Here is a 72089-nt window from a genome sequence, read left to right on the forward strand (position 1 = left end):
AAGTTGCATGCATAGACATTTAACCACCATGCATTTGCAAGCCTGGACTAACTACCAAACGTGTTGTGAGTTCTGTTTTTGGGCTCCCTCTGTTGGTTACTGATGGTACTGGGTGATTTGTGTTCTGCTGTCTCTGGTGTCCATCTGTTCTATTAGCATTTGGGAGTTTCCTATTTAACCGGGCTTTCTTGTCATTTCCCCGCCGGCTATCAAGGTTATCAGAGTGTTTTGTTACCTCAGCTTCTGGCTTCAGTAATCTTCAGGACAAGCTAAGTTTTTGATTTTCTTGTTCCACGCTTTGCTTTATTTTATGTCTTGTCCAGCTTGCATAGACTTGTTTCTTTGCTGCTGGTTGCTCTTGTGGGCTGTAATTGCTCCTCATGTTCCATGAGTTGGAACATGAGTTCAAGTAATTACAGGATGGTTTTTTGAAGGGTTTTTTGCTGACCGCGCAGTTTACTTTTGTATCCTCTGCTATCTAGTTTTAGCGGGCCTCATTTTGCTGAATCTGTTTTCATACTGTGTATGTGCCTTCCTCTCATTTCACCGTCATTATATGTGGGGGGTTGCTATTTCTGTGGGGTATTTCTCTGGAGGCAAGAGAGGTCTGTGTTTCTTCTAATAGGGGAAGTTAGATCTTCGGCTGGTGCGAGACGTCTAGGATCAACGTAGGCACGTTCCCCGGCTATTGTTATTTGTGTGTTCAGGTTTAGGGTCGCGGTCAGCTCAGGTTCCATCACCCTAGAGCTCGTTGGTGCTTGTCCTTTTGTGATTCCCTGCCATTGGAATCATGACAGTATAGCCGGACAGAATGTTTGGGCTGAAGTAGGAGGAAAAGTAGTCTGAGGAAGTTTTTTTTTTTTTTCTCTCCTCTGAGGTTGCTGTCTAGCTTTAATTGCAGCCTGGCTGATTTTTTTTTTCCTCCTCTTAATCCTTGAATGGCTCTGACCTTAGCTGTTTATCATGGACGTCCAGAGTTTAGCTTCCAGCTTGAATAATCTTGCTGCTAAGGTTCAAAATATACAAGATTTTGTTGTACATGCTCCTATGTCTGAACCTAGAATTCCTATTCCAGAGTTCTTTGCTGGAGATAGATCTAGTTTTCTGAATTTTAGGAACAATTGCAAGTTGTTCCTTTCTTTGAAATCTCGCTCTTCTGGAGACCCTGCTCAGCAGGTTAAGATTATTATATCTTTCCTGCGGGGTGACCCTCAAAATTGGGCATTTGCATTGGCACCAGGGGATCCTGCGTTGCTTAATGTGGATGCGTTTTTTCTGGCATTGGGTTTGCTCTATGAGGAACCTAACCAGGAGATTCAGGCTGAAAAAGCTTTATTAGCTCTCTCTCAGGGGAAAGATGAAGCAGAAATATATTGTCAAAAATTTCGGAAATGGTCAGTGCTTACTCAGTGGAATGAGTGCGCCCTGGCTGCAAAGTTCAGAGATGGCCTTTCTGAGGCCATTAAAGATGTTATGGTGGGGTTCCCTGCGCCTACGGGTCTGAATGAGTCTATGACTATGGCTATTCAGATTGATCGGCGTTTACGGGAGCGCAAACCTGTGCACCATTTGGCGGTGTCTTCTGAACAGGCACTTGAGACAATGCAATGTGATAGAGTTCAGTCTAGAAGTGAACGGCAAAACTATAGGCGGAAAAATGGGTTGTGCTTTTATTGTGGTGATTCAGCTCATGTTATATCAGCATGCTCTAAACGCACAAAAAAGGTTGATAAGTCTGTTGCCATTGGTACGTTACAGTCTAAGTTCATTCTGTCTGTGACTCTGATTTGTTCATTATCATCCATTTCCGTCGATGCCTATGTAGATTCAGGCGCTGCCCTGAGTCTTATGGATTGGTCATTTGCCAAGCGATGTGGGTTTAGTCTTGAGCCTCTGGAAGTCCCTATTCCTTTGAAGGGAATTGACTCTACACCTTTGGCTATGAATAAACCTCAGTACTGGACACAAGTGACCATGCGTATGACTCCCGTTCATCAGGAGGTGATTCGCTTCCTGGTATTGTATAATTTACATGATGTTCTAGTACTTGGTATGCCATGGTTACAAACTCATAATCCAGTCCTTGACTGGAAAACAATGTCTGTGTTAAGCTGGGGATGTCAGGGGATTCATGATGATGCACCTCCGATTTCTATCGCTTCATCTACTCCTTCTGAGGTTCCTGTATTTTTGTCTGATTATCGGGATGTTTTTGAGGAGCCTAAGCTCAGTTCGCTTCCTCCTCACAGGAATTGCGATTGTGCTATAGATTTAATTCCTGGTAGTAAATTTCCTAAAGGTCGTTTGTTCAATCTGTCTGTGCCAGAGCATACTGCTATGCGGGATTATGTTAAGGAGTCCTTGGAAAAGGGACATATCCGTCCATCTTCGTCCCCTTTGGGAGCAGGTTTTTTTTTCGTGGCCAAAAAAGATGGGTCCTTGAGGCCTTGTATAGATTATCGTCTTTTGAATAAGATTACCGTAAAATATCAGTATCCTTTGCCTTTGTTGACTGATTTGTTTGCTCGCATTAAGGGGGCTAAATGGTTCACTAAGATTGATCTTCGGGGTGCGTATAATCTTATACGAATAAAGCAAGGTGATGAGTGGAAAACCGCATTTAATATGCCTGAGGGCCATTTTGAGTATTTGGTAATGCCTTTCGGACTTTCTAATGCTCCTTCAGTCTTCCAGTCCTTTATGCACGATATTTTCCGTCAATATCTGGATAAATTTATGATTGTGTATTTGGATGATATTTTGGTTTTTTCTGATGACTGGGAGTCTCATGTTCAGCAGGTCAGGAAGGTGTTTCAGGTCCTGTGGGCTAATTCCTTGTTTGTAAAGGGCTCAAAGTGTCTCTTTGGAGTCCAGAAGATTTCTTTCTTGGGGTATATTTTTTCCCCTTCTACTATTGAGATGGATCCCGTCAAGGTTCGGGCTATTTGTGACTGGACGCAGCCTGCATCTCTCAAGAGTCTGCAGAAGTTCTTGGGCTTTGCTAATTTCTATCGTCGTCTTATAACTAATTTTTCTAGTGTTGTTAAGCCTTTGACGGATTTGACTAAGAAGGGTGCTGATGTTGCTGATTGGTCTCCTGCGGCTGTGGAGGCCTTTCAGGAACTTAAACGCCGGTTTTCTTCTGCTCCTGTGTTGCGTCAGCCTGATGTTTCGCTTCCTTTCCAGGTTGAGGTTGATGCTTCCGAGATTGGAGCGGGGGCGGTTTTGTCGCAGAGAGGCTCCGATTGCTCGGTGATGAAGCCATGTGCGTTCTTTTCTAGGAAGTTTTCGCCCGCTGAGCGGAATTATGATGTGGGTAATCGGGAACTTTTGGCCATGAAGTGGGCATTTGAGGAGTGGCGTCATTGGCTGGAGGGTGCTAGACATCGTGTGGTGGTCTTGACTGATCACAAAAATCTGATTTACCTTGAGTCTGCCAGGCGTCTGAATCCTAGACAGGCTCGTTGGTCACTGTTTTTCTCTCGTTTCAATTTTGTGGTTTCATACCTGCCAGGTTCAAAGAATGTGAAGGCGGATGCTCTTTCTAGGAGTTTTGTGCCTGACTCCCCTGGAAATTCTGAGCCCACTGGTATCCTTAGGGATGGGGTGATTTTGTCGGCCGTCTTCCCAGACTTGCGACGTGCTTTGCAGGAGTTTCAGGCGGGTAAACCTGATCGTTGTCCGCCTGAGAGACTGTTTGTTCCGGATAGTTGGACCAGTAGAGTCATCTCCGAGGTCCATTCTTCTGCGTTGGCAGGTCATCCTGGAATATTTGGTACTAGAGACTTGGTGGCCAGGTCTTTTTGGTGGCCTTCCTTGTCGCGGGATGTGCGTTCTTTTGTGCAGTCTTGTGAGGTTTGTGCTCGGGCTAAGCCTTGCTGTTCTCGAGCCAGTGGATTGTTGTCACCTTTGCCTATCCCGAAGAGGCCTTGGACGCACATTTCCATGGACTTTATTTCGGATCTCCCTGTCTCTCAAAAAATGTCCGTCATCTGGGTTGTGTGTGACCGCTTTTCTAAAATGGTTCATCTTGTACCCTTGCCTAAGTTGCCTTCCTCCTCTGAGTTGGTCCCTCTGTTTTTCCAGAACGTGGTTCGTTTACATGGGATTCCGGAGAACATCGTTTCTGACAGGGGATCCCAGTTTGTGTCTAGATTTTGGCGGACGTTCTGTGCTAAGATGGGCATTGATTTGTCCTTTTCGTCTGCATTCCACCCTCAGATGAATGGCCAGACGGAGCGAACTAATCAGACCTTGGAAACTTATTTGAGGTGTTTTGTTTCTGCTGATCAGGATGACTGGGTTACCTTTTTGCCGCTGGCCGAGTTTGCCCTTAATAATCGGGCTAGTTCTGCTACCTTGGTTTCTCCTTTCTTTTGTAATTCGGGGTTTCATCCTCGTTTTTCCTCTGGTCAGGTGGAGCCTTCTGATTGTCCTGGAGTGGACATGGTGGTGGATGGGTTGCATCGGATTTGGAGTCATGTGGTGGACAATTTGAAGTTGTCCCAGGAGAAGGCTCATCAGTTTGCTAATCGCCGTCGCCGCGTGGGTCCTCGACTTCGTGTTGGGGACTTGGTGTGGTTGTCTTCTCGTTTTGTTCCTATGAAGGTCTCTTCTCCTATGTTCAAGCCTCGGTTCATCGGTCCTTATAGGATCTTGGAAATTCTTAACCCTGTGTCGTTTCGTTTGGATCTCCCGGCATCGTTTGCTATTCATAATGTGTTCCATCGGTCGTTGTTGCGGAGGTATGAGGTACCTGTTGTTCCTTCGCTTGAGCCTCCTGCTCCGGTGCTGGTGGAGGGAGAATTGGAGTATGTTGTGGAGAAGATCTTGGATTCTCGTGTTTCCAGACGGAAACTCCAATATTTGGTCAAGTGGAAGGGTTATGGTCAGGAGGATAATTCTTGGGTGGTTGCCTCTGATGTTCATGCTGATGATTTGGTCCGCGCTTTTCATAGGGCTCATCCTGGTCGCCCTGGTGGTTCTCGTGAGGGTTCGGTGACCCCTCCTCAAGGGGGGGTACTGTTGTGAGTTCTGTTTTTGGGCTCCCTCTGGTGGTTACTGATGGTACTGGGTGATTTGTGTTCTGCTGTCTCTGGTGTCCACCTGTTCTATTAGCATTTGGGAGTTTCCTATTTAACCGGGCTTTCTTGTCATTTCCCTGCCGGCTATCAAGGTTATCAGAGTGTTTTGTTACCTCAGCTTCTGGCTTCAGTAATCTTCAGGACAAGCTAAGTTTTTGATTTTCTTGTTCCACGTTTTGCTTTATTTTTGTCTTGTCCAGCTTGCATAGACTTGTTTCTTTGCTGCTGGTTGCTCTTGTGGGCTGTAATTGCTCCTCATGTTCCATGAGTTGGAACATGAGTTCAAGTAATTACAGGATGGTTTTTTGAAGGGTTTTTTGCTGACCGCGCAGTTTACTTTTGTATCCTCTGCTATCTAGTTTTAGCGGGCCTCATTTTGCTGAATCTGTTTTCATACTGTGTATGTGCCTTCCTCTCATTTCACTGTCATTATATGTGGGGGGCTGCTATTTCTGTGGGGTATTTCTCTGGAGGCAAGAGAGGTCTGTGTTTCTTCTAATAGGGGAAGTTAGATCTTCGGCTGGTGCGAGACGTCTAGGATCAACGTAGGCACGTTCCCCGGCTATTGTTATTTGTGTGTTCAGGTTTAGGGTCGCGGTCAGCTCAGGTTCCATCACCCTAGAGCTCGTTGGTGCTTGTCCTTTTGTGATTCCCTGCCATTGGAATCATGACACAAACGTCCCTTAAGGTTGTAGCACCCTCGGCCAATGAAGCTAGTCAGCAACGCAACATCCCTTCCGGCAGTGTAGGGCCACCATTTTCCGCACCACCTGCAGTATCTGTGCAGGTTTCTTTGCCAGGCCAAAGCAGTCAGGGTCAGGGAATCACCAGTTTCGTAGTAGGAAACACTGCATCTAGGGCACCGGCGGCAACAATACCATCTCCCACCGTCTCTCAGTCTGCCATGTCCACCGGCACCCCCGCTAGTTCCACGATCTCCAGCTCTCCAGTCCAGCTCACCCTACATGAGACTATGGTTAGAAAAAGGAAGTACTTAGCCTCGCATCCGCGTACACAGGGTTTGAACGCCCACATAGCTAGACTAATCTCGTTAGAGATGATGCCCTACCGGTTAGTTGAAAGCGAAGCTTTCAAAGCCCTGATGGACTACGCTGTACCACGCTATGAGCTACCCAGTCGACACTTTTTTTCCAGAAAAGCCATCACATACACATCACATACACATACACGGGCAGGCAGTAGGATGGCAGACATGGAGTTGTCAGGTGTGCAGTGGTCGAAGATTCAAGACATGTGTCAAGTCCTTCAGTGTTTTGAGGAATGCACACGGCTGGTTAGTGCAGACAACGCCATAATAAGCATGAGCATCCCCCTAATGCGTCTGCTGATGCAAAGTTTGACGCACATAAAGGATCAGGCGTCTGCAGCTGAGGAAGAGGAAAGCCTTGATGACAGTCAGCCATTGTCTGGCCAGGGCAGTGTACAGGACGAGTTAGCGGGCGAAGAGGAGGAGGAGGACGAGGAGGATGATGAGGATGATTATATTTTTAATGAGGAAGCTTTTCCGGGGCCACTGGAAATTGGTGGCGCGGCAAGGCCGGGTTCTGGTTTTTGGAGGGACACAAGTGACGTGGATTTGCCTGAAACTGCCCCTCAACCAAGCACAACCGGAGATTTGAGAACTGGAACTTTAGCCCACATGGCGGATTATGCCTTACGTATCCTCAAAAGGGACACACGCATAACTAAAATGATGAACGATGACGATTACTGGTTGGCCTGCCTCCTTGATCCTTGCTATAAAGGCAAATTGCAAAATATAATGCCAAATGAGAACTTGGAACTAATATTAGCAACCAAACAATCAACTCTTGTTGACCGTTTGCTTCTGGCATTCCCTGCACACAGCGCCCGTGATCGTTCTCACACGAGCTGCAGGGGCCAGCAGACCAGAGGAGTTAGAGGGGCAGAAATCAGAAGTGGCGTTGGCCAGAGGGGTTTTCTGACCAGGTTGTGGAGTGATTTTGCTATGACCGCAGACAGGACAGGTACTGCAGCATCAATTCAAAGTGACAGGAGACAACATTTGTCCAGTATGGTTACAAACTATTTTTCATCCCTTATCGATGTTCTCCTTCAACCGTCATTCCCATTTGATTACTGGGCATCAAAATTAGACACCTGGCCAGAATTGGCAGAATATGCATTGCAGGAGCTTGCTTGCCCGGCAGCTAGTGTCCTATCAGAAAGAGTATTCAGTGCTGCAGGTTCAATACTAACAGAAAAAAGGACTCGTCTGGCTACCCAAAATGTAGATGATCTAACCTTCATTAAAATGAACCACAACTGGATTTCAAAATCTTTTGCCCCACCTTGCCCGGCTGACACCTAGCTTTCCTATGAAAAGGTCTTGCCTGTGGACTATTCTGAATGCCTTTCCCAATCTCGTAATTTTCTGCACCTGATTGTTCAGCATACGACATGTTTACACCTCACTAAATGGCCAAACTCCCCACACGGGGCCGTGGTATCGACACTTGGCGACAGCACCCGTGAGAGTGCTGTTTGTCTGAAGAGGTGGGTGTGCCCGCTTTTGGTCGACGGCACTGCCACTGGGTCCCTCCTAGTACAATAAAGTGTCTCTGGCGGTGGTGGTGCGCACCCAACGTCAGACACACCGTTGTAATATGAGGGGCCCTGGGCCTGTACCGCCGGCCACAAGACAGTTCCCCCCCCAGCTCAAACAGTGCTCTACCACTTGCAAAATTATCTCACAGCTCCACCAATGTTTAGTCTATGCGCTGACATCCTTCAATGCCTGCCACTGACAATACCATTGTATTGACATTTTTGTTATGTTAGGCCTTCGAAGCCTGTCTGCGGTCCCTCCTTCCACTAGGCCTCCACTGACCATTGTACTGCTGCCCGTGTACCCCTGGAACCAATTTAAAATTGCCTACAGCCAGCCCAATTTTTTTTATTTTAGGCCTTCGATGCCTGTCTGCGGTCCATTCTTTCTACTACTACTACACTGACCAGGCCACTGCTGCCCGTGTACCCCTGGAACCAATTTAAAATTGCCAACAGCAATGTGTTATTATTGTTAGGCCTTCGATGCCTGTCTGCGGTCACTCCTTCCACTAGGCCTCCACTGACCACACCAGTGCTGCCCGTATACCCCTGGAACCAATTTAAAATTGCCTACAGCCATGTGTTATTATGTTAGGCCTTCGATGCCGGTCTGCGGTCACTCCTTCCACTAGGCCTCCACTGACCACACCACTGCTGCCCGTGTACCCCTGGAACCAATTTAAAATTGCCTACAGCCAGCCCAATTTTTTTATTTTAGGCCTTCGATGCCTGTCTGCGGTCCGTTCTTTCTACTACTACTACACTGACCAGGCCACTGCTGCCCGTGTTCCCCTGGAACCAATTTAAAATTGCCAACAGCAATGTGTTATTATTGTTAGGCCTTCGATGCCTGTCTGCGGTCACTCCTTCCACTAGGCCTCCACTGACCACACCACTGCTGCCCGTATACCCCTGGAACCAATTTAAAATTGCCTACAGCCAGCCCAATTTTTTTATTTTAGGCCTTCGATGCCTGTCTGCGGTCCGTTCTTTCTACTACTACTACACTGACCAGGCCACTGCTGCCCGTGTTCCCCTGGAACCAATTTAAAATTGCCAACAGCAATGTGTTATTATTGTTAGGCCTTCGATGCCTGTCTGCGGTCACTCCTTCCACTAGGCCTCCACTGACCACACCACTGCTGCCCGTATACCCCTGGAACCAATTTAAAATTGCCTACAGCCATGTGTTATTATGTTAGGCCTTCGATGCCGGTCTGCGGTCACTCCTTCCACTAGGCCTCCACTGACCACACCACTGCTGCCCGTGTACCCCTGGAACCAATTTAAAATTGCCTACAGCCAGCCCAATTTTTTTATTTTAGGCCTTCGATGCCTGTCTGCGGTCCGTTCTTTCTACTACTACTACACTGACCAGGCCACTGCTGCCCGTGTTCCCCTGGAACCAATTTAAAATTGCCAACAGCAATGTGTTATTATTGTTAGGCCTTCGATGCCTGTCTGCGGTCACTCCTTCCACTAGGCCTCCACTGACCACACCACTGCTGCCCGTATACCCCTGGAACCAATTTAAAATTGCCTACAGCCAGCCCAATTTTTTTATTTTAGGCCTTCGATGCCTGTCTGCGGTCCGTTCTTTCTACTACTACTACACTGACCAGGCCACTGCTGCCCGTGTTCCCCTGGAATCAATTTAAAATTGCCAACAGCAATGTGTTATTATTGCTAGGCCTTCGATGCCTGTCTGCGGTCACTCCTTCCACTAGGCCTCCACTGACCACACCACTGCTGCTCGTATACCCCTGGAACCAATTTAAAATTGCCTACAGCCATGTGTTATTATGTTAGGCCTTCGATGCCGGTCTGCGGTCACTCCTTCCACTAGGCCTCCACTGACCACACCACTGCTGCCCGTGTACCCCTGGAACCAATTTAAAATTGCCTACAGCCAGCCCAATTTTTTTTATTTTAGGCCTTCGATGCCTGTCTGCGGTCCGTTCTTTCTACTACTACTACACTGACCAGGCCACTGCTGCCCGTGTTCCCCTGGAACCAATTTAAAATTGCCAACAGCAATGTGTTATTATTAGTGTTGAGCGATACCTTCCGATATCGGAAAGTATTGGTATCGGTTTGGATCGGCCGATATTCAAAAAATATCGGATATCGCCGATACCGATACCCGATCCCAATGCAAGTCAATGGGACCAAAATATCGGAATTAAAATAAACCCTTTCTTTCCTTGTAGGTTCATTCTACATGAAGGAAAACAACTAAGAATAATGTAGGATGTATGGGGGAGGTGGCGGAGACATTAAAGGCAATGAGGATTAGTCCAATCAAATAGAATAGCATGATTTTTTTTTTTTTTAAAGACGTTCGGATTGAAAAAGATATTGACTATGTAAATTTTTTTTTATTTTGTCAGATATTGATGTTTCACTATTCCACGACCTTCCCCTTCTTTTTTTTCCTTTTCCCACACTTTCATCTTCATCATCATCAGCATCTTTGACATCAACTTCTTCACCTTATTCATCTTCTTCTTCATCTTCTACCTATTTTTTTTTTTTATTACATTCTTCATATTCATTTTCTTCAACTATTATTATTCTTCCTATTCTACATATTCTTTTTATTCCACTGTTATTATTCTTCCTATTCTACTTCTTCATCATATTCTCATTTGTGACAGGCATTCCCGTAGTTGTTATCTATAAAAGTTGGAAGATTACACCTTCCGTTCTGCCAGTCACAAAAGTTACATTTGTCCGCGTTCAGTTTGGCCTGCAGCATCAGGCTTTATCCAGGGGCACCACGAGGAGGAACGGACTCACCCCCATACACTGCTTAGTCTTCTTCTGCATATAATTTAGATAATATCTTTTGCTCTGATATTAAGTGTTATGCTTAATGTTCTTCTGCTCTTTGTTCTGCAGCCTCTTGTTCTTCTGCTTCTCGGTCTTCCATGTCGTCGTCTCCAGGGTCGTCGTCTTCAGTGTCGTCATCTCTGCCGTCGTCGTCTCCGCCGTCGTCGTCTCCGTCGTCGTCTCCGCCGTCGTCGTCGTCGTCATCGGGGTGGTCTTCCGGGTCGTCGTCGTCATCGGGGTGGTCTTCCGGGTCGTCGACTTTAGGGTCTTCAACTTGGAAATGTAGCAGAAGGTACAAGAAGGCTGAGAAAATGCCAAGAACCAGCTGATGGAACTGGAACTCGGATGGCTACCCGAAGGTTCAAGAGCCTATGGAACTACCGAGGACCAGCTGATGTTACTGGAACCCGGTTACTAAGCAGGAGGTACCCGTGCTAAAAAGCACTACCAAGGACCGCCTGACGTTGGCGGAACTCGGATACCCAGAAGGAGGCACCTAAGCCAAAGGCTCTGCCCGGAACCAGCTGACGTTACTGGAACCAGGATGGGGAGCAGAAGGTACAAGAGCAAAAGACACTGCCGAGAACCAGCTGACGGTACTGGAACCCGGATGGGTAGCCGAAGGTCCAAGAGCCAATGGAACTACCGAGGACCAGCTGACGTTACTGGAACCCGGTTACTAAGCAGGAGGTACCCGTGCCTGAAAGCACTACCAAGGACCACCTGACGTTGGTGGAACTTGGATACCCAGAAGGAGGCACCTAAGCCAAAGGCTCTGCCCGGAACCAGCTGACGTTACTGGAATCAGGATGGGGAGCAGAAGGTACAAGAGCAAAAGACACTGCCTAGAACCAGCTGACGGTGCTGGAACCAGGTGGTGGACCCGAAGGCCCACAGGAGAGGAGAGAACAGCTAGGCCGCGAGGCAGCCGCAGTTACCGAACCCCAACAGTCCTACAGGGGGAGCTGGGCCTACTGGCACTACAGAACCAGCCTTGACTACCAGTTCACGCAGCCCACATAGGAAGCTCCTAAACTGGAGGCACCCTGGAGTTGGCTAACTCGACCGCACCACGACGGGGCAAGCATAGGCGTCTCAGTGAAGTTGACACAACCCGGAAACAGCTGACGGTGCTGAAACCAGGCTTGTCACGAGGGAGTACCTGTGACAAGAACACTGCCGAGAACCAGCTGGCGGTGCTGGAACCCGGATGCGTTGCCCCAGTGTGCAAGAGCCAATGGCACGACCGAGGACCAGCTGACGGTGCTGGAACCCGGTTACTAAGCTGTAGGTGCCCGCGCTTAAAAGCACTACCAAGGACCGCCTGGCGTTGGCGGAACTCGGTTACCCAGGAGGAGGCACCTAAGCCAAAGGCTCGGCCCGGAACCAGCTGACGGTGCTGGAACCAGGTGGTGGACCCGAAGGTCCACAGGAGAGGAGAGAACAGCTAGGCCGCGAGGCAGCCGCAGTTACCGAACCCCAACAGTCCTACAGGGGGAGCTGGGCCTACTGGCACTACAGAACCAGCCTTGACTACCAGTTCACGCAGCCCACATAGGAAGCTCCTAAACTGGAGGCACCCTGGAGTTGGCTAACTCGACCGCACCATGACGGGGCAAGCATAGGCGTCTCAGTGAAGTTGACACAACCCGGAAACAGCTGACGGTGCTGAAACCAGGCTTGGCACGAGGGAGTACCTGTGACAAGAACACTGCCGAGAACCAGCTGGCGGTGCTGGAACCCGGATGCGTTGCCCCAGTGTGCAAGAGCCAATGGCACGACCGAGGACCAGCTGACGGTGCTGGAACCCGGTTACTAAGCTGTAGGTGCCCGCGCTTAAAAGCACTACCAAGGACCGCCTGGCGTTGGCGGAACTCGGATACCCAGGAGGAGGCACCTAAGCCAAAGGCTCGGCCCGGAACCAGCTGACGGTGCTGGAACCAGGTGGTGGACCCGAAGGTCCACAGGAGAGGAGAGAACAGCTAGGCCGCGAGGCAGCCGCAGTTACCGAACCCCAACAGTCCTACAGGGGGAGCTGGGCCTACTGGCAATACAGAACCAGCCTTGACTACCAGTTCACGCAGCCCACATAGGAAGCTCCTAAACTGGAGGCACCCTGGAGTTGGCTAACTCGACCGCACCACGACGGGGCAAGCATAGGCGTCTCAGTGAAGTTGACACAACCCGGAAACAGCTGACGGTGCTGAAACCAGGCTTGGCACGAGGGAGTACCTGTGACAAAAACACTGCCGAGAACCAGCTGGCGGTGCTGGAACCCGGATGCGTTGCCCCAGTGTGCAAGAGCCAATGGCACGACCGAGGACCAGCTGACGGTGCTGGAACCCGGTTACTAAGCTGTAGGTGCCCGCGCTTAAAAGCACTACCAAGGACCGCCTGGCGTTGGCGGAACTCGGATACCCAGGAGGAGGCACCTAAGCCAAAGGCTCGGCCCGGAACCAGCTGACGGTGCTGGAACCAGGTGGTGGACCCGAAGGTCCACAGGAGAGGAGAGAACAGCTAGGCCGCGAGGCAGCCGCAGTTACCGAACCCCAACAGTCCTACAGGGGGAGCTGGGCCTACTGGCACTACAGAACCAGCCTTGACTACCAGTTCACGCAGCCCACATAGGAAGCTCCTAAACTGGAGGCACCCTGGAGTTGGCTAACTCGACCGCACCACGACGGGGCAAGCATAGGCGTCTCAGTGAAGTTGACACAACCCGGAAACAGCTGACGGTGCTGAAACCAGGCTTGGCACGAGGGAGTACCTGTGACAAGAACACTGCCGAGAACCAGCTGGCGGTGCTGGAACCCGGATGCGTTGGCCCAGTGTGCAAGAGCCAATGGCACGACCGAGGACCAGCTGACGGTGCTGGAACCCGGTTACTAAGCTGTAGGTGCCCGCGCTTAAAAGCACTACCAAGGACTGCCTGGCGTTGGCGGAACTCGGATACCCAGGAGGAGGCACCTAAGCCAAAGGCTCGGCCCGGAACCAGCTGACGGTGCTGGAACCAGGTGGTGGACCCGAAGGTCCACAGGAGAGGAGAGAACAGCTAGGCCGCGAGGCAGCCGCAGTTACCGAACCCCAACAGTCCTACAGGGGGAGCTGGGCCTACTGGCACTACAGAACCAGCCTTGACTACCAGTTCACGCAGCCCACATAGGAAGCTCCTAAACTGGAGGCACCCTGGAGTTGGCTAACTCGACCGCACCACGACGGGGCAAGCATAGGCATCTCAGTGAAGTTGACACAACCCGGAAACAGCTGACGGTGCTGAAACCAGGCTTGGCACGAGGGACTACCTGTGACAAGAACACTGCCGAGAACCAGCTGGCGGTGCTGGAACCCAGATGCGTTGCCTTGCCTATTAAAGATTGTCTTCCTAGAGCCCCAACTAGCGGTGTTGGAGCAAAGGGTAAGCAGGGGGAGATGAGTGTAGGCCGAAGCCTGCACTGGAGGCAGCTTTGTGTCTGCGTTGCGTTTGCAGGACACTTTGCCGGCTACACACTGGGGGAACAGCTGGCGTTGCTGAACCCCACTAAAACAATGGCGTGTGTTTTTCTCTGTGCAGCTAGCACTTGCGGGCAAAAACTAGCGATGTTACAGCCCGTGTTGAAGCAGGAGGAGGAGGAGAGGAGCAGAGTGTAGGCCGAAGCCTAGTTGAACCAATTTCAAAGGAAACCTTTAACCCCCCCCTCAGGTGTTACAAAGTACAAGAGACACACCTTGTGCAGTATTAATGCTGCACAAGTGAAAGGTTGCTCTATTAATTTGTCTACTTGCACACGCTGAATGAAAGACATACACAATTTACCCCATTCTACAGTCAAACTGTAGTGGATGCGTGACTTGGTTTTTTGATGAGACGCAGCACAGGTGTCCAAAATAACGCCTTGGTGCTTGGCGCAGCTTCCTGAGCGTTGTTATTTGCTGTACAGGAGTCTGCGCTCTTGTGTTATCCCTTGGCAATGCCCTGTTAGCGCTGCCCATCTTATGACATCATTTCATGTTGGCCGGTGCGGTTAACGATGGCCATAAATCCCAGACCCACAGTGTCTTTTCATAAAGCCACACTGCGGTGCTGGGATTCGTGGCCTTGAGCAGTAAATATTTTGGCCGCTCACACACGTCCTTACACCTGCTTCAGACTGGGCGGCCTCAGCTGATCCCTTCTCGCATGCCACGGCCATGAGGCTGCACAGTCTGAAGAAGGCGGAAGGAGATGAGTTAAGACAGGCGAAGATATGCACTGCTCGTGCCCATCAATCACACCCTCGCAGTCAAAATAATTAAGACAACGAGGAGCATTTTATTCAGGCAGGGCGGACGAACAGGCGCAAGTAGCCAACCAATGATGTCAGAAGATGGGAAGCGCTACCAAGGGGGGTGCTGCGTATCATTAGAAAGGAAAGTCACACCTCAGGGACAGTGGAATGGTCTCAAAGAGACACATTTTGTACGTGTTGAGTTCCACGTGGGCAAGGAGAAAACATCAGCCACCTTGTACAAATGCAGCAGTACTGCTGTACAAGGTGGCTGTTATACATAGAAACACCTGGGGGTGGGGGCCAGGCTCCCTTCAATTTCAGTTCATGTGCCTGCGTGGCGTTTGCAGGTCACGTTGCAAGCTGCACAGCAGGGGAACAGCTGGCGTTGCTGAACCCCACTAACACATTGGCTGGTGTTTTTCTCTGTGCAGATCGCATGTCCGGGCAAAAACTGGCGGTGTTTGAGCCCAGGGTCAGCAGGAGGAGGAGAGGAGCAAAGTGTAGGCCGAAGCCTGCACTGGTGGCAGCTTTTGGTCGGTTGTGCCAGCGTGGCTTGTGCTGGACACGATGCCGGCTACACAGCGGGGGAACAGCTGGCGGTGCTGAACCCCACTAACACATTGGCTGGTGTTTTTCTCTGTGCAGCTAGCATTTCCGGGCAAAAACTAGCGGTGTTTGAGCCCAGGGTCAGCAGGAGGAGGAGAGGAGCAAAGTGTAGGCCGAAGCCTGCACTGGTGGCAGCTTTTGGTCGGTTGTGCCAGCGTGGCTTTTGCTGGACACGATGCCGGCTACACAGCGGGGGAACAGCTGGCGGTGCTGAACCCCACTAACACATTGGCTGGTGTTTTTCTCTGTGCAGCTAGCATTTCCGGGCAAAAACTAGCGTTGTTAGAGCCCAGGGTCAGCAGGAGGAGGAGAGGAGCAGAGTGTAGGCCGAAGCCTAGTTGAACCAATTTCAAAGGTTACCTTTAACCCCCCCTCAGGTGTTACAAAGTACAAGAGCCACTCCTTCTGCAGCATTAATGCTGCACAAGTAAAAGGTTGCTCTATTAATTTGTCTACTTGCACAAGCTGAATGCAACACGTACACTATTTAGCCCATTATACTGTTAAACAGTAGTGGAGGCATGACTTGTCTTTTTAAAGAAAAGCAGCACAGGTGTCGAAAACAACACCTTTTTGCATGGGCGCAGCTTCCTGAGCGTTATTAGTTGCTGTACAGGAGTCTGCGCTCTTTTGATCCTTTGGCCATGCGCTGTGAGCGCTTCCTGTCTTATGACCTCATTTCATGTTGGCCGTTGCGGTTAGCGATGGACATGAATCCCAGACTCACAGTGTGTTTTTAAAAAATCACACTGCGGTGCTGGGATTCGTGCCCTGGTGCACTAAATAGGTTTGCCGCTCACACATGTCCTTACACCTGCTTCAGACTGGGCGGCCTCATCTGATCCCTTATCGCATGCCGCGGCCATGAGGACACCCAGTCTGAAGAAGGCGGAAGGAGGTGACTTAAAACAGGCGAACATATGCACTGCACATGCCCATCAATAACACCCTCGCATCCAAAATATGAGACAACGAGGGGCGTTGTGTCGGGCAGGGCGGACGCACAGGCACAGGCAGCCAACCAATGATGTCAGAAGACGGGCAGCGCTAACAATGGGGGTGCTGCGTGTCATTAAAAAGGAAAGTCACACCTCAGTGACATTAGCATTGGTCTCTAATGAGACACATTTTGTACGTGTTGAGTTCCACGTGGGCAAGGAGAAAACATCAGCCACCTTGTACAAATGCAGCAGTACTGCTGTACAAGGTGGCTGTTATACATAGAAACACCTGGGGGTGGGGGGCAGGCTCCCTTCAATTTCAGTTCATGTGCCTGCGTGGCGTTTGCAGGTCACGTTGCAAGCTACACAGCAGGGGAACAGCTGGCGTTGCTGAACCCCACTGACACATTGACTGGTGTTTTTCTCTGTGCAGATTGCATGTCCGGGCAAAAACTAGCGGTGTTAGAGCCCAGGGTCAGCAGGAGGAGGAGGAGAGGAGCAAAGTGTAGGCCGAAGCCTGCACTGGTGGCAGCTTTTGGTCGGTTGTGCCAGCGTGGCTTGTGCTGGACACGATGCCGGCTACACAGCGGGGGAACAGCTGGCGGTGCTGAACCCCACTAACACATTGGCTGGTGTTTTTCTCTGTGCAGCTAGCATTTCTGGGCAAAAACTAGCGGTGTTTGAGCCCAGGGTCAGCAGGAGGAGTAGAGGAGCAGAGTGTAGGCCGAAGCCTAGTTGAACCAATTTCAAAGGTTACCTTTAACCCCCCCTCAGGTGTTGCAAGGTACAAGAGCCACACCTTGAACAGCATTAATGATGCACAAGTCAAAGGTTGCTCTATTTAATTTTGCTCCTTGCACACGCTGAATTAAACACGTACACTATTTAGCCCATTATACTGTCAAACAGTAGTGGAGGCGTGACTACTAGTCTTTTTAAGGTGACGCAGCACAGGTGTACAAATTTACACCTAGGTGCTGTGCGCAGATTCCTTACCGTTGTTATTTGCAGTACAGGAAACTGCGCTCTTGTGTTATCCCTTGGCAATACCCTGTTAGTGCAGGCCGTCTCATGACCTCATTTCATGTTGGCCGGTGCGGTTAACGATGGCCATAAATCCCAGTCCCACAGTGGCTTTTCCTAAAGTCACACTGCGGTGCTGGGATTCGTGGCCTTGTGCAGTAAATATGTTCGCCGCTCACACATGTCCTTACACCTGCTTCAGACTGGGCGGCCTCAGCTGATCCCTTATCGCATGCCGCGGCCATGAGGCCGCACAGTCAGAAGAAGGCGGAAGGAGGGGAGTGAAGACAGGGGAACATATGCACTGCTCATGCCCATCAATCACACCCTCGCAGTCAAAATATATGAGACAACGGGGGGCGTTGTGTCAGGCAGGGGGGACGCACAGGCACAGCCAGCCAACCAATGATGTCAGGAGACGGGCAGCGCTAACAATGGGGGTGCTGCGTGTCATTAAAAAGGAAAGTCACACCTCAGGGACATTGTAATGGTCTGTAATGAGACACATTTTGTACTTGTTGAGTTCCACGTGTGCAAGGAGAAAAAGTCAGCCACCTTGTACAAATGCAGCAGTACTGCTGTACAAGGTGGCTGTTATACATAGAAACACCTGGGGGTGGGGGGCAGGCTCCCTTCAATTTCAGTTCATGTGCCTGCGTGGCGTTTGCAGGTCACGTTGCAAGCTACACAGCAGGGGAACGGCTGGCGTTGCTGAACCCCACTGACACATTGACTGGTGTTTTTCTCTGTGCAGATTGCATGTCCGGGCAAAAACTAGCGGTGTTAGAGCCCAGGGTCAGCAGGAGGAGGAGGAGAGGAGCAAAGTGTAGGCCGAAGCCTGCACTGGTGGCAGCTTTTGGTCGGTTGTGCCAGCGTGGCTTGTGCTGGACACGATGCCGGCTACACAGCGGGGGAACAGCTGGCGGTGCTGAACCCCACTAACACATTGGCTGGTGTTTTTCTCTGTGCAGCTAGCATTTCCGGGCAAAAACTAGCGGTGTTTGAGCCCAGGGTCAGCAGGAGGAGTAGAGGAGCAGAGTGTAGGCCGAAGCCTAGTTGAACCAATTTCAAAGGTTACCTTTAACCCCCCCCTCAGGTGTTGCAAGGTACAAGAGCCACACCTTGAACAGCATTAATGATGCACAAGTCAAAGGTTGCTCTATTTAATTTTGCTCCTTGCACACGCTGAATTAAACACGTACACTATTTAGCCCATTATACTGTCAAACAGTAGTGGAGGCGTGACTACTAGTCTTTTTAAGGTGACGCAGCACAGGTGTACAAATTTACACCTAGGTGCTGTGCGCAGATTCCTTACCGTTGTTATTTGCAGTACAGGAAACTGCGCTCTTGTGTTATCCCTTGGCAATACCCTGTTAGTGCAGGCCGTCTCATGACCTCATTTCATGTTGGCCGGTGCGGTTAACGATGGCCATAAATCCCAGACCCACAGTGGCTTTTCCTAAAGTCACACTGCGGTGCTGGGATTCGTGGCCTTGTGCAGTAAATATGTTCGCCGCTCACACATGTCCTTACACCTGCTTCAGACTGGGCGGCCTCAGCTGATCCCTTATCGCATGCCGCGGCCATGAGGCCGCACAGTCAGAAGAAGGCGGAAGGAGGGGAGTGAAGACAGGGGAACATATGCACTGCTCGTGCCCATCAATCACACCCTCGCAGTCAAAATATATGAGACAACGGGGGGCGTTGTGTCAGGCAGGGGGGACGCACAGGCACAGCCAGCCAACCAATGATGTCAGGAGACGGGCAGCGCTAACAATGGGGGTGCTGCGTGTCATTAAAAAGGAAAGTCACACCTCAGGGACATTGTAATGGTCTGTAATGAGACACATTTTGTACTTGTTGAGTTCCACGTGTGCAAGGAGAAAAAGTCAGCCACCTTGTACAAATGCAGCAGTACTGCTGTACAAGGTGGCTGTTATACATAGAAACACCTGGGGGGGTGGGGGGCAGGCTCCCTTCAATTTCAGTTCATGTGCCTGCGTGGCGTTTGCAGGACACGTTGCCAGCTACACAGCAGGGGAACAGCTGGCGGTGCTGAACCCCACTAACACATTGGCTGGTGTTTTTCTCTGTGCAGCTAGCATGTCCGGGCAGAAACTTGCGTTGTTTGAGCCCAGGGTCAGCAGGAGGAGGAGAGGAGCAAAGTGTAGGCCGAAGCCTGCACTGGTGGCAGCTTTTGTTCTGTTGTGCCAGCGTGGCTTGTGCTGGACACGTTGCCGACTACACAGCAGGGGAACAGCTGGCGTTGCTGAACCCCACTAACACATTGGCTGGTGTTTTTCTCTGTGCAGCTAGCAGTTCCGGGCAAAAACTAGCGGTGTTTGAGCCCAGGGTCAGCAGGAGGAGTAGAGGAGCAGAGTGTAGGCCGAAGCCTAGTTGAACCCATTTCAAAGGTTACCTTTAACCCCCCCTCAGGTGTTGCAAGGTACAAGAGCCACACCTTGAACAGCGTTAATGATGCACAAGTCAAAGGTTGCTCTATTTAATTTTGCTCCTTGCACACGCTGAATTAAACACGTACACTATTTAGCCCATTATACTGTCAAACAGTAGTGGAGGCGTGACTACTAGTCTTTTTAAGGAGACGCAGCACAGGTGTACAAATTTACACCTAGGTGCTGTGCGCAGATTCCTTACCGTTGTTATTTGCAGTACAGGAAACTGCGCTCTTGTGTTATCCCTTGGCAATACCCTGTTAGTGCAGGCCGTCTCATGACCTCATTTCATGTTGGCCGGTGCGGTTAACGATGGCCATAAATCCCAGACCCACAGTGGCTTTTCCTAAAGTCACACTGCGGTGCTGGGATTCGTGGCCTTGTGCAGTAAATATGTTCGCCGCTCACACATGTCCTTACACCTGCTTCAGACTGGGCGGCCTCAGCTGATCCCTTATCGCATGCCGCGGCCATGAGGCCGCACAGTCAGAAGAAGGCGGAAGGAGGGGAGTGAAGACAGGGGAACATATGCACTGCTCGTGCCCATCAATCACACCCTCGCAGTCAAAATATATGAGACAACGGGGGGGCGTTGTGTCGGGCAGGGGGGACGCACAGGCACAGCCAGCCAACCAATGATGTCAGGAGATGGGCAGCGCTAACAATGGGGGTGCTGCGTGTCATTAAAAAGGAAAGTCACACCTCAGGGACATTGTAATGGTCTGTAATGAGACACATTTTGTACTTGTTGAGTTCCACGTGTGCAAGGAGAAAAAGTCAGCCACCTTGTACAAATACAGCAGTACTGCTGTACAAGGTGGCTGTTATACATAGAAACACCTGGGGGGTGGGGGGCAGGCTCCCTTCAATTTCAGTTCATGTGCCTGCGTGGCGTTTGCAGGACACGTTGCCAGCTACACAGCAGGGGAACAGCTGGCGGTGCTGAACCCCACTAACACATTGGCTGGTGTTTTTCTCTGTGCAGCTAGCATGTCCGGGCAGAAACTGGCGTTGTTTGAGCCCAGGGTCAGCAGGAGGAGGAGAGGAGCAAAGTGTAGGCCGAAGCCTGCACTGGTGGCAGCTTTTGGTCAGTTGTGCCAGCGTGGCTTGTGCTGGACACGATGCCGACTACACAGCAGGGGAACAGCTGGCGGTGCTGAACCCCACTAACACATTGGCTGGTGTTTCTCTCTGTGCAGCTAGCATGTCCGGGCAGAAACTGGCGGTGTTTGAGCCCAGGGTCAGCAGGAGAGGAGCAGAGTGTAGGCCGAAGCCTAGTTGAACCAATTTCAAAGGTTACCTTTAACCCCCCCTCAGGTGTTGCAAGGTACAAGAGCCACACCTTGTGCAGCATTAATGCTGCACAAGTAAAAGGTTGCTCTATTTGTTTTGCTCCTTGCACACGCTGACTAAAACACGTACACTATTTAGCCCATTATACTGTCAAACAGTTGTGGAGGCGTGACTTGTCTTTTTAAGGAGACGCAGCACAGGTGTCAAAATTTGCACCTAGGTACTGGGCGCAGATTCCTGAGCGTTGTTATTTGCTGTACAGGAGTCTGCGCTATTGTGATCCCTTGGCCATGTGCTGTGAGCGCTTCCTGTCTTCTGACCTCATTTCATGTCGGCCGTTGCGGTTAGCGATGGACATGAATCCCAGACCCACAGTGTGTTTTCAAAAAATCACACTGCGTGGCTGGGATTCGTGGCCTTGTGCAGTAAATAGGTTTGCCGCTTACACATGTCCTTACACCTGCTCCAGACTGGGCGGCCTCAGCTGATCCCTTATCGCCTACCACGGCCAGGAGGCCGCACAGTCTGAAGACGGCGGAAGGAGATGAGTTAAGACAGGCGAACATATGCACTGCTCGTGCCCATAAACCACACCCTCGCTGACAAAATAAATATGACTACGAGGGGCGTTGTTTCTAGCAGGGCGGATGCACAGGCGCAGCCAGCTAACCATGATGACAAAAGACGGGAAACGCTACCAAGGGGGGTGCTGCGTATCATTAGAAAGGAAAGTCACACCTCAGGGACAGTGGAATGGTCTCAATGAGACACATTTTGTACGTGTTGAGTTCCACGTGGGCAAGGAGAAAAAGTCAGCCACCTTGTACAAATGCAGCAGTACTGCTGTACTAGGTGGCTGTTATACATAGGAACACCTGGGGGGGTGGGGCCAGGTTCCCTTTAATTTCAGTTCCTGTGCCTGCATGGCGTTTGCAGGTCACGTTGCCGGCTACACAGCAGGGGAACAGCTGGCGTTGCTGAACCCCACTAACACATTGGCTGGTGTTTTTCTCTGTGCAGCTAGCACTTCCGGGCAAAAACTAGCGGTGTTTGAGCCCAGGGTCAGCAGGAGGAGGAGAGGAGCAGAGTGTAGGCCGAAGCCTGCACTGGTGGCAGCTTTTGTTCTGTTGTGCCAGCGTGGCTTGTGCTGGACACGTTGCCGACTACACAGCAGGGGAACAGCTGGCGGTGCTGAGCCCCACTGACACATCACCTAGTGTTTTTTCTGTGTAGACAACACTTCCAGTTGGCAACTGACAGTGTTGAAACCCAGGGAATCAAAGAGGAGCAGAGTGTAGGCCGAAGCCTGCAGTGGAGCAAGTTGAAAGGGAACCTTTAACCCCCCCCCCCAGGCATTTGTTGCTGAAAGAGGTCACGTTGGTGGCAAAATGGTGGCTCCGAAAATTATGCTCCTTGCAAACGCTGAAGTACACACTCATATAATGTGTCCCCTCACACCGTCAAACCATCCCGGAAGTGGGACTTTCCTTTGTAATGTGACACAGCACAGCCGTCATTCCAAACCCCTTGGTGCCGGGCGCCACCTCCTCAACGTTGTTTGGTTCTGTCACGGAGCCCGCGCTGTAATGTTATCCCTTGGCCATGCACAGTTAGTGGTGCCCGTCTTCTGACATCATGTAGGTGTCAGGCTGGCAGTGCCTGTGCGTCCAAGCTGCCCGAGATCCAACCTTGCAGTGTCATCTAATGTAGTCCCACTGCGGGCCAGGGATCCATGGGCATGCGCAGTGCATATCATCGCCTCTCACTCACCTCCTTCCTGCTTCTTCAGACTGTGCGGCGTCACGGCCGTGGCATGCTATTAGGGATCAGCTGACGCCGCCTAGTCTGAAGAAGCGTGAAGAAGGGGAGTGAGAGGCTAGTATATGCACTGCGCATGGCCATGGATACCAGGCCCACTGTGGGATCACATTAGACGACACTGCGAGGTGTGATTTCGGGCAGCGTGGACGCACAGGCGCAGCCAGGACGACAACAAATGATGTCAGAGGACGGGCAGCGCAAACTGTGCATGGCCAAGGGATAACATAACAGCGCAGGGTCCATGACGGAATCAAACAACGCTAAGGAGGCAGCGCACGGTGCCAAGGGGGTAGCAATGACGGCTGTGCTGCGTCACATTACAAAGGAAAGTCCCACCTCCGGGACGGTTGGACGGTGTGAGGGGACACATTACATGAGTGTGTAGTTCAGCGTTTGCAAGGAGCATAATTTCAAGAGCGACCTTTCCCTTGTGCAGTATTAGTGCTGCACATGGTGGCTCTTTCAGTAACAAACGCCTAGGGGGGGGGGGACAGGTCCCCTTACATTTTAGTTGTGCCAGCGTGGCGGTCGCATGACACATTGCCAGATACACAGCTGGGGATCAGCTGACGTTACTGAACCCCAATAACAGAGGAGCGACTGTTGACTGTGCACACAGCACTTCCAGGCACCAACTGGCGGTGTTAGAGCCCAGGGACAGCAGGAGGAGCAGATTGGAGGTATTGCCACACACACAGCTGGGGATCAGCTGACGTTACTGAACCCCAATAACAGAGGAGCGACTGTTGACTGTGCACACAGCACTTCCAGGCACCAACTGGCGGTGTTAGAGCCCAGGGACAGCAGGAGGAGCAGATTGGAGGTATTGCCGCACACACAGCTGGGGATCAGCTGACGTTACTGAACCCCAATAACAGAGGAGCGACTGTTGACTGTGCACACAGCACTTCCAGGCACCAACTGGCGGTGTTAGAGCCCAGGGACAGCAGGAGGAGCAGATTGGAGGTATTGCCGCACACACAGCTGGGGATCAGCTGACGTTACTGAACCCCAATAACAGAGGAACGACTGTTGACTGTGCACACAGCACTTCCAGGCACCAACTGGTGGTGTTAGAGCCCAGGGACAGCAGGAGGAGCAGATTGGAGGTATTGCCGCACACACAGCTGGGGATCAGCTGACGTTACTGAACCCCAATAACAGAGGAGCGACTGTTGACTGTGCACACAGCACTTCCAGGCACCAACTGGCGGTGTTAGAGCCCAGGGACAGCAGGAGGAGCAGAGGAACAGAGTGTAGGCCGAAGCCTGATTGGAGCAAGTTGAAAGGGAACCTTTAACCCCCCCCCAAGACGTTTGTAGCTGAAAGAGCCATCTTGTGCAGCACTAAGGATGCAAAAGGAAAAGGTTGCTCTTTTAATTATGCTCCTTGCAAACACCGAATTAAACACTAAAAATGTGTCCCTTTATACCGTTAAACCGTTCCGGAGGTGCGAATTTCCTTCGTAATGGGACACAGCACAGCTGTCATTCCTATCCCCTTGATGCCGTGCGCTGCCTCCTCAGCGTTGTTTTAAGCTGTCACGGAGCCTGCGCTGTTCTGTTAGCCCTTGGCCATGCCCAATTAGCGCTGCCTGTCTTCTGACATAATTTGGTGTCAGGCTGTCAGTGCCTGTGCGTCCACGCTGCTCCAGATCCCACCTCGCAGTCTCATCTAACGTAATCCCACTGCGGGCCTTGGAACCATGGGCATGCACAGTGCATAACCTCGACTCTCACTCCCCTTCTTCCCTCTTCTTCAGACTGTGCGGTGTCACGGCCGTGGCATGCTAGGGATCAGCTGACGGCGCACAGTCTAAAGAAGGCGGAGGGAAATGAGCGAGAGCCCGAGGGGAAGATATGCACTGCGCATGCCCATGGATCCCAGGCCCGCAGTGTGACTCAATCAGAAGACACTGCGAGGCGGGATCACGGGCACCGCAGTTGCACAGGCGCAGCCAGCCTGACACCAAATTATGTCAGAAGACAGGCAGCGCAAATAGGGCATGCCCAAGGGATAACAGAACAGCGCAGGCTCCGTGACAGCTTAAAACAACGCTGAGGAGGCAGCGCATGGCACCAAGGGGGTAGGAATGACGGCTGTGCTGCGTCACATTACGAAGGAAAGTCCCAGCTCCGGGACGGTATAACGGTATCAGTGAACACATTTTATAAGTGTTAAGTTCTGCGTGTGCAAAGAGCTAAAAAAAAAGAGCTACCTTTTCCTTGTGCAGCATTACTGCTGCACAAGATGGCTCTTTCAGTAACAAACGACGGGGGGGGGGGGGACAGGTTCCCTTACATTTAGGTTGTTGTGCCAGCGTGGCGGTCGCAGGACACATTGCCGGCTACACAGCTGGGGATCAGCTGACGTTACTGAAACCCAATAACACTGGGTCGTATGTTTTTACTGTGCAGCCTGCACTTCTGAGCCGCAACTGGCGGTGTTGGAGCCCAGGAATAGCAGTTCAGGTGGTAGAAAGATGAACACAGCAGGAGACCTGGATGACACCCAATTACTTAATCAGGCAGAGGAGTGGCAAATTCCTGCGAGATCCAGGCCTGGTTCATTTTCAGGAAAGTAAGCCGGTCAACGTTATCGGAGGATAGTCGCATGCGACGGTCTGTTAGTACACCACCTGCGGCACTAAAGACACGTTCCGATAAGACACTAGCCGCAGGGCAAGCCAGTACCTCCAATGCATACTGGCTTAGCTCTGGCCATGTATCCAGCTTAGAGACCCAAAACTTGAACGGGGAAGAGCCGTCTGGGAGTACAGTAAGAGGGCAAGCCATGTAGTCTGTCACCATCTGACGGAACCGTTGCCTCCTGCTGACTGGAGCCGCCGGTGATGGTGTAGACATTTGGGGCGGGCACACAAAAGTGTGCCAGAGTTGTGCCATACTGGGCTTGCCTTGGGCAGAGGCACTGCTTCTGCTCCCTCTTTGGGCAGAGCCTCCCCCACTGCCTCGACGCACTGAGCTGCTTTGTAAAGCACTAGCAGCACTCCTCTCAGTTGGACAGGAGAAGATGATGGAATTCACCAGTGTGTCGTGGTACTCCCGCAATTTACGCTCCCGGGTCAACGCAGGGATGAGGTTTTGGACGTTGTCCCGGTAGCGAGGATCGAGGAGGGTGAACACCCAATAATCAGGCATGTTGAGAATGTGGTCGATGCGGCGGTCGTTTCTCAGGCACTGCAGCATGAAATCCACCATGTGCTGCAGAGTGCCAACTGGCCCAGAAACGCTGTCCCCTGCTTGAGACATGATCTCTGCCCGCTCGTCATCACCCCACCCTCGCTGTACACACTGACCACTGGACAATTGTGTCGCTCCCTCCTCTGGACGGAGCTCTTCCTCCTCCATTGACTCCTCCTCATCCTCCTCATCCTCCTCACAAATTGGCCCCTGCGTACCCCTTTGTGAGGAACCACGTGGCGCTGACTCTCCAGAAGCTGATGGAAAAGGTGACTCCTCATCCTCCACCTCTTCCACCACATCATCCCTTAACCCTTGCAAAGTTTGCTGAAGCAGGCAGATAAGGGGGACAGTCATGCTGACTAGTGCATCATCTGCACTTGCCATCCGCGTGGAATAATCAAAAGGACGCAAAACCTGGCAGACGTCCTTCATAGTGGCCCACTCTGTGGTTGTGAAGTCTGATCGGCGCTGACTGCGACTTCTTTGCGCCTGATGCAGCTGGTACTCCATAACTGCTTGCTGCTGCTCACACAACCGCTCCAACATATGTAACGTGGAATTCCACCGGGTAGGTAGGTCACATATGATGCGGTGTTCCGGAAGGCGGAATCGGCGCTGCAGAGCAGCAATGCGGGATCTGGCCAAGCTGGAACGCCGCAAGTGAGCACACTCTAGGCGGACCTTGTGCAGCAGGGCATCAAGATCCGGATAGTCCCTCAGAAAACTCTGCACAACCAAATTGAGCACATGTGCCAGACATGGGATGTGAGTGAGGTTGCCAAGGGCCAAAGCTGCCACCAGATTTCGGCCATTGTCACACACTACCATGCCTGGCTGGAGATTCGCTGGCAGTAACCACACATCGCTCTCCTGCTTTATGGCATTCCAGAGCTCCTGCGCTGTGTGGCTTCGATGCCCCAATGAAACTAGTTTCAAGACGGCCTGCTGACGTTTGGCCACGGCTGTGCTCATGTCGGTCATAGGTAAACGTTCACGGGTCCATGTGGGGGTGGACTGTGACGGATCCTGCAGAGAGGAATCAGAGGAACTGGTGTAAGAGGAGGAGTCGATGCGTACAGACTGGATTCCTGCAATCCTCGGAGTGGGCAGGACACGTCCTGCGCCACTCGCACGATCTGTACCTGGCTCAACAACATTAACCCAATGGGCAGTGAGGGAAACATATCGCCCCTGTCCATGCTGACTGGTCCACGCATCGGTGGTGAGGTGGACCTTGCTACTGACGGCGTTCAGTAGCGCATGTTTTATGTTTGCCTCAACATGCCTGTGCAGGGCAGGGACAGCCTGCCTGCTGAAGTAAAAGCGGCTGGGCACCTTGTACTGTGGGACTGCCAATGCCATCAAGTCACGGAAGCTGTCAGTCTCCACCAGCCTGAACGAGAGCATTTCCAGGGACAACAGTTTGGCAATGCCTGCATTCAGAGCCTGTGCTCGGGGGTGGTTGGCCGAGAATGCCCGCCTTTTCTCCCATGCCTGGACTACCGATGGCTGTAGAGTAGACTGGGAGTGTGAGGATGACTGGGAAGGTGGTGCTGTGGGTGGAATTACACAAGGTCTCTGGGAGGAAGCCAAACCAGCTGTGCGTGAGCTGGAGGAAGAGGCAACACGAGCTGAAGAGGTGGTAGCTGCCGCTGTTGGTTGGCCTACATCTTCAGTGTGTTTCTGTAACTCCACCGCGTGCCTGGTCCGCACATGTTTCCACATATTTGTGGTATTGAGGTTGCTGACATTTTTCCCTCTTTTTACTTTATGATGACACAGCTTGCATTTGACAAAACAAATGTCATCTGCAACTGTGTCAAAAAAGGACCAGGCACTGCAAGTCTTGGGAGCGCCCTTTTTGGCTTTGGAAAGAGACAGGCTCCTAACGGGTGCCAAAGTGGAGGCTACAGGCTCCGCAGTCTTCCCCCTCCCTCTCCCTCTTTGGCCCGTAAGAGGAAGCTCTTCCTCTGAGCTGCTCCCACCACCTTCCTGTTCCTCACGCCACGATGGGTCAAGGACCTCATCATCTCCACTACCCTCTGCCACCAACTGCTCCTCCTGGGTAGTCTCAGCAGCACAGTACGCACGAGAAAGCGGCACCTGAGTTTCATCATCAGATGCGTACTGCGCTGTGGTCACCGGAGGCACTGGCCCACCTGCCTCTTCAGAGTCAGAGAGAAAAAGGTGTTGGGCATCACTGCACACTGCCTCTTCTTCCATTTCTCCAATGCTGCTTGGCTGGCCCCCTGTTTCCAAGCCAAGAGATTCAGAGAACAGAAGTAGAGACGGCTCCTGTCCTGGGCTCTCTGACTGCCTGGCCAATTTGGCAGGTGGTGAAGAGACAGATGGCTGCTCTCCAGTGCTCTGTGCCTGAGAGGATGTGGCACTAACTGAAGTCGATGCCGAGGCGTTAGCTGCCATCCACCCGACAACGGCTTCAATTTTTTTTTTATCAGATAGATTTTTATTATCCGCAAAGAATAAACAATCAGAATATTTCTCATGGCAATGTTTCATTAAACATTTACAGATAACTTTTTCCCCCCCGACCCAGAGCCCCCCCACCCTGCCCAACCCGAGACCTCAGCCAGAGCCACCCCACTTCCCATCATCATACAACCATTTGAATAAACATCCGTTATATTTCCATTGAATACTAGGTTCCCTATATTCTCATTTATCATCCTAATTCAAGTCCATCCACGGTTGCCACAGCTTGTGGAAGATGTCCAGCTTATTCCTTTTGGTGTAGATACTTTTCTCCAAAGTAAGTATATGCTCCGCTTGCTTAAGAAAGTCTCTTCTTGTTGGAGGTTCCTCTCTAATCCAAAATTTGGCGATCAATTTCCTAGCAATGAATAACAATCGTGCAATAGCTATTTTAAACATGTTGTCCGTAACAATTTCCTCCACATATCCCAATATGCAAGTCAGTGGAACCCTAGGGACAGAACATCCATACACCAGTTCAATACGATTTAAAACAACTATCCAGAAGGAGGACAGTCTAGGGCACTGCCACATCATATGCAATATCCCCGCCTGGGATTGTGAGCACCGAGGGCAGTCCGAGTTCTGCCTAAGCCCAGCCTTGAACAACCTGTCAGGGGTTCTATAGGCCCTATGGATTACGAATAACTGTGATAGCCTGCCTGGTTCACTCATTGATATCTTGGGCACATATTCTAGGACCGACTCCCATCTATCATTGTCAATTATTCCCAATTCAGCTTCCCATTTCCCTTTGGCTCGGATGGGATATTTTTCCAGGAAAGAAAAAAGTAGAAACCCATATATTTCTGAAATCGCCCCCTTCGTGCAGCTATTCTTAAGGATATAGTCGATCATGAGATCAATCTGTACCACTATGGCTCCCCTTTTATTCTGTGCCTGATAAGCATGAGAGATACGATTATACTGGAACAATTCAGACCGTGGCAACTGAAATTCTTCCTGCAACTCCTCAAATGTTTTAAGTCTGCCCTGACTTATCAGCTGCCCCAGCCATTTAATACCTGCTGCAGACCAAAAGTGAAAACCCTCCCTCTGCCTAAATTCCGGTAGATAAATGTTGTCCCAAATAGGCGAGAATCTGGTGAACCCACTCACTTCCCTAATGAGTTTGACTTTTTCCCATACTCTGTGAATTAATTTGATAGTGCACCCATGTGAACCCATTTTTTTGAATTGTCCTCCCTCCAAACTGTCACTCAAAACGTCTGCCTGTAGTAAGAACCTCAAGCTATTAGGTATTTGCACACTCCCTGCCTCCTCCCCCCATCCTTTGAGATGTTGACACTGTGCTGCTAAGAAGTATAGCCATGGATTAGGAAGTGCAAGACCCCCCTCTGTTTTGGCCCTCTGAAGTATCTCCTGTTTAAACCTAGGACTCTTTCCTCCCCATATTAATTCCCCAAACAAAGACCTAATCTTACGGAATCTGCATTGTGTAATCCAAATGGGAGAGTTATGTAGCACGTACAACAACTGTGGCATTACAATCATCTTTAAGAGGTTCACCCTACCAACCACCGATAAATGTAATTTGTTCCATGCCGCAATCTTGGTACGAATTTTCTGCATTAATGGACTTAAATTCAGTTCCTCAAAGGTAGTTAGAGGAAGAGCAATCTGAATACCCAAATATTTGAATTTTTGAACAATCTTTAATTTTGTGGTTATCGCCCTCTCTCCACTGCCCATACTGTCCCCCTCAATCAACAACATACAAGACTTATCCCAGTTTATTGTGAGACCCGAAAACCGACCAAACTCCTCAATCAAAGCAACCGCATTGCACAGGGACCTTTCAGAATCCTCCAGGAACAACAAAATATCGTCAGCATATAATGCAATTTTGTCTTCCCTCCTACCATAGATGTAACCTCTAACCTCCTGAGCACCTCTTATTTTAGCCGCTAACGGCTCCACGGCCAGAGCGAAGAGCAACGGGGACAGCGGACACCCCTGTCTGGTACCCCTAAACAGCGGGAAACTCTCTGACAAATTATTATTAACTCTAATTTTTGCCATTGGGAACGAGTACAGCAACTTAACCCAGGAGATGAATTTTGGACCAAACCCCAGGCGATCCAGTACCGACCACAAGTAACTCCACTCCACACAATCAAAGGCCTTGTGGGCATCTAAAGACACCACAACTCTTTTTCCGGCATTGTCTGCAGGAATTTGCATATTTAAAAATAGCCTTCTCAAGTTAATTGCCGTGGATTTATTGGGCATAAAGCCAGACTGGTCTGGGTGAATCAATTTATCGATCACTTGGGTCAGCCTGTTCGCCAGGGCCTTCGCCAAAATCTTTATGTCAGCCGTTAGAAGTGAAATTGGTCTATACGACTCCGGCTGTTGAGGATCTTTATCAGCTTTAGGAATAACCACCACGATGGCCTCTCTCATTGATGGGGGCAGCACTCCCCTCTCCAACGACTCAGAGAACACTCGCTCCAATTTGGGCATTAACTCTGCATTAAGAATTTTATAAACCTCTACTGGGATACCGTCCGTCCCCGGAGCCTTGCCCCCCGCCATATTCGCCAAAGCCGCCTTCAATTCTTCCTCCCCAAGCGGTCTATCCATCCACTCCCTTTCCTCTCTACCTAGTCTGGGCAAGTCAACCTCTTTCAGATATCTATTCATTTCCTCAGGACTTTTATCCACCCTAGAGGAATATAATTTACTATAAAATCTCCGAAAAACGTCTAAAATTTCCCCCCCCTGAGTAACCGTTTTACCTTCCTCTGTTCTTATGGAGTATACATGTGAAGAATCCCGCTGCGCAGAAACCACCACCGAGAGCAAATGTCCTACCTTCTCTCCCTCAGAATAAAATGTTTCCTTTTGAAAGGCTCTCAACCTATCTGCCCTACGCATATGGAGTTCATCGACCGCTACCTGAGCCGCCCTCATACGAAGTTGTGCTTCTCTTGAATTCTGAGAGGCCAGTGTCTCTTCCGCCACCCTCAGTTCCTCCATCACTGCATTGTCTTGAATTTTAGACTTAGTTTTATGTCTCGAGATGTCCCGGAATAAAATTCCTCTCAGGTATGCCTTCATGGTGTCCCACACTACAAGATTCCCCGCACTCCCTTCATTTATCCTGAAAAACTCCCCGAGTTCAGTTCCCACCTGTTCCATATCCAAATACTGTAGCCAGGAGGGGTGAAATTTCCATCCCAACCCCGTCAGACCACTCTTCCCAGTCATTTGTACAGAGACCAGTACTGGGCTATGGTCCGATATTACTCTAGGCCTATACTCCACCTCATGTATTAGATTATTCACCCCCCCATTTCCCAAAGCCACATCAATGCGAGATAAAGATCCGTATGTTGCTGAATAACATGAGTAGGCATATGTCCTAGGATTACGCACCCGCCACAAATCTATCCATCCTATTTCTCTTAGATAATTTCCAAAAGGAGTAGAGTTCCCTTCACTTCTCAACTCTGCATGTCTACCCTTGTCCCAGTGATCATTAGATATATTGTTCACATCCCCCACTATAAGGAGGGGCACCCCATCCCACCTACCCGTAATTTCCAGAATCTCCTGTATCTTTTTCTTGGAATATGGTGGTGGAATATAAATTGACACAATACAAATTAACCTGTTAAATATCTTGCATACTAAAAACACAAATTGGCCGTCTTTATCTGTGGTTACCTCAATCTCTTCAAACGGAACACTAACGTGTATCAAAATTGACACACCTCTGGCATAATTTGAGAACGTTGAGTGATACGCCTTTCTCACCCATCTCTTCTGTAGAATAGCAACCTTTTCCTTCACTAGGTGAGTTTCCTGCAGACATATCACTGAAGGCCTCTGTTTCAGTACATATTGGAAAATAGCTGTTCTTTTAGTAGCATTTGCAAGGCCCCTAACATTCCAACTTAGGATTTTAACCTCCCCACCCATTATAGCTTATAGAAACAATGAATGAGTTCAAGCTCCCTAAGGTCTCAACCCCAACTCCCTCCCTCCTCCCCCCCCCCATCCCCAATTCCCAACTGAAATAACTCTCTATCTCTCCCCTCTCTTTAAGCCCACCCAACTCCTCTCTACTCTTAGAATATCAAAATAAACTCTCCCTCTCAATTTGAGATCTGGGAACGCTGTTTCACAGCCTAACGATAAAAACTCTGCGTTCCTTCAGCTCCCCCGCCCACCATAGCCAAAATGCAAATTTCGTTGCGCCGCCGAACACAACCTGATGATATCAATATACCATAAAGTCACAGTATAAGTACCAGTTAACTATCAAACCAAACATAACAGTGAAGGGTTAACAATTGCCTCAGTAGCACTTAAATCAGTTTCAGCGGGTCTGCCCCGTTTTGACATGCTTAGTATTGAGATCCAGCCATTGTGACGCCTCCTCTGGATTTTGGAAAAAATGCACCCGATCCAGAGCCACCACCCTTAATTTTGCTGGGTAAATCATTGAATAACGGACATCTAAGTCTCGCAACCTCCTCTTGACCTCTCCAAACTTCATCCGAAGCTTTTGGACCGCCGCAGAGTAATCCGGATAAAGGGAGACCCGATTACCATCAATGGTCAGCTCATCACAATTCCTGGCTTTCCTCAACAAAATGTCTCGGTCCTGATAGTTCAGAATTTTAGCCAAGATAACTCTTGGGGCCGAGCCGGGGGGGAGGGGTCTGGTGGGCACACGGTGCGCTCTTTCAACGGCAAACATCTTAGTAAGGCCATCTCCACCCACAGCGTTTTTTAGCCATGCCTCAATATAAGCCGTGGGGTTGCTCCCTTCCGCCTTTTCTGGGACCCCCACAATCCTTAGGTTGTTCCTGCGGGATCGGTTTTCAAGGTCATCAGTCTTAAACTCCAGATCAGCAATACGTTGAATATACTTTTTTTCCCTGTTTAACAATTCACCAATCCGATCTTCTGCACTCCCAACCCTTTCTTCCACCTCTTCCACTCTCTTTTCAACTTTACGCATAGCAGAGTTTAAAGCGACCATCTCTCCCTTTAATTCATCCGCTCGTAGGTTTAGAGCCCCCAGGGCAGACTTACAGTACATCACCACTGAAAATATGTCCTTCAGAGTCGGCTCCTCCATTTCTGGCATGTCAGACTGTGCAGGCAGAACAGCTCCTGCGGCCCTTGTAGGAGATCCCTGGTCTGACCCACTGCACTGTAGCTGAGCCCCTCCTTCCTGCTGATCTCCGGGGGCACCAGCTGCTCCAGACTCCACACTTCCAGCCTCTGACTGTAGATTTACAGCCTCCTCTGACCTGGCAAATCGCTCCAACTTAGCAATCACATCCATCTTCCTCTGATAAGCAGCGCTTGCCCTCGCCGCCTCCTCTGCAGTCTCAGCGCCATCTTGGGCCTGTGAGCTTCCCGCAGCTGTCAGCTCCTTCTGTCTCCTGCGTGTCATCCTCAGATAAGATTCCGTTCCTTCGGGTCACACCTCACTCCCCGAGACTATGTGCACTCCTGAGAGTATGATTTGCGCTCGGCGGCGCCTCTAAGGGGTTAATACAGAGATAATGAAGCGGGAGAGCTCTGTTGCACGTCTGTTCACATCGCCTGCCAGGCCACGCCCCCGACAACGGCTTCAATTTGGTCTTCACGCAGCAGCGGTGCACGGCGCTCTCCGACAAAGCTGCGCATGAAGGACTGTTCCCTGCTGAAACTGAGTGACGACGAGTCACCGGCGCCCGCAGCAGGCACAGAATCACCACGTCCTCTCCCTGCTCCTCTCCCTGCTCCGCGCCCACGCCCACGTGCCTTACTCCCTGCCCTCTTCATCTTGGTTGACAGATAAAGATAAGCAGAAAAGTACTAAGGCCTTAGTGTGCTTATTCCTGTAATGCTCCTCCTAACAGGTGTAAGAAACACTAATGTTGTAAATTGTGGACTAAACTTTATTATTTTTCAAATGTGGCCTACACAAGTGTTAAGTTGTGTTTGGTGAACTTAACTTTTTTTTTGGTGCAGATCGGGCTACAGAGCTAGTTTAAATCACACGGAGACCGTGCAGACAGCCGTAAACGGCGCTGCAAGGCCAAAAAACCCTCCTCTAGGTTATCCTATATAGTGTTTTTCCACTATTTAGCTGGATACAAGTGGAAAGACACTAATAGGAATTTTTTTTTTCAAATTTTAAACTGGCTGCACTATTTGAAAAAAAGGAAATTGTTTTTCAAGGTATGAGGCAGTAACGCACCCTGAGCTGAATCCAACCGGCTATGGCTGCACACAGACTACAGGGCGAGCTGGGCTCACACGGAGACCGTGCAGACAGCCGTAAACGGCGCTGCAAGGCCAAAAAACCCTCCTCTAGGTTATCCTATATAGTGTTTTTCCACTATTTAGCTGGATACGAGTGGAAAGACACTTATAGGATTTTTTTTTTTCAAATTTTAAACAGGCTGCACTATTTGAAAAAAAAGGAAAATTTTTCGCAAGGTATGAGCCAGTAACGAACCCTGAGCTGAATCCAACCGGCTATGGCTGCACACAGACTACAGGGCGAGCTGGGCTCACACGGAGACCGTGCAGACAGCCGTAAACGGCGCTGCAAGGCCAAAAAACCCTCCTCTAGGTTATCCTATATAGTGTTTTTCCACTATTTAGCTGGATACGAGTGGAAAGACACTAATAGGAATTTTTTTTTTCAAATTTTAAACAGGCTGCACTATTTGAAAAAAAGGAAAATTTTTCTCAAGGTATGAGCCAGTAACGAACCCTGAGCTGAATCCAACCGGCTATGGCTGCACACAGACTGCAGGGCGAGCTGGGCTCACACGGAGACCGTGCAGACAGCCGTAAACGGCGCTGCAAGGCCCTAAAAACCCCCTCTAGGTTATCCTATGTAGTGTTTTTCCACAATAGAGCTGGAGACTGGTGGAAAAACACTAATAGGAAATTTGAGAAAAAATGTGCAGCAGGCTGCACTAAGAGCAAAAAAGAACAACTGTGTGAGGCAGTGTGAACCCCCCCTGAGCTGAATACAACCGGGTATATGGCTGCACACAGACTACAGAGTGAGCTGCACACACACACACACACACACACAGAGACCTTGCAGAACGCTGTTAAAACAGCGCTGCAAGGCAAGAGCAAGGTGAACAGTGAAGAACACACAGCGTTTTGCTAAATTAGCCTTTGGAAAGGAAAATAAAGCAATTAGCAAGCTCAACTGGCCCTCAGTTAGAACACAGCGTCCTGTCCCTAACTGAAATCACAGCAGAGTGAGCGCAAAATGGCGGCAGCGCTTTTTTATAGTGCAGAGTGACATCATTTCAGCAGCCAATCCCAGCCTTGCCAGTACTTACATGCCCACCATGCTAAACAGGATGTGCCCACACTTTCATTAATTCCTCATTGGCTGCTGCGTTCAATTTGAATTCTGGGAACTTCCGATTCCGGTATCCGATACGCGGGAAGTATCGGAATTCGGTATCGGAATTCCGATACCGCAAATATCGGCCGATACCCGATACTTGCGGTATCGGAATGCTCAACACTAGTTATTATTGTTAGGCCTTTGATGCCTGTCTGCGGTCACTCCTTCCACTAGGCCTCCACTGACCACACCACTGCTGCCCGTATACCCCTGGAACCAATTTAAAATTGCCTACAGCCAGCCCAATTTTTTTATTTTAGGCCTTCGATGCCTGTCTGCGGTCCGTTCTTTCTACTACTACTACACTGACCAGGCCACTGCTGCCCGTGTTCCCCTGGAACCAATTTAAAATTGCCAACAGCAATGTGTTATTATGTTAGGCCTTCGATGCCTGTTTGCGGTCACTCCTTCCAATAGTTCTCCACTGACCAGACCAATGCTGGCCGTGTACCCCTGGAACCCAGCTGAAAGTGCATGTAGCCTCCTTTTTTTCTTTGTTTTATATTTAGAAAGCCCAGATGAACTACGCTGTGCAACGGTTCAAGCTACCCAGTCGACATTTCTTTTGCGAGAAAAGCCATCCCAGCCCTCCACCGGCATGAAAAAGTCTGCATTGTCATAGCACTCAAGCATTCAAACAGTAGAAAGGTGCACCTGACAAGAGATGCATGGACCAGTAGGCATGTCCACAAAAAGTTACGTGTCCATTACGGCGCACTGGGTTAATGTGTTGGATGCATGGTCCACAGGGGACAGCCTACAAAGTCTGTCTGCAGTCCCTAATTCCAATTTTCCTCCGCTGACCACACCACTGCTGCCCGTGTACCCCTGGAACCAATTTTACAGTGTCTACAGCCTAATTTTGTTATGTTAGGCCTACTACGCCTGTCTGCGGTCCCTCCTTCCAATACTCGTCCACTGACCACACCACTGCTGTCCGTGGACCCCTGGAACCTATTTTTAATTGCATAGAGCATCCTTTTTTTAATAGTAGGCGTACAAAGTCTGTCTGCGGTCCACTATTGAAATTGTCCTCCACTGCCCAGAGCACTGCTGCTTGTGTACCCCTGTAACTTTTTTAAGCTGCAGTGAGCCACATTTTTGGGTTAAGTCCTACTACCTGTGTCTGTCTGCGCCACTCAATTCAGCTGTGTTCCTTTGAAAAAAGCTGAGCGTCAATAGTCTTGTTTTCAGCCTCTAGGAATTTTAAAACTGCATTGGGGGTACAACTTTGGTAGGGCCTACTAACGGTGTCTGCCTCCCCAAGGTGTGCCCCAGGTTTCCTCGCCATTGCTTCGATCTTAATGCTCTCGTTTAGTAGTTGTTGGAAACTACACTGCATTAGGCCTACAAATTGGGTATGGGGTGTAGAGAGATGGTGTGTTCCACTCCAAGGTGTTCTCCAGGTTGCCTTTCCTGAGCTTCGATCTTCCAGCTCTCGTTTAGTAGTTCTTGGAAACTACACTGCATTAGGCCTACAAATTGGGTATGGGGTGTAGAGAGATGGTGTGTTCCACTCCAAGGTGTTCTCCAGGTTGCCTTTCCTGAGCTTCGATCTTCCGGCTCTCGTTTAGTAGTTGTTGGAAACTACGCTGCATTAGGCCTACAAATTGGGTATGGGGTGTAGAGAGATGGTGTGTTCCACTCCAAGGTGTTCTCCAGGTTTCCTCGCCAATGCTTCGATCTTCATGCTCTCGTTTAGTAGTTCTTGGAAACTACACTGCATTAGGCCTACAAATTGGGTATGGGGTGTAGAGAGATGGTGTGTTCCACTCCAAGGTGTTCTCCAGGTTGCCTTTCCTGAGCTTCGATCTTCCGGCTCTCGTTTAGTAGTTCTTGGAAACTACACTGCATTAGGCCTACAAATTGGGTATGGGGTGTAGAGAGATGGTGTGTTCCACTCCAAGGTGTTCCCCAGGTTTCCTCGCCAATGCTTCGATCTTCATGCTCTCGTTTAGTAGTTGTTGGAAACTACACTGCATTAGGCCTACAAATTGGGTATGGGGTGTAGAGAGATGGTGTGTTACACTCCAAGGTGTTCTCCAGGTTGCCTTTCCTGAACTTCTATCTTCAGGCTCTCATTAAATTGTGGTTAAACGGAACAACTGCATTTGGCGTACTAGTTGGTTTGGGGCCTACTATCGGTGTCTGCCACTCCTTGCTGTTCTCCTGGTTTCCTGTCCTGAAATTCCATTTTCAGGCTCTCGTTAAGTAGTTGTTAATGTTAGACTGCATTTGGCCTACTAGTTGGGTTGGGGCCTACTATTGGTGTCTGCCACTCCTTGCTGTTCTCCTCCACTGAACAAAGCTGTGCCGCCTGTTTACTACGGTTGCCAATTTTGAACTGCATTTCGACTACTTACTGATTTGGGCCTACTCTCTGTGTCAGCCTCTCATTCCAGTTGTCCTCCACTGCAATGCCCCCTGGTTAGTCCTGTGTTACCAATTTTGAACTGCATTTAGCCAACTTTATTCTTTGGGCCTATATCTGTGTTTCCTCCTCATCCTGCCCATTGCCCAGCCAGTGATAGATGAGTCTGCTGGTACATTGACCCATAACGCAAAATTCCCTGTGCACGCTACACAGCAAGATTGTGACCCTGCTGAAAGTCAGGTTCCTCTTCCCGCATACCATACCACCTTACACGGGGACAAAGAGGAAGGTGCAGATGAAAGTGCAGGTTCCTTCATCAGGTGGGGGGAGGAATACTCGTTGGCGATGTCACTGGCACAGGGCCTCTCATAGTACGCAAAAGTGTTGCTGCCGGTGGGAGGCGCCCCCGCCATGCAAACACACCGCTGTACTTTGAGGGGCCCTGTGCCAGTGCCAATGCCAACGAGTGGGCCCCCCCTGCTTGCTCAGGATCACAGCACTTGCAAAGTTGAAATACTTACCTCTCCCTGCTCCACTGCCGTGACGTGGTCCAGATTTACTGGGCCCACTAATTACTTGAACCAGCCCTACCCCCCACAACTTTAGCCAAATGACCCCCAATTTCAAATGCCTTCCAATTATTATAAGGTAAATTACGATTGACAAGCTTCTTTAACAAGAATGGATGTTTTTGCCATTAAAATGGGCAGTGTAGGTGTTTTCCTGGCCTCCACTCACTGCCGACTATGCTCCCCCATTGACTTGCATTGGGTTTCATGTTCCGGGCGATACCCGACTTTTCGCGATAATCGGTCGATTCCACTCGACTCGACTTCTAAGATAGTCGGGTTTCGCGAAACACGGCTCGACTCTAAAAAGGTCAAGGTCGCTCAACCCTATCTGTATCTTCTCCTTTTCAGTTTCATTCCATTGCTTCTCATATTTCCATCTGCAAATGAGAATAATTATGATCCCTCTACACTGTGACATCCCTTGAGATATTTGTAGACCGCTATTAAGTCCCCTCTTTTTTGCAAGCTAAACATTCCCAGATTCTTTAACCCCTTTATGACCTTAGACGTACTATCCCGTCGAGGTGATCTGGGCCTATCTGACCCTCGACGGGATAGTACGTCATAGCGATCGGCCGCGCTCACGGGGGAGCGCGGTCGATCGCGGCCAGTGTCAGCTGCCTATCGCAGCTGACATACGGCACTATGTGCTAGGAGCGGTCACGGACCGCCCCTGGCACATTAACCCCCGACACACCACCATCAAACATGATCGCGGTGTGCCGGCAGTATAGGGAAGCATCGCGCAGGGAGGGGGCTCCCTGCGGGCTTCCCTGAGACCCCCGCAGCAATGCGATGTGATCGCGTTGCTGTGAGGGTCTCTTACCTCTCCTCCCTGCAGCAGGCCCAGATCCAAAATGGCCACGGCCACGGGAGGGAGGTGGCTTACCAAGTGCCTGATCAGAGCAGGCGCTTGGTAAGCCTGCAGTGCTGTAAGTCAGATCGCTGATCTGACAGAGTGCTGTGCAAACTGTCAGATCAGCTATCTGTGATGTGTTCCTCTGGGACAAAGTAAAAAAGTTAAAAAAAAATTCAACATGTGTAAAAAAAAAAAAAAATTCCTAAAAAAAGAAAAAATATATTATTCCCATAAATACATTTCTTTATCTAAATAAAAAATAACAAACAATAAAAGTACACATATTTAGTATCGCCGCGTCTGTAACAACCCCACCTATAAAACTATATCACTAGTTAACCCCTTGAGTGAACACCGTAAAAAAAAAAAAAAACGACGCAAAAAATGCTTTATTCTCATACTGCCAAACAAAAAGTGGAATAACACGCGATCAAAAAGACGGATAGAAATAAACATGGTACCGCTGAAAATGTCATCTTGTCCCACAAAAAACGAGCCGCCATACAGCATCATCAGCGAAAAAATATAAAAGTTATAGTCCTCAGAATAAAGCGATGCAAAAATAATTATTTTTTCTATAAAATAGTTTTTATCGTACAAAAGCGCCAAACCATAAAAAAAGATATAAATGAGATATCGCTGTAATCGTACTGACCTGAAGAATAAAACTGCTTTATCAATTTTACCAAACGCGGAATGGTATAAACGCCTCCCAAAAAAGAAATTCATGAATAGCTGGTTTTTGATCATTCTGCCTCACAAAAATAGGAATAAAAAGCGATTAAAAAATGTCACGTGCCCGAAAATGTTACCAATAAAAATGTCAACTCGTCCCGCAAAAAACAAGACCTCACATGACTCTGTGGACTCAAACATGGAAAAATTATAGCTCTCAAAATGTGGTAACGCAAAAAATATTTTTTTGCAATAAAAAGCGTCTTTCAGTGTGTGACGGATGCCAATCATAAAAATCCGCTAAATAACCCGCTATAAAAAGTAAATCAAACCCCCCTTCATCACCTTCTTAGTTGGGGAAAAATTAAAAAATTAAAAAATGAATTTTTTTTCCATTTTCCCATTAGGGTTAGGGCTAGGGTTAGGGCTAGGGTTAGGGCTAGAGTTAGGGTTAGGGCTAGGGCTAGGGTTAGGGCTAGGGTTAGGGTTAGGGCTACAGTTAGGGTTGGGGCTAAAGTTAGGGTTAGGGTTGGGGCTAAAGTTAGGGTTAGGGTTTGGATTACATTTACGGTTGGGAATAGGGTTGGGATTAGGGTTAGGGGTGTGTCAGGGTTAGAGGTGTGGTTAGGGTTACCGTTGGGATTAGGGTTAGGGATGTGTTTGGATTAGGGTTTCAGTTATAATTGGGGGGTTTCCTCTGTTTAGGCACATGAGGGGCTCTCCAAACGCGACATGGCGTCTGATCTCAATTCCAGCCAATTCTGCGTTGAAAAAGTAAAACAGTGCTCCTTCCCTTCCGAGCTCTCCCGTGTGCCCAAACAGGGGTTTACTCCAACATATGGGGTATCAGCGTACTCAGGACAAATTGGACAACAACTTTTGGGGTCTAATTTCTCCTGTTACCCTTGGGAAAATACAAAACTGGGGGCTAAAAATAATTTTGGTGGGAAAAAAAGATTTTTTATTTTCAGGGCTCTGCGCTATAAACTGTAGTGCAACACTTGGGGGTTCAAAGTTCTCACAACACATCTAGATAAGTTCCTTGGGGGGTCTATTTTTCAATATGGGGTCACTTGTGGGGGTTTCTACTGTTTAGGTACATTAGGGGCTCTTCCCTTTCGAGCCCTCCCATGTGCCCAAACAGTGGTTCCCCATCACATATGGGGTATCAGTGTACTCAGGACAAATTGGACTACAACTTTTGTGGTCCAATTTCTCCTGTTACCCTTGGGAAAATACAAAACTGGGGGCTAAAATATAATTTTTGTGGGAAAAAATTTTTGTTTTATTTTTACGGCTCTGCACTATAAACTTCTGTGAAGCACTTGGTGGGTCAAAGTGCTCACCACACATCCAGATAAGTTCCTTAGGGGGTCTACTTTCCAAAATGGTGTCACTTGTGGGGGTTTCAATGTTTAGGCACATCAGTGGCTCTACAAATGCAACATGGCGTCCCATCTCAATTCCTGTCAATTTTGCATTGAAAAGTCAAATTGCCCTCCTTTGCTTCCGAGCTCTGTCATGTGCCCAAACAGTGGTTTACACCCACATATGGGGTATCAGCGTACTCAGGACAAATTGTACAACAACTTTTGTGGTCCATTTTCTCCTGTTACCCTTGGTAAAATAAAACAAATTGGAGCTGAAGTAATTTTTTTGTGAAAAAAAGTTAAATGTTCATTTTTATTTAAACATTCCAAAAATTCCTGTGAAACACCTGAAGGGTTAATAAACTTCTTGAATGTGGTTTTGAGCACCTTGAGGGGTGCAGTTTTTAGAATGGTGTCACACTTGGGTATTTTCTATCATATAGACCCCTCAAAGTGACTTCAAATGAGATGTGGTCCCTAAAAAATAATGGTGTTGTAAAAATGAGAAATTGCTGGTCAACTTTTAACCCTTATAACTCCCTAACAAAAAAAACTTTGGTTCCAAAATTGTGCTGATGTAAAGTAGACATGTGGGAAATGTTACTTATTAAGTATTTTGTGTGAAATATCTCTGTGATTTAATTGCATACAAATTCAAATTTGGAAAATTGCGAAATTTCCATTTTTTCACAAATAAACGCAGATAATATCAAAGGAATTTTACAACTATCATGAAGTACAATATGTCATGAGAAAACATTATCAGAATCACTGGGATCCGTTGAAGCGTTCCAGAGTTATAACCTCATAAAGGGACAGTGGTCAGAATTGTAAAAATTGGCCCGGTCATTGATGTGCAAACCACCCTTGGGGGTAAAGGGGTTAACCGCTCCTTGTAGGACATAGTTTGCCGTCCGCTCACCATACTGGAAGCTCTTCTCTAAATTGGCTCCAGTTTTTCAATGTCTTTTTTTTTAAATGTGGTGCCCGGAACTGTCAACAGTATGCCAGATGAGGCCTGACCAGGGAGGAATAGAAGGGGATAATTACTTCATGCTACTCTCTGCGATACAAAAGATGAAACTTGAATATGACACATCCCGATTTTACCATGGATTGATTGTGGTTTAGCGACAACATTTGCAGCTGAAGACTTCTACAGTGTCCAGACTCAGAAAGAAAAAAAAGGTGAAAAAAAAATCTACGAAGAAGGGAATCTAGTCTGTGCAACAAGCTTACCCTTTAACATTTGGAAATCATCACAGGCACAATATACTATACATGTGAATTATTAAAATGATTTTTCAGTTGCGCTTTTCTTCCAGGATGACTTAGTGTAATGTTTACATAGCTGACATGATGTCAGGTGGGGGAGTGCGAGCACAAGATATTTGTACTGTGCAGTTCCAGGAAAATATTCTCATTTTCATAACTGAAGGGTCTTGATTTTTTTTTCTGCACATCAGCCAAGAGATCATTCAGAATGTTCTGTCAAGTTGAAAATGACGGCTCAAAGATGGAAATAATACCACTTTGGAGGCTATGGGAACGGTAAATATGTTTCTCCAACTTACCGGTATCTTTCATTAGGATTGTATTATTTTTTTATTTTGCAGTCCATGTATTTTTGTTTGTCTGGCGCTGCAGACATCTCCTGTGGATTAAATCATTTCCTGGATTTTACATCAATTCTACAGTGTTTTATGTCATCATTTTCTCTTAAAGAGAATGCCTCATATGTACAGAGGAAGCTATCAAGGGATCTGTCGCTATGGTGCAGAAATACAAGTTGTTTTAGAAAAAAATAAAAGTTTCATGATCAATCCATTGTATTTCCAATTCCTTTTTTTAATAAAAAGCATGGGATTTTATTTATTTTGATTCACTGTAATAAACAAATGATAAATACAAATTAATGTGGTGGTCTCCGCAGTAGTGGGGATCCTATAACAATATTTCCTATAACCCACCTTTTAAAGTGTAGCCTCAGCCATGACTTTTGGTAAGACCTCCTTCCTATGACTGGTATTGATGCGAGAGACTCGCGCGAGTTTCTCACATTGAACTCGCAAGTGTGACCCCGGCCTATGAAAGATCCTCCTGATTAATCATGCACATGGCCACATTACAGCTTCATACACAGCCTTAAAGGAGAACTTTAAGGGCCGGTTCACACGACCATTTAAAATGTTGTTTAGAGTTTCGTCCAGAAAGCTAGGTTACAGAATTGCAATGTATCCATAAAAATCAGATGCTATACTATGGCTCAAATATGGCACCTGATTTTTTTCATTGGTCCAAATATGGCCTCTTTTTTTTAGCAGATAGCACTCAGACCAAAAAAACGGTTGTGTGAATAATCCCTACAAATGATTTGTACATGTAATGCTCACCATCTATACACTTCCCCTACATTATTATGGGCCACCAGTCAGACTACCATTCCACTCTATGCTCTATGACTTCCTGGGAACTCTTCGATTACAAAATGTCTTATCAAATTCTCCCTGGCTGCTCTCAGATGCCTCATCTACCCAAGCCACACTGTTTTTTAGCCCATGCAGCTAAAGATATCATCTTTGCATTATATAACTGAGCATTGATATAGTAGGTGAATCCAAACAAAGATTAGTTGCAGTTTTATAAGAGTCCACATACCAAGGCTATTTCACTAATTTGTTTGTCATCCATTTGTAATGGATCCAGTTAGTGATGAGCTAGTATACTCGTTGCCGGGTTTTCCCGAGCACGCTGGGGTGATCTCCGAGTATTTGTAAGTGCTCGGAGATTTAGTTTTCATCTCGGCAGCTGAATGATTTACCGAGCCTCTGGTTTAATAAGTAGTAGTTCATTATCGCTATGATTGGTTGGAAAAGGGGAATCTTATCAGCATTTTCAGGTGATTTCTGCAGTGGAATCCTCCTGAAAAGGATTAAAAAACATTCAAAAGAATGAACATATGCATTTCTATGTAACAAGAACTTGATATCCATATATTGAAGCTTTTAAATGTCTTTCAACCATTTCAGGTTTCTACCAAGTTAAAAAAAAGTAACATGTCTTTTTCTGGTATTTTCCGCTCGGAAGATGCTCTGTACTTTACAATAAAAGTCAACGGGAAATCTCATAAGATGCCTCGAAAATAAGAGGACTTTTTTTATAGCATTTTGCCCTTTGTTATTGCTTAAAAAATAACTAGCTATTTCTTCATTATTCAATATCTGGGAAATTACATTAAAACGGACTAAATAAAAACCATGAGAAAACCCTCCACAAAAATGCCACCCGAAAAAATGTCCAAATCTTGTAAAAACAGTTGAAACACAAAACTTGATATGGAAACAACTGAAAAAGCAACACAAAAAACACTACAGGAAGAAAAACTCAAGAGTTTCCTGCATCTTCTACTTGAAAAACTCGTTTGCCTGAGTTTAAAATACATCGTGTGCACAGAACCTCTGACTGTTTTCACATGTCAGTTTTTATTTCTGTTTTCATGATCATTTTGGGGAGAATAAAATCAGAAATAGAATGTTCAATTACAGGACCCATTTTATGTCGTCAGTTTCCAACTTTTCAATCTGCTTATTGAATTTGTCCACTTTACGACACTCATTACAGAGCTGCTCTATCTACTGATGGTGACCATGGCCGGGTACTGCACATCTGCCCCTATTGATATGAATAGGGGTCAGACGTGCAGTACCAGTATCAATAGATGGAGCAGCTTACACTTCCGGCAGCTGCTGATACTGAGAACATATGATCGTCGGCGATGCTGTGTGCCGCACCCTCACAAATCAGATGTTGATGACCTATCCTAAAACATCTTTAAGTGGACAAAAGACCATAGTCGCATGACTTTTGTCCAACCAAAAGAATGAAGAGCATTTGGAATGGACACCTCCATTTTTTCTAAAAGGCTACAGGAAATGGATTATAGTGGATGATCATCCGGCGAGAAAATCTCGTTCATGAACATTTCTGCATATCTCGGCCGTTTAAAACGGACCGATTTTTTAGACGTTGTGTGTGACTCCAGCCTAAAGGTACCTTCACACATAACGATTTCGTTAACGATTGCTTTTTGTGACGAAATCGTTATGCGTGACAGCGACCAACGATCAGGCCCATGCTGGGAGATCGTTGGTCGCTGGGAATGATTAGGACCTTTTTTTTGGTCGCTGATCACCCGCTGACATCGCTGAATCGGCGTGTGTGACGCCGATCCAGCGATGTCTTCACTGGTAACCAGAGTAAACATCGGATTACTAAGCGCAGGGCCGCGCTTAGTAACCCGATGTTTACCCTGGCTACCATTGTAAAAGTTAAAAAAAACAAACAGTACATACTTACATTCCGGTGTCTGTCCCCCGGCATCAGCTTCCCTGCACTGTCAGCTCCAGCCGGCTGTAAAGCAGAGCACAGCGGTGACGTCACCGCTGTGCTCTGCTTTACGGCCGGCCTGATCTGAGACAGTGCAGGGAAGCTGACGGTGCGGGACAGACACCGGAATGTAAGTATGTACTGTTTGTTTTTTTTAACTTTTACAATGGTAGCCAGGGTAAACATCGGGTTACTAAGTGCGGCCCTGCGCTTAGTAACCCGATGTTTACCCTGGTTACCCAGGGACTTCGGCATCGTTGGTCGCTGGAGAGCTGTCTGTGTGACAGCTCTTCAGCGACCACACGACGACCTAAACAGCGACGCTGCAGCAATCGGCATCGTTGTCTATATCGCTGCAGCGTCGCTAAATGTGACGGTACCTTAAGGGCAGTTTCTGGCACATTTAAATTCTAATTTGTTCCCTTAAAGAGGCAGACACCTCATCTGCTAATTGTTTACATATGACTCTAGTGTGGACTCTTTCACTCACTGTTTCTATTTGCACAATATTATTATACACCTTGTCATTTTGTGGCATTTATTTGATACTAGGTTAGCAGTAGACCGTGTGCGTTTCCATCTTCATTCAGACTCATATTTATATGGGAACACCCATTGTTGGGCTGCACTCCAATTTGATTACTACTATTTTCTTTTTTGTATTGTCTGTGTTTTCTGAATACATTTTGATGCTATATTATTCTGGGACTCTTTGTGTTCTTTTTTCTTCTTTTTTTGTGCGGTATTGTTGAAAGGTTTGGCAGGATGAACCCTTTCACAAGCAGGATATAGGATGATAACCTTAAGCTGCACCAAATAAGATACACCGAGGCTCTGGTTTAATAAGTAGTAGTTCTTTATCGCTATCATTGGTAGACAAACGGGAATCTTATCAGAGGGGAAAAAATCAAGATAAAAAGATAAAAAACGACCCAGAAGAGACACATCAACTAAAATAGGACACCAGAAATTATAAATTCTTCAATAGCTGCACTATATAGGCAACAAAATGTTGCTGTTGTGCTGCCTTAAAGGGAATTTCTTAGCAAAATTTTACACCATAAACTGTTTATATGTTCATATAGTTCTTTCAAAGACAAGTCCATCAATTCTTTTACATGGCCAGTCCATTCTTCCGTTCTTGAGAAATCAACGTTTGAATTGATATGTAAATATGGCTGAATAGCTATTTGTAGCTGTTACACCAGCTGTATTTACCACCCAGCGCCGTCTACTCTTGTTTGACTGACGGCCTCTTTGCTGTGTGACTTCAGATAAAGGAACTGCCAAGCCAAGTAGGAGGAGGCTCCGGTGCTGAGAGGGGAATAGAGATGGAGTGACAGAGGCTTTAGATCTACACTTTTATTTGCATATCAATTTAAACTCTGATTTCTCCGTAATGGAGGAATGGTCCTGCCATAAAATGGTATTGCTGGACTTGTCTTTGAAAGAACTACATGCACATATAGGTAGTTAGGATGTAAAATCCTTATCGACATCTGACAAATGCATACTGAAGCGACTTGTGCATTTGCCATGTGTTGCTAAAGCTGCTTTGCTGCTAAGCCAGTACAGTCTATCCGATCACAGGTTACCCTTAACATGCAACTCGTTAAGCAATATGGGGTTGGGAATATATGATCCAGGAAAAAATATGCAGCCAATCAATTCGTTTGAGAACCCTGCTATTAGAAGTCGAAATAAAGGTAAAATAAAGGTAAAAAAATTCTGAATAAAAATAGAGGAGCCAGAGAAACCGACTACAAACTAAAATGTGTCTGTACAAATGCACAGAGCATGGGAAACAAACAGGGAGAATTGGAGCTGTTAACACAGGAAGTGATATATGATGTCATAGGCATCAGTGACAAGGTGGATCAGGGAAATATGGCAGATATGTACATGTGGTATATCTCGACTTCAGAAAAGCATTTGATAAAGTATCTCATACTATTCTTATTGAAAAATGGACAAGTATGTATTGACAAGGCCACGGTTTGGTGGATTCATGACTGGGTCACTGATTATACTCAAAGACGGGTAATAAATGGTTGTACCGCAAGGCTCTGTCCTGGCCTCAGTGTTGCTCAACATTTTTATAAATGATCTTCAACATTTTTATAACTGATCTAGATAAGGGAACTGAAGGTAAACTGATCAAATTTGTAGATGATGCAAAGCTAGGAGGGGATAGCTAACAATAGTGAAAACAGAGAAAGGATTCAGAATGATCTAGATAAGCTTGAACAATGGGCAGTGACTAACAGAATGGTATTTAACAGGGAGAAATGTAAGATTCTACTTCTGGGCAAGAAAAAATAATTACATCTACAGAATGGGAGTAACAGAACTAAGCAACAGGACACGTGCAAAAGACTTGGGTATGCTAATAGATCACAGAATACACATGAGTCAGTAGTGTGATGCAGCAGCAAAAAAGGCAAACACAGTTCTAGGATGCATTAAGAGAAGCATAGAGTCTAGATCACGTGAAGTAGCTATCCCCCTCTACTCCTCGTCGGTCTTACCTCATCTGGAATACGATGTCCAGTTCTGGGCACCACATTTTAAAAATTTCAATGACATTGCAGCTTACAATCTAAGGCGCAGGTGCGCCGGACCTACCGAAGACCCAGGTGTCCTTTTGTGAGCAGGATATCCTTTACACTGTTCAATTAACTTTGCCAACAACGACTATATGAATAAGACCTTATAAGGGTCAAAACGTTATGTTCTTGTCGCCTCACCATTTTCTCTATCCCTGCCCCAATTCCTTATTCATGAATTGTGTTATCGCTGCATCTACATCTGTTTAATAAAGTCTTCCCAAGCATCTATCAAGAGTGTGCGGTGATTGAACATTACTACATTTCAAAATAGACATGGAAATAATGGAGCAAGTGCAGAGAAGAGCTACCAGGATGGTGAGCGGACTGCAAAATATGTCCTATGAGGAATGGATAAAGGATCTGGGAATGTTTAGCTTGCAAAAAGAAGGATAAGAGGAGACTTAATAGCTGTCTACAAATATCTGAAGGGATGTCACAGTGTAGAGTGGAACAGGCTGCCACGAGAGGTGGTGAGTTCTCCTTCAATAGAAGTCTTCAAACAGAGACTAGACAGACATCTGTCTGAGATTATTTAGTGAATCCTTTATTGAGCACGCTAACCCTTGAGGTCCCTTCCCACTCTAACTTTCTATGATTCTCTGTTTCACTGAATATTCATTCAATGTCACATTGAAAAAAAAAAATGGTATTCTCCAACGTATACAATATTACAAAAACCTTCTTCTTCTACTATGTCCCTATAATACAATGGCAACATCATGCGATGGCATATGGACTGTCTATGACTTGGTAGTATGGAGTGCACAGTGGGTGATCCATGCACACATCTCTACTAAATCCTTGAAGTTTTAAGATGATCCTGTCACTTTATTAATGTGGCTCTGGTGTTTCAGAGAAAATAAAGTTAAAAGACTCTGGCTCCACAAGAGGTGATTGACAGTTCTCTTGTTACAAAAAAAGACCTGTCAATCACCTTAAGTTTCTGTTACATGAGGACCCGGACAGTTTTATCTTTAGCGCTTTTATTTTTTCCTTGTCTTTTTCCAAGAGGATTAACATGTTACAATTACCATGTAATATAGTGAAAACTAGGACAAAAATCAGTGGTGTAGAATAAAGAAAAATAAAAACTTTGCTATTGTTTTTTTCGTCTTATTTTCTAAATGTTCACTTTGTGGTAAAAGTAACCTGGTTACTTGATTCTACAGTTCAGCACGGTTATAGTGATGAGAAATAATTTTTTGTTTTTTGAAGGGACTGATGAAACTCGGGCCATGGGCATCATGTATCATAAAATGCCTACATGACTTTAGCAACATATGTTTGACTGAAATAAAAATTTCTCACGGTGAACTCATTGACTTTTTCTAATGGTGCTGAGGTCAGTGCAGTTCAGCCGGGCTCGGAGCGCAGCCTCAGTGACCTGCGGTAACCTCAATAAGGTCACCGCTTTTCACTGATACTGTGCTCGAAGCAGCTCATTCCTCAGTGGTTGTCAGCCTGGACGGTCGCATCCAGGTTGAAAACTGTTTATCCTCTAACATGGATTACGGCGCTTTTTCATTACAGGAGACGAGGGCTTCGATGGAATGGGTGTTAGGTGGTATAACTGTGTTTGTTATTTTTAAATAAAAAAGTATAAGGATGTTTTTTCTTATTTCAAATAAAAGACTTTATACTTGCTGTGTCTTTAACCCTTTTACCCCCAAGGGTGGTTTGCACGTTAACAACCAGGCCAATTTTTACAATTGGAAATAGCAAAAAAAGGTGCACAACTGTCAAATAAGTATACTCATAGAATTGGAGTGCTATACCTAGCCTGTAAAATAATCATAATGAAGGGAAGAAGAAAAGACAAGACTAATGATGGTAAGCACATCCATAAGTAAAAATGAATGAATAACCTTTATTTAACCCTGAACAATCAACCTTAAATAGGCTAAATGAAGTGTGCATAAATATATATGACCCATTCATTTAGCCTATTTAAGGTTTTTTTTTTACTGTATATTATTTATGATTATTATGGTGCATATTGCATATGCTGTGGTTTGGTTCCCTAAATTTGTGGCTTCATATGTATATTTGGACCTTTTATAGGTACCTTCAGTCCTATTTTGCACATATAGGTGTGAAGTTCATTGGGTTGTGTGTTGTATTTTAAATGTTTTTAAATTGATTGTTCAGGGTTAAATAAATGTTATTCATTCATTTTTACTTATGGATGTGCTTACCATCATTAGTCTTGTCTTTTCTTCTTCCCTTCATTACAATTTTTACAATTCAGACCACTGTCTATTTATGAGGTTATAACTCTGGAATGCTTCAACGGATCCTGGTGATTCTAATATTTTCTCGTGACATATTGTACTTCATGTTAGCGTTTATTTGTGAAAAAAACAGAAATTTGGCGAAAATTTTGCAATTTTCCAACTTTGAATTTTCATGCCCATAAATCACAGAGATATGCCACAAAAAATACTTAATAAGTAACATTTCCCACATGTTTTCTTTACAACAGAATAATTTTGGAACCAAATTTTTTTTAGTTAGGAAGTTATAAGGGTTAAAAGTTGACCAGCAATTAATAATTTTTACAACACCATTTTTTTTAGGGACCACATCACATTTGAAGTCACTTCAAGAGGTCTATATGATAGAAAATGCCCAAAAGTGACACCATTCTAAAAACTGCTCAAAACTAAATTCAAGAAGTTTATTAACCCTTCAGGTGCTTCACAGGAATTTTTGGAAAGTTAAAAAAAAAAGAACTTTTAACTTTATTTCATTTTTTTTTTACTTCAGATCCAATTTGTTTTATTTTACCAAGGGTAACAGGAGAAATTGGACCCCAAACGTTGTTGTACAATTTTTCCTGACTACATAGATACACCATATGTGGGGGTGAACCACTGTTTGGGCACATGGCAGAGCTCGGAAGGGAAGGAGCGCCGTTTGACTTTTCAATGCAAAATCGGCCTGGAATTGAGATAGGACTCCATATCTCGTTTGGAGAGCCCCTAATGTGCCTAAACAGTGGAAACCCACCACAGTTGACACCCTTTTGGAAAGTAGTCCAACCAAGGAATTTATTCAGAAGTGTGGTGAGCACTTTAACCCCCAAAGTTCTTCACAGAAGTTTATAATGTAGAGCTGTAAAAATAAAAAAATCATATTTTTTTCACAAAAATTAACTATTGTCCCCAATTTTTTATTTTCCCAAGGGTAACAAAAGAAATTGGACCCCTAAAGTTGTTGTACAATTTGTCCTGAGCACGCTGATACCCAATATATGGGGGCAAACCACTGTTTTGGCGCATTGGAGAGCTTGGAAGGGAAGGAGCATCGTTTGAAATGCAGACTTAGATGGAATGGTCTGGGGTGTCACATTCCGTTTGCATTGCCCCTGATGTACCTACACAGTAGAAACCCCCCATAAGTGACCCCATATTGGAAATTAGACCCCCAATGAACTTATCTACATGTGTTGTGAGAACTTTGAACCCCCAAGTGTTTCACTACAGTTTATAATGCACAACCGTGAAAATAAAAAATCTTTTTTTTCTACAAAAATGATTTTAGCCTCCAGTTTTGTATTTTCCCAAGGGTATCAGGAGAAATTGGACCCCAAAAGTTGTTGTCCAATTTATCCTAACTACGCGGATACCCCATATGTGGGGGTAAATCAATGTTTGGGTGGACGGCAGAGCTCGGAAGGGAAGGAGCACTATTTTACTTTTTCAACGCAGAATTGGCTGCAATTGAGATCGGATGCCATGTCGTGATTGGAGAGCCCCTGATGTGCTTAAACAGTGGAAATCCCCCAATTCTAACTCTAACCCTAAGCCGAACACACCCTTAACCCTAATCCCAACCCTAACCATAACCCTAGCCACACCTCTAACCCGAACATGCCCCTAACCTGAACACACCCCTAACCCTAATCCCAAACCTAAACATAACCCTAACCACACCTCTAACCCCAACACACCTCTAACCCCAACACACCCTCTAATCCCAACCCTAACCCTAACCACACCCCTAACACTGACACACCCCTAACCCTAATCCCAACCGTAATCACTACCTTAAACATAATCAAAACCCTAACCCCATCTCTAGCCCCAAACCTAACATTAGCCCCAACCCTAACTTTAGCCCCAACCCTAACCCTAACTTTAGCCCCAAGCATAACCCTAACTTTAGCCCCAACCCTAACCCTAACTTTAGCCACAACCCTAACCCTAGCTCTAACCCTAACCCTAATGGGAAAATAGAAATAAATACATTTTTAAATTTATTATTTTTCCCTAACTAAGGGGGTGATGAAGTGGGGTTTGATTTACTATTTATATCAGGGTTTTTTAGCAGGTTTTTGTTTGGCAGCTGTCACATGCTAAAAGACGCTTTTTATTGCAAAAAATAGTTTTTCCATCACCACATTTTGAGAGCTATAATTTTTCAAGATTTTGGTTCACAGAGTCATGTGAGGTCTTGTTTTTTGGGGGATGAGTTGATGTTTTTATTGGTGCCATTTTCATGCACATGACATTTTTTGATCGCTTTTTATTCCGATTTTTGGGAAGCAGAGTGAACAAAAACCAGCAATTCACGAATTTCTTTTGGGTGGGGTGTTTATACCGTTCCACATTTGGTAAAATTGATAAAGCAGTTTTATTCTTCGGGTCAGTATGATTACAGCGATACCTCATTTATATTTTTTTATGTTTTGGCGCTTTTGTACAATAAAAACTATTTTATATAAAAAATAAATGCTTTTGCATCGCTTTATTCCGAGGGCTATAACGTTTATATTTTTTTGCTGATGATGCTGTATGGCGGCTTGTTTTTTGCGAGAAAAGATTACATTTTCAGCGGTACCATGTTTATTCATATCCGTCTTTTTGATCGCGTGTTATTCCCCTTTTTGTTCGGCGGTATGATGCTAAAGCATTGTTTTTTGGCTCATTTTTTAATTATTTTTTTACGGTGTTTACTGAAGGGGTTAACTAGTGGGCCAGTTTTTTAGGTCGGGTCATTACTGATGTGGCGATACTAAATATGTGTACTTTTATTGTTTGTTTGTTTTTTACTCAAAGAAATATATTTATAGGAACAATATTTATTTTATTTTTTTTTCTTTATTTAGGATTTTAAAAAAATATATTTTTACACATGATGAATTTTTTTTAACATTTTTACTTTGTTCCAGTGTGGGACATCATTATATATTGTCAGATCGCTGATCTGACACTATCCATGGGAATTAGGTCCCGGGTCACATGGACGGATGTTGTGAATTCCGCTCTTGGGCTCCCTCCGGTGGTTGTAAGTGGCACTTTTGTGAGTTCTGCTCTTGGGCTCCCTCTGGTGGTTTTAAGTGGTATGGCTGCTCCTTGGATTTAGCAGTCTGCAGCTGCTTCCACTGATTGTCTTTCTCCTCGGCTATTTATGCCTTGCTCTTCCCTTCAGCCAGTGCCAAATGTCAATGGTTCCTGGTTGGATTCACATCCAGTTCAGCAAATTTAATTCCTTGCTTGCTCTTTTCTGTCCACAGGTTGTGGACTTATTTGTTCTTTGCTTTCTAGGTTTTGTCCAGCTTGTCAGTATGGATATGTTCAGTTAAGCTGGAAGCTCTGGGAAGCAGATTTACCATCCACACCTTTAGTCAGGTGTGGAGATTTTTGTAAACTCTGTGTGGATTTTTGTAGTTTTTAATACTGACTGCACAGTATTCTATCCTGTCCTATCTATCTAGCTAGACTGGCCTCCTGTGCTACATCCTGGTTTCATTCTGTGTATGTCTTTTCCCTCTCCACTCACAGTCATTACTTGTGGGGGGCTATCTGTTGTGAATTCTGTTGTCAAGCTCCCTCCTGTGGTCATGAATGGTACTTCGGCTGGTTCTGTCCATGGGCTTCCTCTGGTGGTTGTGAGTGGGGCTGCGGCTTCTGAGTTACCTTCCACAGGTGACGAGGTTAATTCGTTAGCTGGCTGCTCTATTTAACTCCACTTAGATCATTGCTCCATGCCACCTGTTCCAGTATTGGTCTAGTTCGCTCCTGGATCGTTCTTGTGACCTGTCATGTTTTTCTCTTGTTTGCTATTTTTCTGTCCAGCTTGCTATTTTGATTTTTGTATTGCTTGCTGGAAGCTCTGGGATGCAGAGGGGCGCATCCGCACCGTGAGTCGGTGCGGAGGGTCTTTTTGCGCCCTCTGCGTGGTCTTTTTGTGCCCTCTGCGTTGTCTTTTTGTAGTTTTTGTGCTGACCGCAAAGTTACCTTTCCTATCCTCTGTCTGTTCAGTAAGTCGGGCCTCTCTTTGCTAAATCTATTTCATCTCTGTGTCTGTAATTTTCATCTTAACACACAGTCATTATATGTGGGGGGCTGCCTTTTCCTTTGGGGAATTTCTCTGAGGCAAGGTAGGCTTTATTTTTCTATCTTTAGGGCTAGCTAGTTCCTTAGGCTGTGACGAGTTGCATAGGGAGCGTTAGGAGCAATCCACGGCTATTTCTAGTGTGTGTGATAGGAATAGGGATTGCGGTCAGCAGAGTTCCCACGTCCCAGAGCTTGTCCTGTATTATTAGTAACTATCAGGTCATTCCGTGTGCTCTTAACCACCAGGTCCATTATTGTCCTAACCACCAGGTCATAACAGCTATCTATCCTTTGGGGATTTCCTCTGAGGCAAGATAGTTTTCCTGTTTCTATCCTTAGGGGTAGTTAGTTCTCAGGCTGTGACGAGGTGCCTAGGGAGTGACAGGAGCATCCCACGGCTACTTCTAGTGTTGTGTTGAGCTTAGGGACTGCGGTCAGTACAGGTACCACCTCCTTCAGAGCTCGTCCCATGTTGCTCCTAAACCACCAGTTCATAACAGTACACGTGGCCAAAAATGAATTAAATGCATCTCAAATGAAGGGAAAAAAAATTCTGAGCCATTTTTTTTTTCTGTGCTCTGTTTTGTCTTTTTTTCCTCTTGATCTCTGGGTGGTTCAGGATTTATGCTCTGGCATGGATGTTCAGGGTTTGTTTTCTCGTGTGGATCATTTTGCTGCAAGAGTACAGAGTATCCAAGATTATGTTGTCCAGACTCCGGCTTTGGAGCCTAGAATTCCTACTCCTGATTTGTTTTTTGGGGACAGATCCAAGTTTTTGAACTTTAAAAATAACTGCAAATTGTTTTTTGCTTTGAAACCCTGTTCTTCTGATGATCCCATTCAGCAAGTTAAAATCATCATATCCTTGTTGCGTGGTGACCCTCAGGACTGGGCATTCTCCCTTGAATCAGGGGATCCGGCATTGCTGAATGTAGACGCATTTTTTCAAGTGCTCGGATTATTGTATGACGAACCTAATTCTGTCGATCATGCAGAAAAAACCCTGTTGGCCCTGTGTCAAGGTCAGGAAGCGGCAGAATTATACTGCCAGAAATTTAGGAAATGGTCTGTGCTCACTAAATGGAATGAGGATGCTCTGGCTGCTATTTTCAGAAAAGGTCTTTCTGAAGCCCTTAAAGATGTTATGGTGGGCTTCCCTACGCCTACTGGTTTGAGCGAATCTATGTCTCTAGCCATTCAGATTGATCGGCGTCTGCGCGAGCGCAAAGCTGTGCACCATATGGCAGTGTCCTCTGAGCAGAGTCCTGAGCCTATGCAATGTGATAGGATTTTGACTAGAACAGAACGGCAGGAATTCAGACGTCAGAATAGGCTGTGTTTTTACTGTGGTGATTCTGCTCATGTTATTTCAGATTGCCCTAAGCGTATTAGGAGGGTCGCTAGGTCTGTTACCATCAGTACTGTACAGCCTAAATTTCTTTTATCTGTGACCCTGATTTACTCATTGTCGTCCTTTTCTGTCATGGCATTTGTGGATTCAGGCGATGCCCTGAACTTAATGGACTTAGAATTCGCCAGGCGCTGTGGTTTTTCCTTGCAGCCTTTGCAGAGCCCTATTCCTTTGAGGGGCATTGATGCTACACCATTGGCCAAGGATAAACCTCAGTACTGGATGCAGATGACCATGTACATGGCTCCAGCACATCAGGAAGATTGCCGTTTTCTGGTGTTGCATAACCTGCATGATGTTGTTGTACTGGGTTTTCCATGGTTACAGGAACATAATCCGGTGCTGGATTGGAAAACTATGTCTGTGACTAGTTGGGGTTGTCAAGGGGTACATAGTGACGTTCCTTTGATGTCAATTTTCTCTTCCCCCTCTTCTGAGGTCCCTGAGTTTTTGTCGGATTTCCAGGATGTATTTGATGAGCCCAAGTCCAGTTCCCTTCCTCCACATAGGGACTGTGATTGTGCTATTAACTTGATTCCAGGTTGTAAGTTCCCTAAGGGCCGACTTTTCAATCTGTCTGTGCCAGAGCATGCCGCCATGTGGAGCTATGTTAAGGAATCTTTGGAGAAGGGGCATATTCGGCCGTCTTCGTCACCATTGGGAGCGGGTTTCTTTTTTGTTGCTAAGAAGGATGGCTCCTTGAGACCCTGTATAGATTATCGTCTTCTTAATAAGATCACGGTCAAATTCCAATACCCCTTGCCTTTGCTTTCTGATTTGTTTGCTCAGATTAAGGGGGCTAGTTGGTTTACTAAGATTGACTTCCGAGGGGCATATAATCTTGTTCGTATTAAACAGGGTGACGAATGGAAAACTGCATTTAATACGCCCGAAGGCCATTTTGAATACCTTGTGATGCCATTCGGGCTCTCTAATGCGCCATCTGTGTTCCAATCTTTCATGCATGATATTTTCCGCAATAATCTTAATAAATTCATGGTTGTATATTTGGATGATATTTTGATTTTTTCCGATGATTGGGAGTCTCATGTGAAGCAGGTCAGGATGGTATTCCAGATCCTTCGTGATAATGCTTTATTTGTGAAGGGGTCTAAGTGCCTATTCTGAGTTCAGAAGGTCTCTTTTTTGGGCTTTATTTTTTCTCCCTCGTCTATGGAAATGGATCCTGTTAAGGTCCAAGCTATTCATGACTGGATTCAACCCACATCTGTGAAGAGCCTTCAAAAATTTTTGGGCTTTGCTAATTTCTATCGCCGTTTCATTGCCAACTTTTCCAGTGTGGTTAAGCCCCTTACTGATTTGACGAAGAAAGGCACTGATGTGACGAATTGGTCCTCTGCGGCTGTTGAGGCCTTTCGGGAGCTTAAACACTGATTTACTTCTGCCCCTGTGTTGCATCAGCCGGATGTTTCTCTTCCTTTTCAGGTTGAGGTTGACGCTTCTGAGATTGGGGCAGGGGCCGTTTTGTCTCAGAGGGATTCTGATGGTTCTTTGATGAAACCGTGGGCTTTTTTTCCAGAAAGTTTTCGCCTGCGGAACGCAATTATGATGTCGGCAATCGGGAGTTGTTGGCTATGAAGTGGGCATTTGAGGAGTGGCGACATTGGCTTGAGGGAGCTAAGCACCGCGTTGTGGTCTTGACTGATCATAAGAATCTGATTTACCTCGAGTCGGCCAAGCGGCTGAATCCTAGACAGCCTCGATGGTCCCTGTTTGTCTCCCGTTTTGATTTTGTGGTCTCGTATCTTCCAGGATCTAAGAATGTTAAGGCTGATGCCCTCTCTAGGAGTTTTTTGCCTGATTCACCTGGAGTCCTTGAGCCGGTTGGCATTCTTAAGGAAGGGGTGATTCTTTCTGCCATCTCCCCTGATTTGCGGCGGGTGCTTTGGGAATTTCAGGCTGATAAGCCTGACCGCTGTCCAGTGGGGAAGCTGTTTGTTCCTGATAGATGGACAAGTAAGGTTATTTCTGAGGTTCATTGTTCAGTGTTGGCTGGTCATCCTGGGATTTTTGGTACCAGAGATTTGGTTGCTAGGTCCTTTTGGTGGCCTTCCTTGTCGCGCGATGTGCGTGCTTTTGTGCAGTCCTGTGGGACTTGCGCCCGGGCCAAGCCTTGCTGTTCCCACGCTAGTGGGTTGCTTTTGCCTTTGCCGGTTCCTGAGTGGCCCTGGATGCATATTTCCATGGATTTGATTTTGGATCTTCCTGTTTCCCAGAAGATGTCTGTTATCTGGGTTGTTTGTGACCGGTTCTCTAAAATGGTCCATCTGGTACCTTTGCCTAAGTTGCCTTCCTCCTCAGATTTGGTTCCATTGTTATTTCAGCATGTGGTTCGTTTGCATGGCATTCTGGAGAATATTGTGTCTGACAGAGGTTCTCAGTTTGTCTCTAGGTTTTGGCGGGCCTTTTGTGCTAGGATGGACATTGATTTGTCTTTTTCTTTGGCGTTTCATCCTCAGACTAATGGCCAAACTGAGCGAACTAATCAGACCTTGGAAACCTATTTGAGATGCTTTGTGTCTGCTGATCAGTATGATTGGGTGGCTTTCTTGCCGTTGACCGAGTTTGCCCTTAATAATAGGGCTAGTTCGGCTACTTTGGTTTCACCTTTCTTTTGTAATTTTGGTTTTCATTCTCGTTTTTCTTCGGGGCAGGTTGAGCCTTCTGATTGTCCTGGTGTGGATTCTGTGGTAAACAGGCTGCAGCAGATTTGGACTCATGTGGTGGACAATTTGACGTTGTCTCAGGAAAAGGCTCAACGTTTTGCTAACCGCCATCGGTGTGTTTGTCCCCGGCTTCGTGTGGGGGATTTGGTTTGGTTGTCTTCTCGTCATGTTCCTATGAAGGTTTCTTCCCATAAGTTTAAGCCTCGGTTTATTGGTCCTTATAAAATTTCTGAAATTATCAATCCGGTGTCTTTTCGTTTGGCTCTTCCAGCCTCTTTTGCCATTCATAATGTTTTCCATAGATCTTTGTTGCGGAGATATGTGGTGCCCGTTGTTACCTCGGTTGATCCTCCTGCCCTGGTGTTGGTTGAGGGAGAGTTGGAATATGAGGTTGAGAAAATTTTGGATTCTCGTTTTTCGAGGTGGAGGCTTCAGTATCTTGTCAAGTGGAAGGGTTATGGCCAGGAGGATAATTCTTGGGTTGTTGCCTCCGATGTCCAAGCCGCCGATTTAGTTCGTGCTTTTCACTTGGCTCGTCCTGATCGGCCTGGGGGCTCTGGTGAGGGTTCGGTGACCCCTCCTCAAGGGGGGGTAGTGTTGTGAATTCCGCTCTTGGGCTCCCTCCGGTGGTTGTAAGTGGCACTTTTGTGAGTTCTGCTCTTGGGCTCCCTCCGGTGATTTTAAGTGGTATGGCTGCTCCTTGGATTTAGCAGTCTGCAGCTGCTTCCACTGATTGTCTTTCTGCTCGGCAATTTATGCCTGGCTCTTCCCTTCAGCCAGTGCCACTTGTCAATGGTTCCTGGTTGGATTCACATCTCTCTTGGATTTCCCTGATATCATGACCAGTTCAGCAAAGTTAAGTCCTTGCTTGCTCTTTTCTGTCCACAGGTTGTGGACTTATTCGTTCTGTGCTTTCTATGTTTTGTCCAGCTTGTTAGTATGGATATATTCAGTTAAGCTGGAAGCTGTTATGACCTGGTGGTTAGGAGCACCCGGCACGACCTGATAGTTAAACTCACACAGGACAAGCTCTGGGATGTGGGAGCTCTGCTGACCGCAAGCCCTAATCCTATCACAACAACTAAAAATAGCCGTGGAGCGTTCCTGACTCTCGCTAGACGCCTCTTCACCGCCTAAGAGTTAGCTAGCCCTAGAGAAAGAAAATAAAGCCTACCTTGCCTCAGAGACATTCCCCAAAGGAAAAGGCAGCCCCCCACATATATTGACTGTGAGTAAAGATGAAGTCACAAACGCAGAAATGAAACAGGTTTCAGCAAAGGGAGGCCAGACTTACTAAACAGACAGAGGATAGGAAAGGTATCTTTGCGGTCAGCACAAAAAACTACAAAAGACCACGCAGAGTGTGCAAAAAAAACCTCCGCACCGACTCACGGTGCGGAGGTGCCACTCTGCATCCCAGAGCTTCCAGCTAGCAAGGCAAAATCATGATAACCAGCTGGACAAGGAAACAATGAACAAATAATAACTATCAGGAACTTAGCTTCTGCTGGAGAAGACAGGTCACCAGAAAGATCCAAGAGCGAACTGAACCAATGCAGGAACATTGACAGCTGGCATGGAGTAACGATCTGAGTGGAGTTAAATAGAGCAGCCAACCAAAGGATAAACCCCGTCACCTGTGCAAGGAACCTCAGAAGCAGCAGCTTCACTCCCAGCCACCAGAGGGAGTCCATGGACAGAACTCGCCGAAGGACCATTCACGACCACAGGAGGGAGTTCGACAACAGAATTCACAACAGTACCCCCCCTTGAGGAGGGGTCACCCAACCCTCACCAGAGCCCCCAGGCCGATCAGGATGAGCCAAATGAAAGGCACGAACTAGATCGGCAGCATGAACATCAGAGGCAAAAACCCAGAAATTATCTTCCTGACCATAACCCTTCCACTTGACCAGGTACTGGAGTTTCCATCTCGAAACACGAGAATCCAAAATCTTCTCCACCACATACTCCAACTCCCCTCGACCAACACCGGGGCAGGAGGATCAACGGAGGGAACCATAGGCGCCACGTATCTCCGCAACACCGACCTATGGAACACATTATGGATGGCAAAAGAAGCTGGAAGGTCCAAACGAAATGACACAGGATTAAGAACTTCAGAAATCTTATATGGCCCAATGAAACGAAGCTTAAACTTAGGAGAGGAAACATTCATAGGAACATGACGAGATGAAAACCAAACCATATCCCCAACACGAAGTCGGGGACCAACACAGCGCCAGCGGTTAGCGAAACGTTGAGCCTTCTCCTGGGACAATGTCAAATTGTCCACCACATGAGTCCAAATCTGCTGCAACCTGTCCACCACCGTATCCACACCAGGACAGTCCGAAGGCTCAACCTGCCCTGAAGAGAAACGAGGATGGAAACTAGAATTACAGAAAAAAGGAGAAACTAAAGTAGCCGAGCTGGCCCGAATATTAAGGGCGAACTCAGCCAAAGGCAAGAAGGACACCCAATCATCCTGATCAGCAGAAACAAAGCATCTCAGATATGTTTCCAAAGTCTGATTAGTTCGTTCGGTTTGGCCATTAGTCTGGGGATGGAAAGCCGAAGAAAAAGACAAATCAATGCCCATCTTAGCACAAAAGGACCGCCAAAACCTCGAAACAAACTGGGAACCTCTGTCCGAGACGATGTTCTCTGGAATGCCATGCAAACGAACCACATGCTGGAAAAACAATGGCACCAAATCAGAGGAGGAAGGAATTTAGACAAGGGTACCAAATGGACCATCTTAGAGAAGCGATCACAAACCACCCAAATGACCGACATCCTTTGAGAAACCGGGAGATCAGAAATAAAATCCATGGAAATATGCGTCCATGGCCTCTTCAGGACCGGCAAGGGCAAAAGCAACCCACTGGCACGAGAACAGCAGGGCTTAGCCCGAGCACAAGTCTCACAGGACTGCACAAAAGAACGCACATCCCGTGACAAGGAAGGCCACCAAAAGAATCTAGCCACCAAATCTCTGGTACCAAAGATTCCAGGATGACCAGCCAACACCGAGCAATGAACCTCAGAGATAACTCTACTAGTCCATCTATCAGGGACAAACAGTTTCTCTGTAGGACAACGGTCAGGTCTATCAGCCTGAAACTTCTGCAGCACGCGCCGCAAATCAGGGGAGATGGCAGACAAAATTACCCCCTCTTTAAGAATACCCGCCGGCTCCGGAACACCCAGAGAATCAGGCACAAAACTCCTTGACAGGGCATCAGCCTTCACATTCTTAGATCCCGGAAGGTATGAAACCACAAAATCAAAACGGGAGAAAAAGAGCAACCATCGAGCCTGTCTAGGATTCAACCGTTTGGCAGACTCAAGATAAGTCAAATTCTTGTGATCCGTCAAGACCACCACGCGATGCTTGGCTCCTTCAAGCCAATGTCGCCACTCCTCAAATGCCCACTTCATGGCCAATAACTCTCGATTGCCAACATCATAATTGCGCTCAGCAGGCGAGAATTTTCTAGAAAAGAAGGCACATGGTTTCATCACCGAGCCATCAGAACTTCTTTGCGACAAAACAGCCCCTGCTCCAATCTCAGAAACATCAACCTCAACCTGAAACGGGAGCGAAACATCTGGCTGGCACAATACAGGGGCAGATGTTACAGTGGGGCAAAAAAGTATTTAGTCAGTCAGCAATAGTGCAAGTTCCACCACTTAAAAAGATGAGAGGCGTCTGTAATTTACATCATAGGTAGACCTCAACTATGGGAGACAAACTGAGAAAAAAAAATCCAGAAAATCACATTGTCTGTTTTTTTAACATTTTATTTGCATATTATGGTGGAAAATAAGTATTTGGTCAGAAACAAACAATCAAGATTTCTGGCTCTCACAGACCTGTAACTTCTTCTTTAAGAGTCTCCTCTTTCCTCCACTCATTACCTGTAGTAATGGCACCTGTTTAAACTTGTTATCAGTATAAAAAGACACCTGTGCACACCCTCAAACAGTCTGACTCCAAACTCCACTATGGTGAAGACCAAAGAGGTGTCAAAGGACACCAGAAACAAAATTGTAGCCCTGCACCAGGCTGGGAAGACTGAATCTGCAATAGCCAACCAGCTTGGAGTGAAGAAATCAACAGTGGGAGCAATAATTAGAAAATGGAAGACATACAAGACCACTGATAATCTCCCTCGATCTGGGGCTCCACGCAAAATCCCACCCCGTGGGGTCAGAATGATCACAAGAACGGTGAGCAAAAATCCCAGAACCACGCGGGGGGACCTAGTGAATGAACTGCAGAGAGCTGGGACCAATGTAACAAGGCCTACCATAAGTAACACACTATGCCACCATGGACTCAGATCCTGCAGTGCCAGACGTGTCCCACTGCTTAAGCCAGTACATGTCCGGGCCCGTCTGAAGTTTGCTAGAGAGCATTTGGATGATCCAGAGGAGTTTTGGGAGAATGTCCTATGGTCTGATGAAACCAAACTGGAACTGTTTGGTAGAAACACAACTTGTCGTGTTTGGAGGAAAAAGAATACTGAGTTGCATCCATCAAACACCATACCTACTGTAAAGCATGGTGGTGGAAACATCATGCTTTGGGGCTGTTTCTCTGCAAAGGGGCCAGGACGACTGATCCGGGTACATGAAAGAATGAATGGGGCCATGTATCGTGAGATTTTGAGTGCAAACCTCCTTCCATCAGCAAGGGCATTGAAGATGAAATGTGGCTGGGTCTTTCAACATGACAATGATCCAAAGCACACCGCCAGGGCAACGAAGGAGTGGCTTCGTAAGAAGCATTTCAAGGTCCTGGAGTGGCCTAGCCAGTCTCCAGATCTCAACCCTATAGAAAACCTTTGGAGGGAGTTGAAAGTCCGTGTTGCCAAGCGAAAAGCCAAAAACATCACTGCTCTAGAGGAGATCTGCATGGAGGAATGGGCCAACATACCAACAACAGTGTGTGGCAACCTTGTGAAGACTTACAGAAAACGTTTGACCACTGTCATTGCCAACAAAGGATATATTACAAAGTACTGAGATGAAATTTTGTTTCTGACCAAATACTTATTTTCCACCATAATATGCAAATAAAATGTTAAAAAAACAGACAATGTGATTTTCTGGATTTTTTTTTCTCAGTTTGTCTCCCATAGTTGAGGTCTACCTATGATGTAAATTACAGACGCCTCTCATCTTTTTGAGTGGTGGAACTTGCACTATTGCTGACTGACTAAATACTTTTTTGCCCCACTGTATGTAGGCAATCCAGTGACACAGTGTGCCAGCAATCAGAGCACATACAGTGATCTGACAATAACCCAAAAATAATAGAACGAGCTCTGAGACGTGGACTCTCTGTAGACCGCAATACCTGAACCTATCCTAAACACAACTAAAGGCAGCTGTGGATTGCGCCTGACAATACCTATGCAACTCGGCACAGCCTGAGGAACTGACTAGCCTGAAGATAGAAATACAAGCCTGACTTGCCTCAGAGAAATACCCCAAAGGAAAAGGCAGCCCCCCACATATAATGACTGTTAGCAAGATGAAAAGACAAAACGTAGGGATGAAATAGATTCAGCAAAGTGAGGCCCGATATTCTAGATAGAGCGAGGATAGCAAAGAGAACTTTGCAGTCTACAAAAAACCCTAAAGCAAAAAACCACGCAAAGGGGGCAAAAAGACCCACCGTGCCGAACTAACGGCACGGCGGTACACCCTTTGCGTCTCAGAGCTTCCAGCAAAACGAATAGACAAGCTGGACAGAAAAAGTAGCAACAAAAGCAAAGAAGCACTTATCTAAGCAGAGCAGCAGGCCACAGGAAAGATCCAAAGCTCAGATCCAACACTGGAACATTGACAAGGAGCAAGGAAGACAGAATCAGGCGGAGTTAAATAACAAAGCAGCCAACGAGCTCACCAGAACACCTGAAGGAGGAGGAGGAAGCTCAGAAGCTGCAGTACCACTTGTGACCACAGGAGTGAATTCAGCCACAGAATTCACAACAGTACCCCCCCCTTGAGGAGGGGTCACCGAACCCTCACCAGAGCCCCCAGGCCGACCAGGATGAGCCACATGAAAGGCACGAACAAGATCTGGAGCATGGACATCAGAGGCAAAAACCCAGGAATTATCTTCCTGAGCATAACCCTTCCATTTAACCAGAACACTCGAGTTTCCATCTAGAAACACGAGAATCCAAAATTTTCTCCACAATATACTCCAATTCCCCCTCCACCAAAACCGGGGCAGGAGGCTCAACAGATGGAACCATAGGTGCCACGTATCTCCGCAACAACGACCTATGGAATACATTATGTATGGAAAAGGAGTCTGGGAGGGTCAGACGAAAAGACACAGGATTGAGAATCTCAGAAATCCTATACAGACCAATAAAACGAGGTTTAAATTTAGGAGAGGAAACCTTCATAGGAATATGACGAGAAGATAACCAAACCAGATCCCCAACACGAAGTCGGGGACCCACACGGCGTCTGCGATTAGCGAAAAGTTGAGCCTTCTCCTGGGACAAGGTCAAATTGTCCACTACCTGAGTCCAGATCTGCTGCAACCTGTCCACCACAGAATCCACACCAGGACAGTCCGAAGACTCAACCTGTCCTGAAGAGAAACGAGGATGGAACCCAGAATTGCAGAAAAATGGAGAGACCAAGGTAGCCGATCTGGCCCGATTATTAAGGGCGAACTCAGCCAACGGCAAAAAGGACACCCAATCATCCTGGTCTGCAGAAACAAAACATCTCAGATATGTTTCCAAGGTCTGATTGGTTCGTTCGGTCTGGCCATTAGTCTGAGGATGGAAAGCCGAGGAAAAAGATAGGTCAATGCCCATCCTACCACAAAAGGCTCGCCAAAACCTTGAAACAAACTGGGAACCTCTGTCAGAAACAATATTCTCAGGAATGCCATGCAAACGAACCACATGCTGGAAGAACAAAGGCACCAAATCAGAGGAGGAAGGCAATTTAACCAAGGGCACCAGATGGACCATTTTAGAAAAGCGATCACAGACCACCCAAATGACTGACATCTTTTGAGAAACGGGAAGGTCAGAAATGAAATCCATCGAAATATGTGTCCAAGGCCTCTTTGGGACCGGCAAGGGCAAAAGCAACCCACTGGCACGTGAACAGCAGGGCTTAGCCCTAGCACAAATCCCACAGGACTGCACAAAAGTACGTACATCCCGTGACAGAGATGGCCACCAGAAGGATCTAGCCACTAACTCTCTGGTACCAAAGATTCCAGGATGACCAGCCAACACCGAACAATGAAGTTCAGAGATAACTTTACTAGTCCACCTATCAGGGACGAACAGTTTCTCCGCCGGACAACGATCAGGTTTATTCACCTGAAATTTTTGTAACACTCGCCGCAAATCAGGGGAGATGGCAGACACAATGACTCCTTCCTTGAGGATACTCGCCGGCTCAGATGAACCCGGAGAGTCGGGCACAAAACTCCTAGACAGAGCATCCGCCTTCACATTTTTTGAGCCCGGAAGGTACGAAATCACAAAATCGAAGCGGGCAAAAAATAACGACCAACGGGCCTGTCTAGGATTCAAGCGCTTGGCAGACTCGAGATAAGTAAGGTTCTTATGATCAGTCAATACCACCACGCGATGCTTAGCTCCTTCAAGCCAATGACGCCATTCCTCGAATGCCCACTTCATGGCCAGCAACTCTCGGTTGCCCACATCATAATTACGCTCAGCAGCCGAAAACTTCCTGGAAAAGAAAGCACATGGTTTCAACACTGAGCAACCAGAACCTCTCTGTGACAAAACCGCCCCTGCTCCAATCTCAGAAGCATCAACCTCGACCTGGAACGGAAGAGAAACATCTGGTTGACACAACACAGGGGCAGAACAAAAACGATGCTTCAACTCCTGAAAAGCTTCCACAGCAGCAGAAGACCAATTAACCAAATCAGCACCCTTCTTGGTCAAATCGGTCAATGGTTTGGCAATGCTAGAAAAATTACAGATGAAGCGACGATAAAAATTAGCAAAGCCCAGGAATTTTTGCAGACTTTTCAGAGATGTCGGCTGAGTCCAATCCTGGATGGCTTGGACCTTAACCGGATCCATCTCGATAGTAGAAGGGGAAAAGATGAACCCCAAAAATGAAACTTTCTGCACACCGAAGAGACACTTTGATCCCTTCACAAACAAGGAATTAGCACGCAGGACCTGGAAAACCATTCTGACCTGCTTCACATGAGAGTCCCAATCATCTGAGAAGATCAAAATGTCATCCAAGTAAACAATCAGGAATTTATCCAGATACTCACGGAAGATGTCATGCATAAAAGACTGAAACACAGATGGAGCATTGGCAAGTCCGAACGGCATCACTAGATACTCAAAATGACCCTCGGGCGTATTAAATGCAGTTTTCCATTCATCTCCTTGCCTGATTCTCACCAGATTATACGCACCACGAAGATCTATGTTAGTGAACCAACTAGCCCCCTTAATCCGAGCAAACAAGTCAGATAACAATGGCAAGGGATACTGAAATTTAACAGTGATCTTATTAAGAAGGCGGTAATCAATACACGGTCTCAGCGAACCATCCTTCTTGGCTACAAAAAAGAACCCTGCTCCCAGTGGTGATGACGATGGGCGAATATGTCCCTTCTCCAGGGATTCCTTCACATAACTGCGCATAGCGGCGTGTTCAGGCACGGATAAATTAAATAATCGACCTTTAGGGAATTTACTACCAGGAATCAAATTGATAGCACAATCACAATCCCTATGCGGAGGTAGGGCATCGGACTTGGGCTCTTCAAATACATCCTGATAATCAGACAAGAACTCTGGGACCTCAGAAGGAGTGGATGACGAAATAGACAAAAATGGAACATCACCATGTACCCCCTGACAACCCCAGCTGGATACCGACATAGAGTTCCAATCCAATACTGGATTATGGGTTTGCAGCCATGGCAACCCCAACACGACCACATCATGCAGATTATGTAGCACCAGAAAGCGAATAACTTCCTGATGTGCAGGAGCCATGCACATGGTCAGCTGGGTCCAGTACTGAGGTTTATTCTTGGCCAAAGGTGTAGCATCAATTCCTCTCAACGGAATAGGACACCGCAAAGGCTCCAAGAAAAACCCACAACGTTTAGAGTAATCCAAATCCATCAGATTCAGGGCAGCGCCTGAATCCACAAACGCCATGACAGAATACGATGACAAAGAGCATATCAAGGTAATGGACAGAAGGAATTTGGATTGTACAGTACCAATGACGGCAGACCTATCGAACCGCTTAGTGCGCTTAGGACAATCAGAAATAGCATGAGTGGAATCACCACAGTAGAAACACAGACCATTCAGACGTCTGTGTTCTTGCCGTTCAACTCTGGTCATAGTCCTATCGCACTGCATAGGCTCAGGTTTAATCTTAGACAATACCGCCAAATGGTGCACAGATTTACGCTCGCGCAAGCGTCGACCGATCTGAATGGCCAAAGACATAGACTCATTCAAACCAGCAGGCATAGGAAAACCCACCATGACATCCTTAAGAGCCTCAGAGAGACCGTTTCAGAACAAAGCTGCCAGCGCAGATTCATTCCACAGAGTGAGTACTGACCACTTCCTAAATTTCTGACAATATATCTCTACCTCATCCTGACCCTGGCACAAAGCCAGCAAATTTTTCTCAGCCTGATCCACTGAATTAGGCTCATCGTAAAGTAATCCGAGCGCCAGGAAAAACGCATTGACATTACTCAATGCAGGGTCTCCTGGCGCAAGAGAAAATGCCCAGTCCTGAGGGTCGCCGCGCAAAAAAGAAATAATAATCAAAACCTGTTGAATAGGATTACCAGAAGAATGAGGTTTCAAGGCCAGAAATAGCTTACAATTATTTTTGAAATTAAGAAACTTAGTTCTATCACCAAAAAACAAATCAGGAATAGGAATTCTTGGTTCTAACATAGATTTCTGATCAATAGTATCTTGAATCCTTTGTACATTAGTAACGAGATTATCCATTGAAGAGCACAGACCCTGAATATCCATGTCCACACCTGTGTCCTGAAACACCCAAATGTCTAGGGGAAAAAAAAGACTGAACACAGAGCTGAGAAAAAAAAATGATGTCAGAACTTCTTTTTTCCCTCTATTGAGAATCATTAGGTTGGCTCCTTGTACTGTTATGTAGGCAATCCAGTGACACAGTGTGCCAGCAATCAGAGCACATACAGTGATCTGACAATAACCCAAAAATAATAGAACGAGCTCTGAGACGTGGACTCTCTGTAGACCGCAATACCTGAACCTATCCTAAACACAACTAAAGGCAGCTGTGGATTGCGCCTGACAATACCTATGCAACTCGGCACAGCCTGAGGAACTGACTAGCCTGAAGATAGAAATACAAGCCTGACTTGCCTCAGAGAAATACCCCAAAGGAAAAGGCAGCCCCCCACATATAATGACTGTTAGCAAGATGAAAAGACAAAACGTAGGGATGAAATAGATTCAGCAAAGTGAGGCCCGATATTCTAGATAGAGCGAGGATAGCAAAGAGAACTTTGCAGTCTACAAAAAACCCTAAAGCAAAAAACCACGCAAAGGGGGCAAAAAGACCCACCGTGCCGAACTAACGGCACGGCGGTACACCCTTTGCGTCTCAGAGCTTCCAGCAAAACGAATAGACAAGCTGGACAGAAAAAGTAGCAACAAAAGCAAAGAAGCACTTATCTAAGCAGAGCAGCAGGCCACAGGAAAGATCCAAAGCTCAGATCCAACACTGGAACATTGACAAGGAGCAAGGAAGACAGAATCAGGCGGAGTTAAATAACAAAGCAGCCAACGAGCTCACCAGAACACCTGAGGGAGGAAGCTCAGAAGCTGCAGTACCACTTGTGACCACAGGAGTGAATTCAGCCACAGAATTCACAACAGGCAGAAGAAAAACGATGCTTCAACTCCTGAAAAGCCTCTACAGCCGCAGAGGACCAATTGACCACATCAGCACCTTTCTTGGTCAAATCAGTCAACGCTTTAGCAATACTAGAAAAATTAGCGATGAAGTGACGGTAAAAATTAGCAAAGCCCAGGAACTTCTGCAGGCTCTTCACAGATGTAGGCTGAGTCCAATCATAAATGGCCTGAACTTTAACAGGATCCATCTCAATAGTAGAAGGAGAAAAAATGAAACCCAAAAATGAAAGCTTCTGAACTCCAAAGAGACACTTTGACCCCTTCACAAACAAGGAATTCGCACGAAGGACCTGGAACACCATTCTGACCTGCTTCACATGAGACTCCCAATCATCCGAAAAGACCAAAATGTCATCCAAATATACAATCATGAATCTATCCAGGTACTCTCGGAAGATGTGATGCATAAAGGACTGAAACACAGATGGAGCATTAGACAGCCCGAATGGCATAACCAGGTACTCAAAATGGCCCTCGGGCGTATTAAATGCGGTTTTCCATTCATCGCCCTGTTTAATTCGCACAAGATTATACGCCCCTCGAAGATCTATCTTGGTGAACCAACTAGCCCCCTTAATCCGAGCAAACAAATCAGACAGCAGCGGCAAAGGATACTGAAACTTGACTGTGATCTTATTAAGAAGGCGGTAATCAATACAAGGTCTCAAAGAGCCATCCTTCTTGGCCACAAAAAAGAAGCCTGCTCCCAATGGTGACGACGACGGGCGAATATGACCCTTCTCCAAGGATTCCTTTATATAACTCCGCATAGTGGCGTGCTCTGGCACAGATAAATTAAACAGACGGCCCTTAGGAAACTTACTACCAGGAATCAAATTAATAGCACAATCGCAATCCCTATGAGGAGGTAGGGCACCGGATTTGGGCTCTTCAAATACATCCCGGTAATCTGATAAAAACTCAGGGACTTCAGAAGGAGTGGAAGGCGATATTGACAACAATGGAACATCACCATGTACCCCCTGACAACCCCAGCCGGACACAGACATAGATTTCCAATCCAACACTGGATTATGGACCTGTAGCCATGGCAACCCCAAAACGACCACATCATGCAGATTATGCAACACCAAAAAGCGAATATCCTCCTGATGTGCAGGACCCATGCACATGGTCAATTGAGTCCAGTACTGAGGCTTATTCTTGGCCAAAGGCTTAGCATCAATTCCTCTCAATGGAATAGGATACTGCAAGGGCTCCAAGAAAAAACCACAGCACCTGGCAAACTCCAAGTCCATCAAATTCAGGGCAGCGCCTGAATCCACAAATGCCATAACAGAATAGGACGACAGAGAGCAAATCAGAGTAACGGACAAAAGAAATTTAGACTGTACCGTACCAATGGTGGCAGACCTAGCGAACCGCTTAGTGCGCTTAGGACAATCGGAGATAGCATGAGTGGATTCACCACAGTAAAAACACAGCCCATTCTGACGTCTGTGTTCTTGCCGTTCAGCTCTGGTCAAAGTCCTATCACACTGCATAGGCTCAGGCCTATGCTCAGAGAATACCACCAGATGGTGCACAGTTTTGCGCTCACGCAAGCGCCGATCGATCTGAATGGCCAAGGACATAGACTCATTCAGACCAGCAGGCGTGGGACATCCCACCATGACATCCTTAACGGCTTCAGAAAGACCCTTTCTGAAAATTGCCGCCAGGGCACACTCATTCCACTGAGTAAGCACAGACCACTTTCTAAACTTCTGACAGTACACCTCCGCTTCATCCTGACCCTGACACAAAGCCAGCAAGATTTTC

This window comes from Ranitomeya imitator, chromosome 5, assembly GCF_032444005.1.
Source record: "Ranitomeya imitator isolate aRanImi1 chromosome 5, aRanImi1.pri, whole genome shotgun sequence".
In the NCBI taxonomy this organism is placed as follows: Eukaryota; Metazoa; Chordata; class Amphibia; order Anura; family Dendrobatidae; genus Ranitomeya; species Ranitomeya imitator.